This window comes from Osmerus mordax, chromosome 12 (assembly GCF_038355195.1).
Source record: "Osmerus mordax isolate fOsmMor3 chromosome 12, fOsmMor3.pri, whole genome shotgun sequence".
Taxonomy (NCBI): Eukaryota; Metazoa; Chordata; class Actinopteri; order Osmeriformes; family Osmeridae; genus Osmerus; species Osmerus mordax.
In genome coordinates, this window is record NC_090061.1 from 362,799 (window position 1) to 434,887 (window position 72,089).

A 72,089-nucleotide genomic window follows, 5' to 3' on the forward strand; every position below is an offset into this window, starting at 1 on the left:
TCCATTGATTCCCAAACCAACTTCAACATGTGACAGGTCATCAATACCACAGTCAACCTCAGCAGTATGACCTTCACAGCTAGTGTCCTGTCTGGTCTTGTCTGGACCTGTCTGGACCTGTCTGGTCATTCACAAAGAACCTCCACAACTGGCCAGTGGTTGGTAATGAGAAATGTGACATATTTGCATTGCTAGGTGTTGCATCATGTCACTTCGTTGACAACAGATCACTTCTGCACTTCTGGGACTGTGCTGCAACACAAGGCAGGGTAATCGTCCTTGCTAAAGAGATTTGTTTTAGGAGCTGTGAAGCAGTGCTGTCGCTGACCCTGAGAGTGTACCGCTTCCTCAGGTAGGGAAGATCTCCTTATCAGCTTGTTTTAATGACAAAAGTTCTCAAATTAGTGCTGAAGCAGGAGGCTTAAGCTTAAACTCATGCTGTCACTTCCTGTGGGTCTGTACCAATGATGCTATCCAGTCATGTGTCTTGTCTTTAGTGTACACAATACACCACTCAAAACGTATTCATATATTCATCTATGACTGAAGGTGTGCTTAAGTTAATATCACAACCCAGGCGTGCTCCTACCCAGCAAGATATTTGATCACAGTGCCCCCTCCTGGACAGATACATGAACACAGCCTTGGACTGATATTTACTTTACATGAAAATGAGTTATCACAGTTTGTCATGTATTACATTAACAGTAGTAGACACTGCAAGGGGGAATTTGAGGATGTTTGGGATATTTTACAGAATATCAAAATACCGTCACAAAAGACATGAAGTTGTTTAACAGTAACCCACAGCATTTACATCCACAAATGTGGGTATTCTGGTACCAGAGGAGCATTGTAATATTCCACTCCACTACACAGCCTCCACTACACAGCCTCTAAAACACAGCCTCCACTACACAGCCTCCACTACACAGCCTCCACTACACAGCCTCTAAAACACAGCCTCCACTACACAGCCTCCACTACACAACCTCCACTACACAGCCTCTAAAACACAGCCTCCACTACACAGCCTTTAATACACAGCCTCTAATACTCAGCCTCTAATACACAGCCTCTAATATTAAGCCTCTAATACACAGCCTCTAATACACAGCCTCTACTACACAGCCTCTAATATTCAGCCTCTAATACACAGCCTCCACTACACAGTCTCTAATACACAGCCTCCACGACAGCCTCTTATACAGCCTCTCATCCTTCCTTCCTGCTGCTGTCAGGCTGTACAACCAGCTGTGCTCCCAGTAGACCACCAAACACAAAATCTGTGCAATGTATTTAATTATGTAAGTACTTTGTCTTATTATTATTATACTTATTTTGCTACATTGTTGTTTTTGTACTGTTGTTTTTTTACTTGTTTGTAGTTTGCACTAGCTCTACGCTGCTGAAATCCTGCAAATTTCCCCATTGTGGGACTAATAAAGGATTATCTTATTGTTATTATTGTCCGCTACTATCTATTTGATTATTAAAAACTGCACTGTTGTAGGTAGCTCAGCGGCACAAAGCTTTTCATTGTATACTTGTGAATCCTGTACATCTGACAATAAACTTGAATTGAAGCAGCCCTCTCAGGTCCCCCTCCGAGCAGCCCTCTCAGGTCCCCCTCCCAGCAGCCCTCTCAGGCCCCCCTCCCAGCAGCCCTCTCAGGTCCCCCTCCCAGCAGCCCTCTCAGGCCCCCCTCCCAGCAGCCCTCTCAGGCCCCCCTCCCAGCAGCCCTCTCAGGTCCCCCTCCCAGCAGCCCTCTCAGGTCCCCCTCCCAGCAGCCCTCTCAGGCCCCCCTCCCAGCAGCCCTCTCAGGTCCCCCTCCCAGCAGCCCTCTCAGGCCCCCCTCCCAGCAGCCCTCTCAGGTCCCCCTCCCAGCAGCCCTCTCAGGTCCCCCTCCGAGCAGCCCTCTCAGGTCCCCCTCCCAGCAGCCCTCTCAGGTCCCCCTCCCCGCAGCCCTCTCACGTCCCCCTCCCAGCAGCCCTCTCAGGTCCCCCTCCCCGCAGCCCTCTCAGGTCCCCCTCCCAGCAGCCCTCTCAGGTCCCCCTCCCCGCAGCCCTCTCAGGTCCCCCTCCCCGCAGCCCTCTCAGGTCCCCCTCCGAGCAGCCCTCTCAGGTCCCCCTCCCAGCAGCCCTCTCAGGTCCCCCTCCCCGCAGCCCTCTCAGGTCCCCCTCCCCGCAGCCCTCTCAGGTCCCCCTCCCAGCAGCCCTCTCAGGCCCCCCTCCCAGCAGCCCTCTCAGGCCCCCCTCCCAGCAGCCCTCTCAGGCCCCCCTCCCAGCAGCCCTCTCAGGTCCCCCTCCCAGCAGCCCTCTCAGGTCCCCCTCCCAGCAGCCCTCTCAGGTCCCCCTCCCAGCAGCCCTCTCAGGTCCCCCTCCCAGCAGCCCTCTCAGGCCCCCCTCCCAGCAGCCCTCTCAGGTCCCCCTCCCAGAAGAAGAAGAAGGTGTTTCGTAGTTGATGTGCTCTCCTTGTCACAGATCCTTCTACTATTTGGCAGGAAACTGTCAGATGCATGTGAGGATATCTTGGGTTAAAGGTCACGGTTTCTCATCTGTTGAAAGCAGAAAAGACAGCAACAAAGACTGAACCTGCTTCAGACAAACACGCTGCCAAATTAGCCCCAAAACATAATCAACTTCCCTAACCCTAACCCAACTTCACCACAATCGTTTGACCGATTAATAACAAAAACGATGTGTCAAACTAATGTTAATGTTTGATGTCTTCACTGTCATCTTCCCTGTCATTACTCCACAGATGAAGTAAACACTCTTGGATCTGTATTAAATCCACAGAGCAAGTATACACTCTTGGATCTGTACTAAGTGAGCCCTCTCTGACCTTGCAGTCATCTTCTGTACAGGTTCTCTGCACATTCACTTGCAAATTTATTTCAGGTTACCAGGGAAACAAAACCAGCAGAATTCTACCGCATCCATCTCCTTTTTTGCAGCTTATTGCATCATAATATATTTTACAATTGCAGCTTTTCTTCAAACGGCATTGACAAAAAAAAAGAAAAAAAAAGAAAATAATATGTATTTGAAGAACAACATAAGACCAAACAACAACACACACAGAACAGGGAGTTCTTGGCAACAGAATGACAGCAACATCCACACAGAAGGCTGTGATAACCACGGCAACATCTCTGCATGTGTTTGTGACAGTGCACCCCTCATATCTATCAGTTGTTACATGGCTCACCAGTAGTGTGTGGCTGTGGTTGGTGTTACCTTAACAACAGCACATTCAGGACATCACCATATTGTGCATCTTATCACCTGGGGAGTTTAAAATTATGACGTTTCTTTAAGGTACCCCACATGTGCAGTATCATCCCTGTGTTCATTTGAAATAAACACAACTGACAGTACTGTAAGTACATGATTCACTGCAAGGCTTTTGCAATCATGCACCATCCTTCAACTACAACAGGCTTTCCAACATTACCAAAAACAACCAGCAAGGGGTGCTATACTAAAACATTGTACTAAAGAATCATTTTCCACACTGTGGGAAGAGCTACTGTAACCCAGAGGAGGTAACAGTTCACTGATTTATTCTTCTACCCTAAGTAGGCCTACACCATCTCTTGGTCAGTTTTTGGCACTTTCTTCATGAGATGCAGTTTGTACAACTCATTTACTTGTAACTGGGAATACATGAGATTACATTAAATTTCACAGTTCCACATGCAGAATTCACCTGCAATTAAATGAACATCTCTATTGCGGGTAACTACTATTACAACTTGAAATAGGCACCAATTGATATTTACTTTTGCAAAATATGCCTTACCTGTTCGTAGTATGTTTTTATATTTAATATAACATTGAACATGCTATTTTTTTAAGTCCACCACTTTTTCTCCTGTAATATTAACGGACAGTGGGGTTAAATGTTCAATGTATGGACTGGCTATTGCATTCAAATGTATGCATTGATTCGGTAGCAATTGTCTCCCACGCCAATTGTATACGCTGCTACAGCCGTGTTGCTTTTTTCCGGAATAGGCTATGTGCTCAGATTGACCATAAACACGTAATACAACTTATATCTGAAGTGTGGTGAAGTAGGATCAAGTTTTTGGTCGTCGGGTGCCATGGTGGATCCTAGTATCGGAGCATTGATGTTGGCTTTTAATAGTTCTCATGCCCGCGCTTAACTCAGAAAAGTCGAGTTTCCCATTTTAGAGTAACTCAACTCAGAGTTCAGGGTTAGGCTCACAGTTTGTTAAACCCGCTACCTGGAATACCCCCCGAGTGTGTATAACATCCTCAGTTTGCTGATGTTTACGTTTCTGTGTCTGCCAGAGCTGCTCTCTGACAGGGTGGGAGAACAGGACCGAGTCTCTGAAATGATGTTCCTTCATTATCCATAATTACTTATCAGAAATTGCCTTTCTTGTGTTGTGGTGTCCCGACACACGTGTGTAGTCCCTGTCGCACAGGGCCTGACCCATCCAGACCGGTCAGCACTGGTTCTCACTGGGACGCCTCTGGCAGGGAAGTCAGTCAGGACGATTAGTCAGAAACCAGGTGGGTTGAATACATTGCCTCTCCTCCATCAGGACTGACATGACTGCTTAGAAGTAAGAAAGAGAGAGGGCCATGCGTGGCCAGAGAATTTGGAGCCTAAATGCTTCTAAATTGAAGCCCACCGCCTGAACGACCCCTCTGTGCTAGAGACAGGTATGATCGGACCAGGGGAACGACCCCTCTGTGCTAGAGACAGGTATGACCGGACCAGGGGAAATCAGGAGCACATAAGAGGAAAAAGACCCATCATGTGTGGAACACTGTACTCTTTTATTGGTCAGAGTGATGCTTTGCTCATCAAGGCTCTTTTTCTATGACAATTCTAAAGTCTCTGTTTTGCATAGGGCAACGGTATATATAATCTCAACTACAAAACACACAAGGTCAGTATTTTGTACAAACACATTCTGTTATTATTGTGAGTATATGTACAGGAGGTGGATCGATCACAATTGTTTGCCTCTTGAACACAAAGGATTTTTTTACTCCCATGTTTTGCACGCCAACTCTCTCCGAAATACATCCATGCTTCTACTGTCTTTGCTTTGGATGAAGTCCAAGGAATGATAATGAATATTTGTTCGCATAACTGTTAACAGCAGATTTTTCTTTAACTCTGACTGTTTTGTCAAAGAAACTGAAACTTGTGTTTTATGAGTAAATTATCCCTCTGTCTGTCTTGTTTATATTTTCAATGATTCTAAAATAACCCACATGAGACAACGTTTCTGTCATACAGAGCTACACAACACTGACTGCTTCTGACCAAAATATAACACTAAACTGTTTTAGATCACATATGTTCTTACTACAGTATTCTTATTCATTGCAAGTTAGTGTCATGTGTTGGGGTCGGACATTACGGTCAGGGTCATAGGTGAGGCCCATGGCATTAAATACAATTTAGTCTTATGGTTATGGTTAAGATTAGGGAATTAGGGCCATAGGGCTAAATTCATGGTATTGGGGTTAGGGTTGTAGCATTATGGCAGGCATCTAGCGTTAGGGTTTGAGGTTAGGGTCATGGTGTTAGGCTTAGGGGCAGAGGGTTGAGGTCAGGAGTCAGTATAGTGGCAGTACAGGACATTGTCCCTCCCTCTAGGAAAGCTGGATAACCAAATCATATTGATAGTTTTAACAGTACATTTACAAAGAATTTTTAAATAATTACAAAATAAAATAAAATCTGTTAAAATCTGTTTTGCACTGAGATAGGTTATGCAGTAATCGAACAGGGAAATCAAGGTCTTGATAAAAATCATGAAAAGCATTTTGATGACAATAAATTCTACCTGAGTCCACAAGACCTTTGGGTAAAATAAAAATAAACCAACTCACTGAAATCAACACACAGAAAATGTTGTGTGCTTCTCATTGCATAATGAAAACAACCTGGACGTCCCTGAAAGTGTTCTGCTGACGTGCTGGGCCTGCGCTCTGCTTCCTGTGTGCTCCAGGACAGCTCCTCTGTAGTGTGTTCTGCTGACGTGCTGGGCCTGCGCTCTGCTTCCTGTGTGCTCCAGGACAGCTCCTCTGTAGTGTGTTCTGCTGACGTGCTGGGCCTGCGCTCTGCTTACCTGTATGCTCCAGGACAGCTCCTCTGTAGCGGCTCTAGCACTTGCAGTGTTACCTCTGGCTTCTACACGTCCTCATTTGGCATTCATGAAGGGAACATGAAACAAACCATTTGCAGAGCCTTGCTGGACATACGTAAAACAATAAAACGCCTGCTGATGTTGATGCGATCATTGTCCTTCTCCCTAGAATGACAATCGACAGAGATGATGAACCCCCAGGGGAGGGGAGGCTGGAAGGGTGGGTGTTACCAGTGGATCATCCCCAGCATTGGAAGCTGTTTACATAGATCCCCCAAACTCTACAGCTCCACTTAACCCAGCAGCTCTTCTGGAGCACTTCCTGTCAGCTGTTCTGCAGGACAGCATTTCCTCTGTCATCTGTTGCCCAGACTCATTTTAAACAAGCAGAGCAGATGTGGATGCATACACCGATCACAGTCAAGAGTGCTCACACAGGATACTACTGGAGCCCCAGGGGGTGAAACACCGGCACGCTGACGTCCACATCATAACCAGGTCTTTAAAGGGGCTGAGAAGGTTGTCTGTGTGTGTGTTTAATGGACCGCATGTTGACTGTTTGTCTGTTGTGTATTTTTTATTGCGTGGGGATGTGAGGGACCAAATCAATTTCATTCAGTGCATTTAAGAACACTGAACAGAAGGAGATACTTCTACTACTACTCTCCCTATTCGCATGCTACTAGACCCCAGCCTGATCTGGCCCCAGACTGACCTGTCTGGGTGGTGTGGCTGTTAGAGTAGGCCATCAAGCATCACGATAAAGAGCCACCTTCATGTGGTGGCTCTTCTCCAGACGTGATGACAGGCCAGCCTCCCTCAGGGAAACGTCCCTGACAAACGACATCAGTGAACAAGAACCTTGTTGGAGTGACCAGCCATGTGTTCACCTAATGACACACAGACAGAACCATACATCTCCTGTCAGCAGACCTGAAGCAATGAGGAATGTTGTTCTTAACTTGTAAGTAACAACAGAGAAGTATTCCACACAGACTGTGTGAAGAAGCTTGGAATTCTGGATTGGCTTCTGTACGACAGCTCAGGCCAACTCAAAACCAAACGATGATTCAACTACGGTACCATGGTGTAGCATGCAACATTCCCAAACCCAGCTATTTCTTATGCTCTCTGAAAGTGCTACCCATACAACACTTTCTTGACGATGTCTTCACGTGGTGTGAGGTTCCTTGGTGAAGTGTGAGGACACATTGCAGGGTGTGAGACTTGTTCGTTCTTCCCGCTCTGAGACGCAGGACTCACTTTCCCTGTGTCCTTCTAGGTTCATTAAAGCGATCCTGCTTTGTAAAAACGTATATCAAGGTGTGTATGAGACATGGTAGAGGTGACCAAGCTGTCCACCATGTTAGGGCACTGGGCACTGAGAATCAAACAAAATTATCTCACATTATAGTTAGACTCGTAGGAAATGTTGGGAAGATTTTGTTACCATTCGCATTGTGAGATGACCTTTACAAAACAAAACAAATATGTCCACATATCTGCCCTGGATATCCTTCCAGTCCAGAGAAACTGCTAGAGTTGAAACAGAGTCTCTCTATATCTGTAAAGATCTGACAGATTTTCAAACAACCTGGGTGACATCCCAACTCTGGAATGGATCCCAACCTGAACTTGAAACAGGAAACAGAACTACCTTCAAAAGTACCTTCGGACTCCACAGGAAATGAAACTACCCTCCTTCCGACTTCACAGGAAATGAAACTATCCTACTTTGGTCTCCATGGTCTCTTTGGACAGGTACACCACCCAATAGACCATGTTGAAAGCCCCGAAGGACACTGGGAAGAGAATGCGGGCATACTTGTCGATTTTACTGGTCCCGCCCATTCCAGCAGTGGTGGGCTGGGAGCATGGAGACTGCTTGGGCTCCATCTTGTTTCCCATCATGTGGATGTGCTCCAGCTTTGGGCCCAGGAGGTTCTGGAGGGAGGAGGAGCCAGTGCTCTCCCTGGACGGCGTGTCTCCGGGCACGGCCGGCATGGAGGGTGGAGCTGGGGGCAGATTCTTCACCGTCAAGGTGGACGAAGCTGCATTGGATTGGCTGGTGGACTTGGGGCTGGAACACGATAGGCTGGAGGAGCTGCCAGTCATCACTGTGGTTAAACAGGATTGGCTGGAGGCGTGTGGTTGCTTAGTTACTCCTGCATGGGGGTCCTGAGAGGTGGTAGTCATCCTCTTGCGCAGGTGTCCATTCGTGTCAAGGTTTCTCTGCAGACAGAAACAAGCAGAGAGGATGAGCGCTGGGCCAGAACACAACACAGCATGTCTATGAACGATAAAGCCCCCAATTGGTGTCATTGCAATGTAGATTCTAAGTCAAATCTTTACTCTCGAGTCTCCTAAGTTGCGGACCTTATCTATCACATCACTGCTATCAGTCAGATCTAAACAGACCTTTTTTTGACAGACCTTTTTTTGACATCCTAAACCTACTCTGCTTGCTTGCCTTGGTTTCTCTCCACTTGTATGAGATGGTATGAGGCAGTGTTGTAGTCAAGACCACCTAAACCGAGACCAAGTCATGACCAAAACCAGAATGTATCGATACCGTGGTCACTCCCTGTTCCGGTTACATTACATTTAGTCATTTAGCAGACACTCTTATCCAGAGCGACTTACAGTAAGTAGAGAGACATTCTCCCCGAGGCAAGTAGGGTAAAGTGCCTTGCCCAAGGACACAACTTCATTTGGCCAGCCAGGAATTGAACCACTTCCTGTTCCAACACAACACAAACACTGCCACTTCCTGTTCCAACACAAACACTGCCACTTCCTGTTCCAACACAAACACTGCCACTTCCTGTTCCAACAGAACACAAACACTGCCACTTCCTGTTCCAACACAACACAAACACTGCCACTTCCTGTTCCTGTTCCAACACAACACAAACACTGCCACTTCCTGTTCCAAAACAACACAAAACACTGCCACTTCCTGTTCCAACACAACACAAACAAGGCTTTCACACTAACTAATGTTAGAAAGTACTTCCTGCTCAGTGGGGTGGCAGAGCACACCATACAGGCATCAAAGCAGCTTATCCTCAGAAAGAGAATGATTCCAACCAGCGCGTGTGTCACACTGGTTCTGATCCTAGCGGCTGCAGTCTGCAATCCTATTGTCTCCTGGCAGGATGGGAAACACATGGAGAGGAGGTCTTGTTGGAGCAACACAGGGGCCAGGGAGAGGCGCTCATAACCTGGACACACCGCCACCCTAGCGCCCGCCAGCCGCCTCCCTGTGTGAGGCTTCAGGGCTGCTGTCGAGGAAAACGCTGCTAATTCCCCATCCTGGCGTTAGAGCCTCCACCAAAACCTATACAGATGTGCCCTGGACACGTTGCCGTGGCAACCCACTAATCCATCGAAGCGCGGTTGTTGTTAAACTGCATTACAGTACGATCATACCCGCCAGGTCTGAACCCCAGGGCATCTTACAGTAGGGATGCTGGTACACTGCTTTACTATCAGTTAACCATTTAGTAAACACACAGGAAACACTCAATATGCTGGAGCTAGTTGGGCTATCATATATTTGATGAGCTGTGTGCAGTATAATATACAGTATATTCTACAGTTCTTTCATTTGAAGACATTATTTCATTTCAGACATTGATGTTGAATTAAACGTTACATAATTTCATGTGTCCTGTGAAATGCACGGTGATGTAAATAGTCTGAAATACATTCACCAGCCCACACATTTATCCCAACACTGACTTTCTGAGACAACAGAGAATGTAGGACATTCACAGCATATTTAGAATTTTTAGGGATGAAATTGCTAAGCTGCTGAGATGGATTACAAATGGCGTGCATTGATCTAAGCAGACAGCTGGGGCGTGGGGCTCTGCATGGGACAAACTGACAGAGGATTCTACATCTACACAGAACTGAGAGGAAGGTGTGTGTGTGAGAGAGAGGGAGAGAGAGAGAGGGAGAGAGAGAAAGAGAGAGATAGAGAGAGAGAGAGAGAGAGAGAGAGAGAGAGAGAGAGAGAGAAAGAGAGAGTGGGAGAGTAAGATAAAGAGTGAGTGGGTGGGTAAGAGAAAGAAAGAGAGAGAATGAGAGAAAGAGAGAGAAAGGACTTATTCAGACAAAGAATCCTAAGATAATTAGCCAGAGAGAATCCTGTGTTGATAGTGCAGCAGAGTCCTGAGCCTGTCATCTGATTTTCTCCGGAGTGTGAAGCTGTTTACCTGCAGCACTTCCTCTGTGTCCCTTGCCTTCACAGGTGTGGTCTGGGGCGCGGGGGGGCACCTCCCTGGCCTCCTCTTTGCCCTCTCCAGCTGGGCATTGGTAAAGTAGTTTACAGCAGCAAACTCGATGAGGGCGGAGAACACAAATGCAAAACAGACAGCGATGAACCAGTCCATGGCCGTGGCATACGAAACCTTGGGTAGAGAGTGGCGGGCACTGATGCTCAGGGTGGTCATGGTCAGCACTGTGGTAATGCCTGAGAACAAAGATGTGAAAAATTTGTTTTTTTTCAAATGGATGCAGACTGATACAAATGCTGATTCCAGCATGAGCAACGCGCATCTATCTAAGGGCCTCATGTACTAACGTTTTTGCGCCCACTTCAGGCGTATTTGTTTCGCAATTTGCACGTAAAAGCATGGCGAGGTATATACAAACATGCCGCACTGAGGTTAAAGCGCAGACGACTGCCTGTTGCGGGAACTGAAAATGGCAAATTGCGCTTTTCTATGTCATGCATATGCATTCACGGGAGGGTCAAGGGGAAAGTGGGAGTTTCCCATAAAGAGATGGGAGGGGATGCGTAAAGTGCGCCTAATTATGTATTCCGCAGTATGTACAGAAACCGCCTGTGAAAGCGCACCTCTATTTTGCGTTGAAAGTTCTCCGCCTGTTAAAAGCAGGCGTAAACCAGGATGCGCATATGCCTAATGGTGAAATGGCAGCCGTAACCCGAGCATGACGAAGACATAGGCCAAAGGATTTTTGCCACAAGGATCACACTTTTTGAGTTGAGTGAACACGAAACCATTATGCGTTACAAATTAAGCAGCCATGCCATATTACAGTCAACTGTTGATATTACATATCAACAGTTGACAGTGTACGGGACATTCGCTGAAAAAGAGGGGTAAAAGGGGTAAAGGGTTTTGTTTGGTGTGATTTTGCGACTGTGGAACTGCGTTTGAAGCTAATGCAGAACCAGTGTGTAAGGTTTCCCACGGAGGCTGTGAAGTTCTGCTGTGGGCTTATACCATCACAAAAACAGCTGCAGCACATCTCTTTAGGATTAGAAGAAAGCAGCAGTAAGTGTGCTTTGGAGAAAATCCCCTTTGTGTTGGAGATCCGGGGCAGCAGTGACACACTGACACCTCTCTGCTCCCCTGTGACTTTTAAGCAGTCATCTGTCATCAAAACCTGTCTGATGACCATGTGAGTGAGACAGGAGGATGACAGCTTCAGACACAGTGCTACCTTTAATATGAAGTTCTCTCACTGATGTTTTGGTCAATATTAGCACAATCAACCACCCGAACCCACAACCATCCTAACCCTAACCCGTACTCTGATGTACAACTGATGTGATCAGACTTGCTCAAATCTTGTTCAGAATAATAACATTGCCTCTGTGTTTCCAACATTGCCTCTGTGTTTACGGATGAATGCAGCTGCTATTTTCCCCTTAAACCTTTTTTTGAGCATGCATCGCTTGGCTCTCATGTAGCCCACAGCTAAAGAATGAAACTTGTGTCCTTTCAATTCACTAAAAAGTGTAACAAGCATTCTGTATGTTAACTACAGCCTGTATGATTAGTAACATGTATGCACTCTCCTATTGCAGATGGACTTAGCATTTATAGACTGTACACAGGTCCTGGAACCCCAAACCAACACCCAACATGAGATCACGAGCCGTGGAGATGGTTGTTGAGAAGTATCATGCTCTGAGAACTAATGTCACAGTAAATGTACATACACTTCATTTAGTAATTTACAGACACTGTTATCCAGAGCGACTTACAGTAAGTACAGGGACATTCCCCCGAGGCAAGTAGGATGAAGTGCCTTGCCCAAGAACACAACATTGTTTTTGCATGGCCAGGAATCGTACCGGCAACCTTCTGATTAATAGCTCGATTCCCTAACCGCTCAGCCATCTGACCTCCCTTTCCATATATCCCACATAGCGCCGGTCCTAGCACACTTCCTAGCTGTCTGCCCTTTGGCTCTCATCTGGAATCCTCTGTTGCACAGAGACACATGTGGATGACCAGCAGTCAAATGCTCTACCACTGAGCTATACCCATCCCCATGCTCTACCACTGAGCTATACCCATCCCCATGTTCTACCACTGAGCTATAACCATCCCCATGTTCTACCACTGAGCTATACCCATCCCCATGTTCTACCACTGAGCTATACCCATCCCCATGTTCTACCACTGAGCTATACCCATCCCCATGCTCTACCACTGAGCTATACCCATCCCCATGTTCTACCACTGAGCTGTACCCATCCCCATGTTCTACCACTGAGTTATACCCATTCCCATGCTCTACCACTGAGCTATACCCATCCCCATGTTCTACCACTGAGCTATACCCATCCCCATGCTCTACCACTGAGCTATACCCATCCCCATGCTCTACCACTGAGCTATACCCATCCCCATGCTCTACCACTGAGCTATACCCATCCCCATGTTCTACCACTGAGCTATACCCATCCCCATGTTCTACCACTGAGCTATACCCATCCCCATGTTCTACCACTGAGCTATACCCATCCCCATGTTCTACCACTGAGCTATACCCATCCCCATGCTCTACCACTGAGCTATACCCATCCCCATGCTCTACCACTGAGCTATACCCATCCCCATGTTCTACCACTGAGCTATACCCATCCCCATGTTCTACCACTGAGCTGTACCCATCCCCATGTTCTACCACTGAGCTGTACCCATCCCCATGTTCTACCACTGAGCTATACCCATCCCCATGTTCTACCACTGAGCTATACCCATCCCCATGTTCTACCACTGAGCTATACCCATCCCCATGCTCTACCACTGAGCTATACCCATCCCCATGCTCTACCACTGAGCTATACCCATCCCCATGCTCTACCACTGAGCTATACCCATCCCCATGTTCTACCACTGAGCTATACCCATCCCCATGCTCTACCACTGAGCTATACCCATCCCCATGTTCTACCACTGAGCTATACCCATCCCCATGTTCTACCACTGAGCTATACCCATCCCCATGTTCTACCACTGAGCTATACCCATCCCCATGTTCTACCACTGAGCTATACCCATCCCCATGTTCTACCACTGAGCTATACCCATCCCCATGTTCTACCACTGAGCTATACCCATCCCCATGTTCTACCACTGAGCTATACCCATCCCCATGTTCTACCACTGAGCTGTACCCATCCCCATGTTCTACCACTGAGCTGTACCCATCCCCATGTTCTACCACTGAGCTATACCCATCCCCATGTTCTACCACTGAGCTATACCCATCCCCATGTTCTACCACTGAGCTATACCCATCCCCATGCTCTACCACTGAGCTATACCCATCCCCATGCTCTACCACTGAGCTATACCCATCCCCATGCTCTACCACTGAGCTATACCCATCCCCATGCTCTACCACTGAGCTATACCCATCCCCATGCTCTACCACTGAGCTATACCCATCCCCATGTTCTACCACTGAGCTATACCCATCCCCATGCTCTACCACTGAGCTATACCCATCCCCATGTCCTACCACTGAGCTATACCCATCCCCATGTTCTACCACTGAGCTATACCCATCCCCATGTTCTACCACTGAGCTATACCCATCCCCATGTTCTACCACTGAGCTATACCCATCCCCATGTTCTACCACTGAGCTATACCCATCCCCATGTCCTACCACTGAGCTATACCCATCCCCATGTTCTACCACTGAGCTATACCCATCCCCATGTTCTACCACTGAGCTATACCCATCCCCATGTCCTACCACTGAGCTATACCCATCCCCATGTCCTACCACTGAGCTATACCCATCCCCATGTTCTACCACTGAGCTATACCCATCCCCATGTCCTACCACTGAGCTATACCCATCCCCATGTTCTACCACTGAGCTATACCCATCCCCATGCTCTACCACTGAGCTATACCCATCCCCATGTTCTACCACTGAGCTATACCCATCCCCATGTTCTACCACTGAGCTATACCCATTTCCATGCTCTACCACTGAGAAACCGTGTCTTTATTCAGCATATACAGAATGTACAGTATGATACCCTAGCTATACCCACATATAGAGACCAATCACATTCACCCAATTCACATTAATTCTACATATGAACAACTCAGAACCTCTGATTCAGTCTCTCCTAAATGTCCTGTCATTTCAACAAGAAAAATACATGTAACCACCAGGGGGAGCTCACAAAACATCATTCCTCTAATTATCCTTCAAGTGAATTCTTGCTTTTCTTCCCAAACAACACTCCTGCCACCACGATCACAACGAGGCACGACAAGTCCTTGAGTCATGGAGGCAGAAAGCGGAACAGCGCATCACTGGCAGAGAGGCGAAGGAGGAAAGTGAAAAAGACAGCCATCCCCCACACACACACACACCCATATGGACACACATAAACGCACCATATGAACACACAAATATGCACAAACACAAACAGACACACTTACACACATCCACAGACACACACATACAGACGGGAGAGCAACAGCTTACAAACTCGAGGGACCGGGCCAAATGACAATATTTACCTTGCCATAACGCCCTCTTGTCACACTGTGGGAAGTTTTATTAGCTTGGGAGGGGGAGCGGGCCTGTGCAATAAATCAAATTCACCCTGGCCAGAACAACAGAGCAGATTTACTATATATATATAATAATCTCCGTCCTTCACCCAGGAAGAGGACCACGTCTGGCTCTGTCCCATCTCTGAGTCCACCACACATTCAGGGCTGCCCTTCCTCTTGTCAGCCTCACACAGAAAACCCCCACTACCAACCTCTCACACAGAAACACCCCACTACCAACCTCTCACACAGAAACACCCCACTACCAACCTCTCACACAGAAACACCCCACTACCAACCTCTCAGACAGAAACACCCCACTACCAACCTCTCAGACAGAAACACCCCACTACCAACCTCTCAGACAGAAACACCCCACTACCAACCTCTCACACAGAAACACCCCACTACCAACCTCTCAGACAGAAACACCCCACTACCAACCTCTCACACAGAAACACCCCACTACCAACCTCTCAGACAGAAACACCCCACTACCAACCTTTCACACAGAAACACCCCACTACCAACCTCTCACACAGAAACACCCCACTACCAACCTCTCAGACAGAAACACCCCACTACCAACCTCTCACACAGAAACACCCCACTACCAACCTCTCACATAACATAGTAACCTGCATCTCACAACACTACACTCCCAGCCTCACTCAGAAGACATTGTTAATATAATATTCTCTCATGTTGTCTCCACTTGACTGCGAAACATTTCAACAACAACAATGTCCATGACTCAGGCAGCAGGTGAGCTATGAAATGAACATGCAGATGCAGAGCCACTGATGAGCCTGACACAGATACAAGCTGCCTGAGACACCAACAGGCTGTCCTCAGAGCAGGGCTTCCAGCAGGAGGGACACACACACATATACACACACACACACTCCCAGGGACACAAGCACACACATATATACACACACTCATCTCAGGGCTTCCAGCAGGAGGGAGACGTACCGAACACTGTCCGGGCAGGTACTGACTCTTTATTTATCCAGAAGGACACTTGAGAGAGAATGACTGTCATTATGCAGGGGATGTACGTCTGGATCATGAAGTAGCCCATTTTCCGTTTCAAGTGGAAGTGCACCGTCATCACCACATATTCACCTGGAGGAGGGACAGTGGTCAGTTCAGGAGTTTGAGGAATGTAGAAGCTGAGGTAACTATCCTAACTTGAGGTAACTCTCCTAACCTGAGATAACTCTACTAACCTGAGGTAATTCTCCTAACCTGAGGTAATTCTCCTAAACTGAGGTAACTCTAGAAACCTGAGGTAACTCTCCTAACCTGAGTTAACTCTACTAACCTCAGGTAACTCTCCTAACCTGAGGTAACTCTCCTTACCTTGAGGTAACTCTACTAATCCTAACCTTGAGGTAACTCTCCTAACCTGAGGTAACTCTACTAATCCTAACCTGAGGTAACTCTACTAACCCTAACCTTGGGTAACCCTCCAACCCTTACAGTAATATCAACAGTACCAGACAGTGATGTCAGTACCTGTGATGGATTTGACCGTTTCACTGGACACAGTTTGGCCAATCAGATCGTACTGCACCAGGCTGGAAGATTCTGGGGGAACCTCAACGGAGTGTTCTGGTCCTTTGGTCCAGGTGTAGATCATTTCTGTTTTGGGGTATGCATCTGTGGGCGACACACAACACACGGGGGATGTGATAGTCTGCCCCCTCCTGGAACGGCCATGGTTGGAGCTTGGAGAGTTTTAGAGTTATTGTAGTTTGTTGTATAGTTATTTAGAGGCACAATCGATGAACACAGAATATATTGGTCCTGTTTGGTAAAATGTCTAAAATTGAAAGGGGTTGCACAAAACCTTCTCTATAACATTTGGAAGAGATGTCTGTTTCTACAATAAACGAGTACAAAAGGAAAAGCAGTGTGTGTGGCTGGATGGGTTCCAGATGTCACTCCTGCAGCAAGTCAGTTTAATATTCTGTATTTAAATGAGACATGTTGGAGCTGTGCAGCCAGTCACACATGACTCCATTTGATCTGCGTGCGACTCACAGGCTTAATACATGCTAATGTTCATCACTACATGAAATGGTGCCTCTCAAGGATTTCACTGAGGATTTCTGTGAGCGGAAAGCGGCACACACACTCACGCACTCATGCACACGCACTCACACTCACTCACACACATGCACACACACATATGAAGAGGAACTTATATAGGTCTGAGCTATCCTAGGGCAGAGTGGGATTTTGACCTTTCCTAAGATACAGCAGGGGTAACAGCTAGATGAGTGTGGGGGGGGTAACAGCTAGATGAGTGGGGGGGGTAACAGCTAGATGAGTGGGGGGGTGAAAGAGTTTGGTGGAGGGAGATAGAGGAGGGTGGAGGAGTGGGACGGGTAGAGGGGTAGTCCCAATGAAGTCCCAGGAAGGGTGATGGGGGGTGATGGGGGGTGACGAGGGTATTATGTGGGTGTTGAGGAGAGTGTTGGTGGTAATGATGGAGTGAAGATGGAGGGGGTAGATGTGAAGGAGGATGGTTACTATCTAACCAGTAGCAATTTACTGATAACCAGGCTATAGAAGTTGTCCTCTACAATGTCACATTTGAAGACAATTGAAGGGAAGTGGACAGAGAATGCTGTATGGCATCCCCCCCTCCTCCTACCCCCCGCACCACCCTCCTCCTCCCCCCCCTCCTCCTACCCCCCTCCTCCTACCCCCCGCACCACCCTCCTCCTCCCCCCCTCCTCCTACCCCCCGCACCACCCTCCTCCTCCCCCCCTCCTCCTACCCCCCGCACCACCCTCCTCCTCCTCCCCCCCTCCTCCTACCCCCCGCACCACCCTCCTCCTCCCCCCCTCCTCCTCCCCCCCTCCTCCTACCCCCCGCACCACCCTCCTCCTCCCCCCCTCCTCCTACCCCCCGCACCACCCTCCTCCTCCCCCCCTCCTCCTACCCCCCGCACCACCACCCTCCTCCTCCCCCCCTCCTCCTACCCCCCGCACCACCCTCCTCCTCCCCCCCTCCTCCTACCCCCCGCACCACCCTCCTCCTCCCCCCCTCCTCCTACCCCCCGCACCACCCTCCTCCTCCCCCCCTCCTCCTACCCCCCGCACCACCCTCCTCCTCCCCCCCTCCTCCTACCCCCCGCACCACCACCCTCCTCCTCCCCCCCTCCTCCTACCCCCCGCACCCCCCTCCTCCTCCCCCCCTCCTCCTACCCCCCGCACCACCCTCCTCCTCCCCCCCTCCTCCTACCCCCCGCACCACCCTCCTCCTCCTCCCCCCCTCCTCCTACCCCCCGCACCACCCTCCTCCTCCCCCCCTCCTCCTACCCCCCGCACCACCACCCTCCTCCTCCCCCCCTCCTCCTACCCCCCGCACCCCCCTCCTCCTCCCCCCCTCCTCCTACCCCCCGCACCACCCTCCTCCTCCCCCCCTCCTCCTACCCCCCGCACCACCCTCCTCCTCCCCCCCTCCTCCTGCCCCCCTCCTCCTACCCCCCGCACCACCGTCCTCCTCCTCCCTTCCTCCTCACCCCTCCCTCTTCCCTCTCCCCCTCCTGTATTTGATATCTGTAAATCTCTCCTCTCTTCTTGATAAGCAGCACCTTCTGTGAGAATCTTTTATTTGAGACGCTTTTTTGCTGACCAGGAGCTGCTGAGTCTGTGTTTCATTGTTCTGTTTCAGGAACAGAACATGATTTAGTTTTAACATCTTTTACTTTACAGAAAAAGTACTGTCATCTCACTTTGGAAAACTGGTGCAAATGAATGATGGTAACCGTAGTTACGACAACATGGTGAAGTGTTATGATGAAGATAAATGATGATGAGTTACATGATGATACTGTACAGTGTTAAATCAATTCAGTATTCTTCCATATTTGCTGATGTAGTTAATGACGGTGGTGGTAACCCAGCCCTGCTCATCAAGTTGGACTCACAGCTTCCAAACTTTAGAGGGCAGGCGTGGCCATCCATGGGGAAGTCCACCAGCTTCATGGGACACTGTGCAATGATGGTCAACCTGGAGCAACACATTCATCTTATTTTTTACTGTATAATAACTGTACATTTTACATCATATTTGTATTGTATAGTGGATAATGACAAGCCTCAGCCCAAGTCTTTGTTAAGTCGGGTTATTATTACTATTACTATTATTCCTAAAGCTGAAGAGAAGACTGGGGTGTATAGTGTAGTCCGGTACCTCATGGTGTAGAGGATGGTGCCGTTCTTCATGATGCGGAACAGCTTATTGGGGGCAGTGATATTGTGAGCCACGGACTTCTTGCCGTTCCTGAAGAAGGTGTCTGGGGTCCAGACCTTGGTCACCATCAGGTTGTTGAGCCTCAGGATCTCGATGGGCCCCTCGTACCTCAGCCTCCTGTCCACCCAGGTCTGACGGAAGAACACGTCCATGGTGTACTCCTGGAAAACACCCAGGCTGTCACTCCCCACGCGCACATCTGGGCTCTTCAAGTGTAATTTCACAAGGTTCAAAAGTGTCTACTTTTACACATCTGTGTGGAGATGTTGTTAGGGAACATACCATTTCCACATCAGAGACAGGTCCAAAACTGGTCACGTAAATGTCTGTTTTTACTTCTGTCACTGGACCTACACAGAGAGGGAGTCAGTGGGCTATGCAGTTACATGTTACCTGTGATAGATGTGTGTCACACCTCAAGACTCCTCCCTTCCCTGAGTCAGGTTTTAGTCAGCCCTAAAATACTGGTACATATAGTAACATACTGGTGGCATTAATCATTTATCTAATTAATCCATCTAATTTACTTTTCACGTCTTATCACATAAACTGTACTGATATTTTTTACCACTTTCCATAAGCAAACAGTCCTGTGCTCCTCATATGGAAACATAGTTGAACTGAGTCTCTGTCCTCAGATGCAGCCACAGCCTGCAAGCCAGAGCATATAGGCTGTCTAACACCAACATCTAACTCTGTCTAGGCTTTTATATAATGGAATGAAAAATAGCTAAAGAGGTTTAAACAGTCGGCCATCGAGAGTAATCCGCTCTGCTTCCGATGAACACTTGTGGGAACAGTTCTGAAGATAAACGTTCAAAGGTTACTGGATCAGATAAGCACTTCGCATATTTACGTCTTTCCCCCCAAAATTCGACCATACAGAACATTTCAAACAGCTACATGTACCTTATATTAGTATGTGCGAACGGTTATCCTACAATATCGTTTTAGGGTGCGTGTAATAGATTTAAAAGTCTGAAGTGATGAGTCTGGAAAGGTACAGCTAAAAGAACATCTGGGTTCTCTACTTAACTTGTGCATTAAGCGGCTTTTTCTAGCGACGATTATATAACTAAACTCGCTTAAATGTGTGGAGGTGGATGTTATTCAGAGTCCAAGCAGCCATTTCAAATAAGAAAGTCCTATGAGCCATAAATCCTTTGAAAGCTTAGCGATATGGTAACATGTGAAAGCTGTAGTTCTTTTGGTGCAACATATGTTTACTCTAACACAAGTCACAACCAGTGATGCTGGTAACGCGTTACTCTAATCTGACCACTTTTTTCAGTAATGAGTAATCTAACGCGTTACTATTTCCAAACCAGTAATCAGATTAAAATTACTTGTCCAAGTCACTGTGCGTTACTATTTTGTCATAGATCTACCACTCCCTCCCAGTGACTCTGAGTCGCCACTTTCCTCAAGCCCCTTTGCTCCGGTGCCATCTCGATTTGATTATATGTGACAAATAAGAAAGACAAATACGATTAATAAACTATTACATGAACAAAAGCAACGAACCGCAACTAAATCCATGTTTTTTCTGAAAGTAATGGTTCGCAAATGATCTCAGATTTACTGTACGCGGGGGCGTTTTTTTGCCCCCAATTAGGCCTACGACTTGAGTTGTTTTTCCAAGTGCGTTCTTAGGTCAACATTTCAAAAGAAACTCTTGTCTATAAATCAACATGAACATCTACTAACATCAACAAAATGTCAGGAGATACATTGTACATTGTTGTTGTGTACATTACTGTTAAAAATGCACTTCTAATAAAGTGACTGTTGGCAAAACCGGTTATAATTTTTCTGTTGAGGCGGCGGGGGTGTTGTCGGCAGCTGCTGAATGTAACTAATAAAGTTAAACTTTTAATCTAATTTAGTTACTTTTTAAATCAAGTAATCTGTAAAGTAACTAAATTACTTTTTAAAGGAGTAATCAGTAATAAGTAATCAGATTACTTTTTCAAAGTAACTGTGGCAACACTGGTCACAAGATATGTTTACTCCAACACAAGTCACAGTCTTGCGTTAAATAGGGTATGGGTGTAGTTCAGTTGGAGCATTTATAACCAGAACATAAGGTTGTAGGTTCAAATTTCCATGATCAGTAAGCTACATCGCTATGGATTAGAACCTCTGCCAAATTAATTCATTTTTATAGGCTTAAAGTGGCGATTACAATGTTAGCACACTTATTTAAAACACAATTTCTTCTGGTGACATCAGAGTGCCATTTCCACATCACAAACCAATTAACAGCTGCTTTTGCAGGTAGCCTGTAGCCTACCCCGGTCTTGAGGCAGGTTACACCCCACACGGTCTGCAGCTACATACCCCCGAACCCCGGTCGCAGCCGGTTGTCATAGCCGTCCAGAAGTCTGTCCAAAATGCGGGTGAAGTTCTCGGGATAAATTCTCTCATCCTTTTTTACCTGTCCAGTGATCCTCCTTATGCTGAAAAAAGAGACAATGGAAGACTGCTAGTTATTCTGACCACCGAGCCAGTGTTGATATGTTGATTACAACACTACATTGTGAGATATCTCTCGCAGTTCAAACCCTATTGTAATCTAACGCCGCATGTCCATGTAACAGCACCATGGACAGCGACAGTCCCAGACAATAAGCCGTTTATCTGTGATCCTTGGAACTCACCACGCACTCCAGCACAACAAGTAGAAGACAGTCCAAATGTAACTGGGGTGCATCGCAGTCCACATCTCCTTCTTGGCAGAAACCATCTTTGCATGCCATACTTTAAGCTTCTCTTTACATTTCCCTCCGCCGAATGGCTTGTCCCATTGACGGATGACAGGCAGAGAAAAGGCGCAACTTCAGCATCTGCCGCTATATTTCCTGTTCAAAACGACGCTCCAGATCTGCCGCAATTTTTCCTGTTCAAAACGACGCTCCAGATCTGCAGCTATCTTTCCTGTTCAAATCCCCTCTCCAGACGGACCCCCGACCGCACACCTTTCTGTTGTCCGCTTGACTACATCGAACACCCGGTCTCAGACGCTGATACACGCAGTCCAATAAACATCATAGCGCGCAACGCCAACTACAGAAGTGTAATGTGTTTAAAAAAAGGCCGGAAGATAAGAAAAGTATGATAGTCTCGAGCCACACATTTCGTGGTTTGACCGACAGTGAAAGGATTGCGTGGGGAGGGAAGACACCCGCCTGTTAGAAACTTCCAACAGAGTGCTACTTCCAGCATCCAGGAGGCTTAAAGCTCCGCGTCCGGGATCCTCAATAATGAAGGTCAAGCTGTTTTTTTTCTTTTCAGATTTTATGTTCTGAGGCAGACAAACTTCTATGTAACTTTTTTTCAGACAGCTTCCATGGAAATGTTTTACAATAACAAAGTGCAAAACATGAGATTTCCTAAAGGTCCATCTTTCCATCTCATGATTGGAAGTAAGGAATTACGTTTCCCTATTCAAATGGGTCACTTCTGTCGCAATACGCAATCACGCACACACACGCTCACACTTCTTTGTTCTATCTCTATCCCCACCTCTTCCTCCTCCCTCCCTCTCTGTCACAGGTACTGTGGAGGAACTGGGACAAGCCACATGCTGCTTCACAGATTTCTCTGCACCTGGGACAAGAACAGGACCTTCACAGAAGTGTGTGTGTGTGTGTGTTCACCCCTGAAGGTGAGCAGTCTAATGAGATAGAGCAGCCATTCCAAACCGTTTCCACTTCGCGGCCCAATTGCATAGCTCAAATAATTTTGCGCCCGCCAACAACACATCCATTTACTTAATTTGCGCTTATCACACATGTATAAAACCCCAGGAAACCCAAATTCACAAAATAGGGTCAACATTTAGTGTCTCATGTACATATTAGTAAGCATATTAGACATGAGTTTCAATCAAAAATCGAAATATTGTCATTTAAATTTGTGTAATGTTCCTGACAGTGCTGATAAATTCTCTTTTTTCTATCATGAAAAAAATCCACATCAGTTATCTCACCCCCAACAGATGCAACTGTAACAAACCTCAACTCAAACTTGATAAACATATTTATAATAAACATTTTGTTAACATTAACAGTTTGTTAACATTAATGACTAGCAAGCAGGCTGAGTACATTATAATGTAGCAAAAGATTGTTAGCTAGCTAGCCTAGCTGACGTTACTGCTCCAATCCGTTAGCAAATAGCTAGCTAGTGATAGCTAGACTAGCTGCTTTTACTGTGTCTAGATCAACCTTACGTTCGTAATTGCCGATGTAACTACAAACTTAACATGTTTTCCCTTTTGCTTGAAGGGCAGCAACATAGAATCATATACACATGGTAAATTGTCATTTTGGGAAGACAACCCGAACTCCTCATAAAAACATTTTGTGTGGAGAACTCACGTAACTGCTAGCTACCGGAAGTAAGAGCACATGAAATATACATAATTATGTGGGCAATGTAGAACACGAGACAGAAGAAGAAATACGTGATTTTTTTTAAAGATCCTGTAAAGTAAATTCCATGTTTTGCTTCTAAGTACATTATATACCTGTGAAATTAGTTCCTGAAAGCATGTGCAAAGCGCTAAAACTTTGTTGCACTGAAATGTGGAGTTAGACCGAAGAACAGTTTCTCTTCCGTTTTCAGATCAGGTTTTAATGGGCGGAGCCAAAAAATTCCCTATCACCCAGAAGGCACTACAGCCAAGCTCCTTCATTGAGGGGGCTGGCTAACATGTATGCGCTTCATGAGGGCGGGCTCTGGTCCAACTGTCAACTTTTTATACATTGTTTGATTACAATTTGTTGTTTTAAAGGGCTGTCGGCCGTGCTGTACTTAAAGGGAACATGGAAAATGTTTGTTTAAAATCTGCAGAATGTTTTAAAATGTCAGCATGGGACATGAGTGGTGATGACAGAAAAGTCATGTGAGGCAGATTAAGCTGCTGACCTTTCACTGCAGATTATGCTGCTGACCTTTCACTGCAAGCCTGACCTCTGTGTCAAAGACAGAACATGACACACTGTACTCTGTAACCCTGGATTCAGTTCAGGTCAAAGCTGACTATTTATTTACTGTGAGGGCAGGGGTGTGATGGAAGTCATTTGCATCAGTATCATGCCTGTGTGTTTCTATATGTGTGTTTATACTGTATGTGTGTGTGTTTGTATGTGTGCTTGTGTGTGTGGGACTGCTTGAAATAGGTTCCCATGCTCTGTGAGTGATACACCCTACAGCCTAGATGACGGCTATGATAACCTAGTTTTGAACCAACGTGCGTGTGCACTGTACGTGGGTGAGTGTGTTTGTGTATGTGTAAATACTGTATGTGTATGTGCTTGTGTGGTATTGTGTGTGTGTACATGAGTGGGTATGTATTTGTGTGTGTGGCCATATGTCTGTCCTCATGCCAACAATAATAATGCCATTCACTACATTAGGAATCAAAAACCACGACCATATGAATCGCAAACGTCCCTTTCAACTCCCAATGTCTAACAGATAGTCTTTTCTCCAGTGCTATCTGGAGCAGGGAACAAGATGTGGGAACAGGTAGAGAGAAGCTGCAGCTCCGGGGTTTGGGGTTGATGAGGCTGGGGTGTTGGAGCTGGCACAGGAAGCTAATGAGTCAGAACCATGAGTCAAGCTGCCTGGTAATCACTCCCTGCCTCAGCTATATCCCACAGCAGAAGCCACGGGGAGGCAGGCCTCTGGCTGCAGGAGCCACGGGGAGGCAGGCCTCTGGCTGCAGGAGTCACGGGGAGGCAGGCCTCTGGCTGCAGGAGCCACGGGGAGGCAGGCCTCTGGCTGCAGGAGCCACGGGGAGGCAGGCCTCTGGCTGCAGGAGCCACGGGGAGGCAGGCCTCTGGCTGCAGGAGCCACGGGGAGGCAGGCCTCTGGCTGCAGGAGCCACGGGGAGGCAGGCCTCTGGCTGCAGGAGCCACGGGGAGGCAGGCCTCTGGCTGCAGGAGCCACATGCAAAGTCATTGTCAAAGATTGGGAAGTGGGAACTTATGTATCTTGGTTGAAAGCATCTGCTAACTGAAGAAAATGTAATGTAATGTTCATGTGTAGTTATGTGACCTTAAAGGTCAGGCTAATGGTCATTCAGAAGTGCTTCGAAGAGCATACAGTATCTAAAAAAGAAATCCAAACTTCAATAGGATAATCATTTAGCTGAATTGATCTACATATCAAGATTTGTATTTACGTTCTCGACTTACAGTAAAAATGATCTGGGTATCTGTCACAGTTATCAACATAACCCATGTAAGAGATTAGCTTTCTGTTGACAGTAAAAAGACTGATAGAAAACCTATCATGGGGTTTGTGTTCTTGCTTGTCCTCTCATCCTCCCTTTCACACGAGCAGTTGAGTGGTGTGTCTTGTTCATGTATGCTGGAGATAGACCATGCTGGAGATAGACCATGCTGGAGATAGACCATGCTGGAGATAGACCATGCTGGAGATAGACCATGCTGGAGATAGACCATGCTGGAGATAGACCATGCTGGAGATAGACCATGCTGGAGATAGACCATGCTGGAGATAGACCATGCTTGGGCTGGATATAAACCATTCTAACATGAATGGTAGCAGAGCTACACCACTGGGCAGTAGGTATTTATTTATTGAGGGCGGAGATGAGGCGTTCACACATTTTCATGTCTGTTTTTGGTGATCTCACATGTGTCCCTGGAGGATGGGCCATGGGGAGAGGGGAGGCGGTAGGAAGGATTTGCCCTGGAGCTAATGGTGTGTGTGCAAGTGCAGCTTTCACTCCTTGCTTTCCATGAATACATTACCTCTGGAGCACAAGACCTCCTACATCGCTCCTCCAGCAACTCTCAGGGTAACAGACTCACTGACAACGGGTCATATTTTACACAGATGGGATTCTGATTCTCTGGGTATAGGGCTGGGTTTTCCTATTCCAGAACCTTCTATTCAGATATGGACCATCAGAGTATACTCACCTTCTGACACACTTGTAGACAGATATATCTGCAGTGTATAGATCTGTAGTCTACCATGGATAGATATATCTGTATCTCCACACCCTCCTCCCATCCTCCCTCCACCCTTCTCCCTCTTTCCCCCTCCTTCCCCTCCACCATCCTCCCTCCTGCCTTCCTGCAGGGTCTTCAGGGTGACGCCCCCCCGCCCAGCAGCAGATGCATCCTGCACACTTGGTTTCCAGGCAAACACATTGCAGAACCGGTGACATCAAATCCTCCATGACAACATACACACTAAACTCTGGAACACCACAATAACTGTGTGATCATTGTGCTTGCGTGATGCTGTGGTGATGTCCAAAACTAAATCCAACAGAACAGAACACATACCCTCAGACAAACTGCAAAGCCAGATGGTTTGCATGTGATTTGAAATATTTAAATGGAAAATAGATTTTGCAGCACCTCTGATCATTAAGCATGTTTGTGAAGGGCTTGTGTTCCGTCAGGAGATTTTCCTGTCATGAGAGCCTGCAGCGGCTGGGTCAGCAGGCCTGGCTGGAGACTGGAACATGCAGGAGCACCACTGGCCGCTACGTCACACTGGGCTGCATGGAGATGACCACACAACAACAGGAGACAAAAGGGTTAGGTGAATTGATAGAACATTGATATTGTAAAAACAAACAGTATTCACAGTAACTTTAGATGTGGATCTCTGGACGTAGTGTGAAATACTTAAACGGCAGGGCCAACAGTGGCTTGTGATGTCAGCGTGCTCACAGTTCACAAGCTTGATTGTTCATTTAGAATAGTGACAGCCATTTCTGTGACCCATGCACCCCTGTAGCACCATCCCTTTTGCTATCTCGTTCCCCTGCAGTCTGTCCTCCATAGTAACACAGTAAACGGTTGATGGTAATGATTGTGTGAGTGGTCTGCCTGAAGCTGTGTATTTCACATCCCGTAGAGAGTCTAGCTGGGTGGAGAAGGGCTTCTCTCTGCCAGATCTCTGGCCTGATTGCTGGGTAGATTCAGCTCGTTGTGCCTCTCCACTGAGCTCTGTATAAATAGGCACGCTGCAAATAGACCCTCTCTCACAGGAGGCTCTCAGGAGAAGGTTTGGACCGATGGCCAGATTCCCAAACTGCATCATGATTATATAGGCCTCTGCAAGACACTCACACTTACATCATGTTTTGTTTCATGTTCTGCAGCTTATTAAGCAGTGTGCATATTTACCTCTGGTTTTGAGGAAGTGGTTGAGAAGGATAACCAAAAATATAGACTTGGTGTCGCTGAGAAACAATGAATCATCTCAACAAGGGTGGAAAAGGGATTAACAGCGTATGTATTAAAACTGTCTTCCAGCCTGGCTTGTGTCTTGAAGACTCCACAAATAGACAAATGATGCATTGTATTTATACTTGCACTGAATTTCCACACATACTGCAAACCGAAAGGCAACCTACACTGAAAGCAGGTCAGGATGTATTCCAGACTTCTACTACCCCCCCCCTCCACACACACACACACACACACACACACACACACACACACACACACACACACACACACACCCTAACCCCCCCAGCCCCAGTCCTGGTGTGGAGAGTGACAGAGAAGGAACTGTGAAGATGTCTGTCTTTCCCCATGCACCATGTTCCTTGTGCCTTGCCATCTGAAGGTACTAATGAAGAGCTGTTTCTTAGCCTCCTCCAGACTCCCATCCAGCCGTCCCCAGGGGCCGGCCTCCAGGGCCGGCCTCCAGGGCCGGCCTCCAGGGGTAGAAGTGTGAGAGGAGCTGTTGGACCTCCTGGGTGTTCCATGTGAGAGGAGAATTACAGCCAGTTTTCTCTGTTCTGGTTTGATTAGCTTTACACTCTGTTTGAAGATATTCACACGAGGCATGTTGATGTTCTCCACCACACACACACTAGCTGGAGAAACAGAGTGTTGAACACGCTCCTTAACGAGGGAACAGAGAGGATGGGTGTGAGGGCGGTGGAGGAGTTCTGCATGGGCGCCTCCCTGCAGGGCATGTGTACACAGACCCAGACCAGCCCTGATTCTTCCTCCTGGCTGCAGTCAGGATAAGCACCTCTGCTGTGGGGCCGGGCCCGGTGCCAGAGGCTCTCCTGTGGGGCCGGGCCCGGTGCCAGAGGCTCTCCTGTGGGAGTCTCACAGCTTCTTCAGACATGACAGCAGCAGAAACTGGTTCAGCTAATCTGAGTTCACTGATTAGAAGGAGATCAAGTGATGTGGAAGCATGGCTAAGTGGTGCTGAAGAACTCTGAAGAAAGTGGTGAAACATGTCTCTCTCTATGTCTCTCAGTTGAGGAGATACAGATCTGTCTCCTAGCTCCCTCCCGTCTCTGAGTACACTATCTGTGTCCTGGTCACACTAACCAGTCTCCACCCAACAGATTCAATGTTTTACAGGCTACATAAAAATACTCTGCATAAAAATACATTACACTCTGTCAATAAAGATACTGGTGTTGTGCTAATGATGAGTCATAGCTAACATTAGCACAATGGCTTTCTGCTGAGGTGTGCACCAACCATATCAGAGGAGGAAGATGCTAAAAAGATGTAACCTAAATCTCCCTGACTTCCATCCCTTGGGAAACACAACTCTTCAAGGGAGACTGATTTGCATGCAATTGTCCTCTGATGAAATCATAATCTATTTTTATATCCCTGTGATGAAACAATCTTTGTTAAGAGTCCTCTTTTGAGTAGGCGTAGAGGACTTTTGCGTGCTGGAACACAGCGACAAACACCGGCTGAGATGCCTCCGAAGCCAGGACCTCCACCCTACCCTCCCCCCCTCCACCCTGCTCTCTTCCCCCACTCCGTGGCCTCACCACTCCACCCTACCCTCCACCCTGCTCTCTTCCCCCACTCCGTGCCCTCACCACTCCACCCTACCCTCCACCCTGCTCTCTTCCCCCACTCCGTGCCCTCACCACTCCACCCTACCCTCCACCCTGCTCTCTTCCCCCACTCCGTGCCCTCACCACTCCACCCTACCCTCCACCCTGCTCTCTTCCCCCACTCCGTGCCCTCACCACTCCACCCTACCCTCCACCCTGCTCTCTTCCCCCACTCCGTGCCCTCACCACTCCACCCTACCCTCCACCCTGCTCTCTTCCCCCACTCCGTGCCTTCACCACTCCACCCTACCCTCCACCCTGCTCTCTTCCCGCACTCCGTGCCCTCACCACTCCACCCTACCCTCCACCCTGCTCTCACCCTCAAGGGGTCAATGGGTGGGAGAAGTGTGGAAATGTCATCAAACAATTATGTATTCATTAGTACTCCCAACAACATATCTTTAATGTTGTAAATATGAAACTGTACATTTACATTTAAATTGTGTTTATTTAGCAGATGCTTTTATCCAAAGTGCCATCCAGCATGTTGAGTGCATGTATAAAATACAACAGAACATCATAGTTCAGAAGTACATAGTTCTAACATAACACCATAAGAAGTGAGAATACAATGTTTAGAATAAGAGTACGACCATATCTATAAATCAAATGTTCTGTTTTGCTCTGCATTACAGAAACAATAGTTCTCACATAGAACATAACATATGAACACAAATTCCTTATTTTTGGCCAAGGTGAAAAAGCACATTATCCTTTCCTGCCCAAGGTGTGGACTTATTGAATCGTTCTGCATAGCTCTCAACGACAACTAATTTAGCTCTGGTAAATTGATCTTAACTGATTTTTAGTTTTTAACTATTAAACCTTCTTTTAAAGCTTCACATACTACACAAAACAATCAGACAGTAGACAACAATTTTTTTTTTAGGATATGTTGCTACATATATACAAAAGGTTGGGATCTTTGTTTAACAACAGGATGTTGTTTTCTGTAGCACTTTGATGGTCTGCAGCCGTACCAAACAACACCTAAAACACATTGTGTGTAAACACACTCCTCTTATAGTCTCTGCTCCAGTTGAGGTGGTCTGCCTCACCCTGACAATCCAACATGGCGCCTGGACATGGAACACAAACGTCTTCTTTGAAGGTTTCTCTGCTTCCAGAGCCTTCTGTCTGTGGTGAAACTCAGCGCCCCCATGCATGATGTGTGCCACACAGAGGATCTGACCTGGTGGTGTTGGGATTGCTGACAAGCGAGAGTGTGTGGGCTGACTTGCCGATGTAAGATGTGCAGGGTCATGTGTGACTGGGTGGGAGGAGGTAATACATCTGGTTCCAGGCACATTCAGCCTTACTCAGAACGGAGGAAGAGTGGGCGATATAAATCAACTTGCTCAAAAAAAATCTCCCTTTGTGACCACTGCGCCACTCCACTCCCAAATACAAATTGAGATCTGTAATATACAAATCCATCGCTTTTGCTAATATATTGTGTCCTCAAAAAGAATGATTTCCTCTCTGGTGGATGATTCTGTCCCTGCTGAGGAAGGCTGTGCTGGTGGAGAGGAGGAGCTGCGCTGGGGGGAGATAGCACACAGATCTGGGCCATCTAGTGGATTGTGTTTGTCAGGAATCTGGAATGTTACTTTCACGGTTGATTTCTTGATACAACAAGGTCAGGATATTTAAATCATGCACATTGTTGATAAACTGGCTAACTTTTTATAATAAACATATTGTATGATGATAGCAGTCGGTCCCTGTTAGTAACAGAGACAAAAACATGAATTAAAAGTGGAGATGGTGAAAAGGAGAGACTGAGGCTTGATACTGTAGCAAAGTGGAGAGAAAGGAAAGAGGGAGAGAGAGAAAGAGAGAAAGTGAGGGAGTGATTGATAGATGAATGTTCTAGAGTCTATGCAGGGAAACACTGCTGCTTTAACCTCTTTATTAGAAACTAGGGTATCTGCCCTGGTGGGAAATCTGTGTCTTCCTCACTCAGTGTGGGAGGGGAAAAGGACTTTGCCGTCAGCCTGGAGAGCCCTTTACTCAAGGGCACAGAGGAGGGCCAGCTCAGAGCCCACCTCCAGCCCTCACCCTGCATGCAGCTCAGAGCCCACCTCCAGCCCTCACCCTGCATGCAGCTCAGAGCCCACCTCCAGCCCTCACCCTGCATGCAGCTCAGAGCCCACCTCCAGCCCTCACCCAGCATGCAGTGCCCAAGATACGAGAGACATTTATAGGCACGACTAAGCTGCCAGCTTCACTTCTGATAAGGCAGAGGGAGTTAGGACACATCCACAGTCCACCATACAGAGTCCTCTAAGATGACCAACCTGCATTTTATTCATTTAGCAGACACTTTTATCCAAAGAGATGTACAAAATGTGCATATAGAAAGTACAGTAGCAGATGAAGGATCAGAAGTGTATAGTTCTACAGCACTTCGGTGGTCAGACCAAAGTAAACACATCTCAGCTAACATGCACAGTGATCTACAAATACTAGTGTTCTAAAACAATACAACATTGCAACTACAGTGCAACTATGACACCTCAATTTCTCAAGCATACAGCAACAATAACATGTCATTGACAGTGGCTGATGGCAGAGAGAGTCTGATGCCTTTAAGACACACACGCTTCCCTGTAAGCTCATCCTGGTCTTCAGTCAAGCAGGTGGAGCATCCACTGCTCCACACAGTTGTCAGTATGCAGGGTGTGGAGGTGTTAAGTACAAATCAAGTAAAACCGTTGCTTCCATCTGTCCCTGTGGAGCCAGAGTGAGTCTGGCCTGTATAGAGCCTGCGCTAAGTGACCTACATACAGGAGGAGCAGACACTGTCTCAGTGTACAGGGGCGTACAAGCCCCAGTAAAACTGAACTTTTCAGGGTTCCACTAGGGGCCTCCCGCCAGACGACACTGCAAATCCCTCCCCCGCCCCCCCCCCCCTGCATTATGATATATTTATCTGACGTCCCATCTCCAGAGGCTGACACTAAGCTGTGGTTCCTGTGCAGTGGAGGTCGTCCATTTTGAAAAGTGATATCAACAAATGGCATGGATGTGTCTACACTTTCTCCCATGGCAGAGTGCTATGTGATCACTTCGTCCCAGGGCAGAATGCTGTGTGATCACTTCCTCCCAGGGCAGAATGCTGTGTGATCACTTCCTCCCAGGGCAGAATGCTATGTGATCACTTCCTCCCAGGGCAGAATGCTGTGTGATCACTTCCTCCCAGGGCAGAATGCTGTGTGATCACTTCCTCCCAGGGCAGAATGCTGTGTGATCACTTCCTCCCAGGGCAGAATGCTGTGTGATCACTTCCTCCCAGGGCAGAATGCTGTGTGATCACTTCCTCCCAGGGCAGAATGCTGTGTGATCACTTCCACCCAGGGCAGAATGCTGTGTGATCACTTCCTCCCAGGGCAGAATGCTGTGTGATCACTTCCACCCAGGGCAGAATGCTGTGTGATCACTTCCTCCCAGGGCAGAGTCTGGGCAGCAAGATGCTGACTGAGCACCAGCGGCCTTGCTCTCGAGGACAAGGTCATGTTTCTGCTGATGCAGGACTGTGTGATCGCATTTACATGGTTTCCATCTGTCATGATTTTTAATCTCCATCTATGGAAAACATAACACAACAGGAATTAAGGATTATTGAACACCGAAACGTTCAACTCTCCTGTCACATACTCATTCTCTCTCACACACACACTGACATACAATTTTATACTTAAACTGTTTTGTTTCCGGTTAGGGGTAGAGTCCCCGGAGTTAGGGTTAAAGAGTCCCTGGTTTTTAAGGTTGGAAAAAAAAGGTTTTTAAAGGTTAAAATTATTTTCAACCTTTATTATACCTTATTTTCGAAAAAGGTTTTGAAAAAACTGTCTCCTCTCATTTCACTATGAAAAACAGGTTTGAAAGCTGGAAAAAATATATTTTGTAAAAAGTTTTTTGAAAGGATTTGAAAAGGTTGAAAAAGGATTTGAAAAGGTTGATAAAAAATATTTTTTAAACTTTTTGGGTGAAACATTCTTTTCAATTTTTTTTTTTCAAACTTTCAAATCCTTTTCTTGAAACTTAATTTAAAAAATATATGCGGTAAACATTTCGACAAAAATATTGTTGGAAACTTTCTTGCAAGAAAGTTTTTCAGCCTTTCAAATCCTTTTGAAAGGCTCTCCCCTCTCTTTTCTCCTCTCCTCCCCTCTTTTCTCCTCTCCGCTCTCTTTTCTCCTCTCTGCTCTCTTTTCTCCTCTCCGCTCTCTGCTCTCCTTTCAATGTATGTGAGAAAAAAAAGTTTCACAAGGTTGCAAAAATATTATTAAAAAAAGCTTCATTTTATCAATGTTTTCAATGTTCCACACCGTGACCATGTGCTGAGTCAAAACAACTTCACACTGAATCCTAATAAACGTGTTTACGGTATTCCTGTTGTATGTGGAGGAGCCCACCAGGTCTGCTCCAGTCTGCCTTCCTGCCAGCAGCCTGCAGGAAGCTGTCTGCGTGAGGCTGTCTGCAGCCTGCAGGAGGCTGTCTGCGTGAGGCTGTCTGCAGCCTGCAGGAGGCTGTCTGCGTGAGGCTGTCTGCATGAGGCAGCCTGCAGGGTCTGTCTGCGTGAGGCTGTCTGCAGCCTGCAGGAGGCTGTCTGCGTGAGGCTGTCTGCTGCCTGCAGGAGGCTGTCTGCGTGAGGCTGTCTGCATGAGGCGGCCTGCGGGGTCTGTCTGCAGGAGGCTGTCTGCAAGAGGCTGTCTGCATGAGGCAGCCTGCAGGGTCTGTCTGCAGGAGGCTGTCTGCAGAAGGCTGTCTGCAGGAGGCTGTCTGCGTGAGGCTGTCTGCATGAGGCGGCCTGCGGGGTCTGTCTGCAGGAGGCTGTCTGCAAGAGGCTGTCTGCATGAGGCAGCCTGCAGGGTCTGTCTGCAAGAGGCTGTCTGCAGGAGGCTGTCTGCAGGAGGCTGTCTGCAGCCTGCAGGAGGCTGTCTGCATGAGGCTGTCTGCATGAAGCAGCCTGCAGGAGGCTGTCTGCAGGAGGCTGTCTGCAGCCTGCAGGGGGCTGTCTGCAGGAGGCAGCCTGCAGGTGAGCACCTGTGTGTGTTGCAGCGTTCCTGCGGGGGAACAGGACTGGTCAGGGAGGCAACACCTCTACCTGTCCTGCAATCTGTGCTCGGCCTTGTTCCCGCTGAGGAGAGTGATTCACGCCCGGGACACCAAGCAGGGAGGCAGTTGGGATGTGATCCTGGCAGGGAGGGAGGGGCCAGGATTAGTGATGGAGGCTGTTAATAAACAGAAAGGTGCATGAAGGGCGCAAGAGACCTGCCCATTGGAGGGTTATACCGCTCTCTTGTGGACGATTAAATAATTTTGGGCAAGAGTCTGGCACAGACACAAGACCCCTGGCATGTGTGAAATACAGCTTCTATAATTCAGGACAGGGAATTTTTGTATTATTCTTCAGAAACTCTTTTTCAAACAAAAAAAATGTAACCTTTGGAAACTTTTTTTTTACTGATACCAGAAACACTGTTAAGTAGAGAAAATGAAGTATTTGTACTTTGTTACTTCCAATCTCTGCATACCAACATTCAAAATTATGTTATCAGTGGAGGTTATTAAAAAACACTTTGCAGTTTTGCTTCAATATTGTGCTGAGAGAACTGTTTTAGGTTCAAGCACAGATAAAACTACTGTACCGCTTGAACCATACGGCATTCCGTAGCAAGCCATCGATCACATGTGCAGATCCCGGAACAGGATTAATGTCCAATCCACCGGTGAGGAATCTCATTTTTATCTGTAAATTTACGACAGTTAAAGTCGTCATTTGACGCATAGTTTCATCCCTCTCAGTACAAGCAAGTGTTGAAGTGTTGACATCTTTTGATGCAGGTGAGCAAATCTCACCTGCAGATTACCTTAGCTCGGCTAGCTCATGTCAGTGCAATCGACAAATATTTTTTCGAGATGAAAGCAGTTTAGCGAGCCAGCCAAGTTGTTGCAGCTAACGCGAGTTTGCCGACCGTCCAGAGAGCCAGCTGTCTAGCTAGCTAACCCTGACAGAATGCGATGGGGAACTGTTGGGGTTACTGTACTGGGATCTTCCGGCGAGAAGCGAACAGGATACAACGTGGAGGCGGGTAAGTACCTATGACTGGTGAAGTTAGCTAGCTGGTAGCCTAGTACTGTCTGTGATCTACGCCCCAAATATCCAATACTGTAGACAGCCACAAGTAGCTAGCTAGCTGTAGCTACTCTACTAGCTAGCTAAACGTATGTATTGGCTGATTGTCGCGGAACACTTCATTGTATAGCTTGTGTCTGGATTTGCTGAAATTATATTACCTTTGTGTTGGTCACCGCATTATGGACCCCACCCCTAATTTGGGTTTCGTGCTAGAAGCGAGCCGGACACGACTGCTTGTTGTGGCCGGGTGTCTATTACCTGTCTAGCTGGACTCAAACCGATCTACTAACTAGTTCTGCTAACTAGTTCTGGCACTCGTAGGGTCTGATTTACTTGTCAGTAAAGCAAGCCGAACAGGGTAAACACACAGGGAACGTTTTTACTTAACAAAATGCCAATGCATAAGCCCAGCTGTAGGTAATTAGCTAGTTACTATCCTGCACAAATTCTGGTTACTAATTTTGCTAGTGCACTGGTACTGCCTGTGTGTCACGTAGCTTCTCATGTCGATCATCACAGGTCCAAGTACTTCCGCAGCAGCACCACCGGGGAGCATTACACTATTGAAGTAGGTGCCACTACTTTGAACACGATTCATTTCTTTATCACATACCAAGGACAACGCTGTATTTCTAACACCGAACGATTCTTTATCTTGACAGTTTGAAAATCTAGTAGAGAGTGATGAGGTATGTGTAAATATTAACATTATAACATTTTCATGTTGATTATTTATACTGGTTTGTGATAAGAGACCAAACATTCTATGCTCTCTCATTCCAGGTGGAAAGCCCACAAAGCTGTCCCAGGTATGTTAATTGTTGTGTTGCTCAGAGAGAGAGACCGAGAAAGGGACAGAGAGGAGGAGACAGTGAGAGAGAAACAGGTTGATTCTGAAACAGCTCTGATGTTAGCCAGTGACTGCTGGCCTGTAAGAATAAGGAGGCGTTACTCAATCATTCTGTTATTTTACTATATTGCTGCTGAGAGAAAAGAGTATAAATAACAACTAAATCGTGTTCAGATGTAAATGTTAATCCCACTTGTGTTGGTTCCAGGCCTATCAATGAGGAGGAGATCAATCACCTCAAAGAGCACCGTTATACTGCTATTTCTGATCAGCAGACCCTGATAGACCTCAAACTGCAGGCGGAGGTATATGATACAAACAGATTTTTTGTTTGCAATCACATGTAGTTAGTCTCATATAGGAAACACAGTAATGTATCTCACCCAGCTGTGACTCAGGGTTTTGGGGAAAATGGAGATCTGTTTCTACTGTCCCAAGACTTTGCCTTCCATGTGAGCCCCCACAGTTAGCGTCATGACAGCCTTCTTTATGATTTGGGCCAATCTTAACTTTAATTTGCAGCATTCATTTTTGATATTTCATATTTTGTGTTCTCAACCTTTTTGTTATTTTTTTGTTGTGTCATTTCTGCTCAGTTAGAGGCAGAAGAGGAGAGGTTGAGGCTAGACGAGGAGGCTAGGAATGCAGCGCAGCGCCAAGCCGCCAGGGTCGCTCGTGAGCGAAGGCTCCTGGAGGTGAGGCGGCCCTCAGCTCGCCCACCCACTTCCTGTCACCTCCTCACACTTCCTATCACTTCCTGCCTCATTAGTCCGCTAAACAAGCAATGCTTCCACCCTCCCTTCCTCTACTTGATTTGATTGAGTAAATGATTGATTTCAGTTATTTTTCCTTGTTTTCCCTGAACTATTATATTCCTCATCTCCCTGCTTGTCTTGTAGTTCGGTGTGTTGCTCTGTACCCATCCCATGAATCTGTCAGCAGATAATTATTGTTTCACTCACGGTGTCTCTTCAGTCGTAGATCCCAGTCTAACATAGTCTTTATTAATCATGCTGGAGGTCTGGCTGTTTCTCTCAGGAGCAGCATGTGCTGAGGACTAAAGGCCGGCCGGATGGAGAGAGCAGAGCAGGACTCCACAAGAAGTGAGTTTCAGCAGCATTAGTCGTAATCACTAAAACATGACAGTTTTTGCTCTATGGAAACGAAGCAACGCTACCAGGATGTGAACGTTGTGTTCTGTTGCAGGCACACACCAGGAGAAGACTTTGATGTTTACCTCCAGAACGTGAAGGCTCAGTCTGAAGCCTTCAGGGGCAGCAGTAAGTCTGTCATAAAAAAAAATGCAGTAATGTATTCATTTAACAGACGCTTTTACCCAAAGCGACATGCAGTCAAAAGGTGTATCACTGAGCAGCACTTCATATACCCCTCTCGCTGTCCCTCTCTACTGCTCCTAATAACAGAATGTACAGACACTCCAGTCAGGGTACAGATTACAGGCGCTCTGAGGCAATCAAACCAACATACCCCACAAGATAAATATACACACACAAATACACTAGGGAATGTTGATGGTGGTTTGTTGTCTCCAGGGTTGCCCTCGGAGACCACCGTGGTAACCCCCAACACGGAGGGCAGTTGGGACTTCACCACCAAGACCCGCTCTACCAACGACGACGGCACCTCTCTGGACCTGGAGTGGGAGGACGAGGAGGGTGGGTGTCTGCCGCTGCTCTGGACACAACCACACTGCTTATAACAACCACACTGCTTATAACAACCACACTGCTTATAACAACCACACTGCTTATAACAACCACACTGCTTATAACACTGGGTTAAAGGTTATAGTTCACCCTCCAGGGGTCATACATTTACATTTACATTTAGCAGACGCTCTTATCCAGAGCGACTTACAGTAAGTACAGGGACATTCCCCCGAGGCAAGTCCTTGCCCAAGGACACAACGTCATTTAGCATGGCAGGGAATCGAACTGGCAACCTTCTGATTACTAGCCCGATTCCCTAACCGCTCAGCCACCTGACTCCCATAGGTCACCCCTCTACATATAGATGTTTTAAACACTTGTGTTTTCATATTTGTGTTACTTACCTAATGTTTGCGGGTCTAATAGACATTATCAGGGTTTTAAAAGGTAGTGGTTCAGTCCTCTGTGTGTTCCTGATGGTTTGTGTTTGGGTTCTGCTGGGCTGTGTGTGTGTTCTGCTGGGCTGTGTGTGTGTTCTGTTGGGCTGTGTGTGTGTTCTGCTGGGCTGTGTGTGTGTTCTGCTGGGCTGTGTGTGTGTTCTGCTGGGCTGTGTGTGTGTTCTGATGGGCTGTGTGTGTGTTCTGCTGGGCTGTGTGTGTGTTCTGCTGGGCTGTGTGTGTGTTCTGATGGGCTGTGTGTGTGTTCTGCAGGGATGACTCGGGTGGGCCCAGCGTGGGAGCGTTCCCGGACGGAGGAAGACATCCTGCGTGCCGCCCTGCGCCCAGGCCCCGCCCCCCTCGCCAGTGGCCCGGCCTCCGCCTCCGAGGACTCCAACGCCCTGGAGTGGGAGAACGATTTTGTGAGCGCACTCACTGATGACGTGGACGAGTCCGAGTACGAGGGCTTCGTCAACCCTGTCCTGGAGACGCCGTCAGACACGCCTGGAGACACGCTGTCTTCAGACACGCCGTCCGGGGACACGCCGGAGGACGCCACACTGTCGGACACACAGGACAGATAGTCCCCGTTGCCAGCGGAAACGGAGGCCAGTCATTACTAAGTCCACCAGCCCACGGGCTCGTTGGTTGGAAATGTATTTATCACCACTTGCTAGCAGTGACATTTGCTCTGAGAGGAGGAGCTACTGTATCACTCTATGGTCTGGCTTTCGTGTGTGAATAAGTCAGGATAATACTCCCTTTTTCAGTGCCTTTTTAAATTGAAATGCAATTTAAAATGTTAATATTTGAATGACCCAAGAAAGGATTAATCTTAGTACAAACTTACTATTTAAGTTATAAACCAAATAGTTGACATTGACACATGGCCATTTGCTAGCAACCTAGGCACTGTAAAAGGAAGTTCTGGAACAAGCACTAAGGACATGTAACATTCATATCATAGCTTTGAAAAAGAGAATTCTGTACAGCTTTTAAAGTAAAAGTTGTTTACTATTATACAGTTCACTGCATGAACTGGCAACACAATGGGAGATGATTAGCAGATATAAATAATGTTGTAACCAGGGTGGGAACTGCCTTGGGCTGTCTGGTCCTTGTTTTATTTCCTAGTACTATATGTGTGTTTTCCAAACATTAGATACTGCATCTAGCATCTTTACAAGTCTGATTTGTTTTTAGTGATGTGTGAGAATTGGCTAATGTCTATTTATTTTCCTCTTTTTTTTTCTTTCTCATTCATCACTTAATTTTCCCCTTCAAAAGCCAAGTGCAATTTTTTTTAATTGTAATGTGGGATGAGTTTGTTTGCTTATTTGTGTTTGTTTGCAAGTGGGCTGCAGTGAGTTTACCTTTGTGTGTGTGTGTGAAACTGTTTTTGGTGAGCATGTATAACAGTGCCTGATTGGCTATTAGAAGTGTAACCTGCCATTACTCTGAAGGAACATGACAAGCTCTTCTGCACAAAACTCCTAACGTGTTCCTGGGTTACAGAGTTGAGGGTACCAGCAGGAGCCTGGCTATGTGGGGACCAGAGGACTGAGAGGGGTTGAAACCCCCTCCATGTCACGAACAGCAAACCTGCACTGCCACCCCTCGAGAGAGAGAGAGAGAGAGAGAGAGAGAGAGAGAGAGAGAGAGAGAGAGAGAGAGAGAGAGAGAGAGAGAGAGAGAGAGAGAGAGAGAGAGAGAGAGAGAGAGAGAGAGAGAGAGAGAGAGAGAGAGAGAGAGAGAGAGAGAGAGAGAGAGAGAGAGAGAGAGAGAGAGAGAGAGAGAGAGAGAGAGAGAGAGAGAGAGAGAGAGAGAGAGAGAGAGAGAGAGAGAGAGAGAGAGAGAGAGAGAGAGAGAGAGAGAGAGAGAGAGAGAGAGAGGAGAGAGAGAGAGAGAGGAGAGAGAGAGAGAGAGAGAGAGAGAGAGAGAGAGAGAGAGAGAGAGAGAGAGAGAGAGAGAGAGAGAGAGAGAGAGGACTCTGGATCTGTCTGAGCTAGTAGAGAGAGCAGCTCTGGGTCTGTCTGAGCTAGTAGAGAGAGCAGCTCTGGATCTGTCTGAGCTAGTAGAGAGAGCAGCTCTGGATCTGTCTGAGCTAGTAGAGAGAGCTGCTCTGGGTCTGTCTGAGCTAGTAGAGAGAGCTGCTCTGGGTCTGTTTGTGCTGACAGAGAGAGCAACTCTGTCTGAGCAACACAAAGTCTCTGGTTTGTTTTGTAAACCTTGCAGATGTGCTACCTCCTACTTAATTATATACAATTCCCGAGTAGATACATCGAAAGCTACGTCGAAATTCAATTATGTTAAATATGTTGAAATTAACCAAATAGTGTCTTTTTTGTGTAGGACTGCTACTGATGTATCAACACTGTCAGCAGGTGTGACGTTCCCAGGGCCATGCTCTTAACTAACATACCGGACCTCAGTTTTGATTGTAACACAATACCTGTCCTACCTTAGCTGTCAGAAGGCTGGCTTTATTTTAAGACTGCACATCAGTGGAACTGCTGATGGAAATGCATCCCAGCTGTTTAGGGCCTCCTACAATCTTTGTGTTTTTCCTGAAATCAGAGGGTTGTTTGTGTGAAACCAGTAAGTTACATGTCAGGTTTAGTGGAGGGTAATTAATGTTGTCCCAAAATAAACTGAGTTGTTTAGGGGACTGTAACTTGGGCAACTTCTAAAGGGACGAACACCTGTAAATATCAAAGCTTTTAATAATTTATTATCAGTCTTTCACTGCAGCCGTGGCATGGATTAGCTTGAGTGCTCATAATAGGAGCTTTACTAAACATTTGAAAGGTCTGAATCCTACTCTGACTACAACACAGGACACACACTTCACTGACTCCTGGGAGAGTTGGGAGTACAGGTTAGCTTAGTTCACAAAATAAAAGATTCACTCTTATTCCAACTTCACTGTAGGTTAGGGTTACTGAAAATGAGCTGTTTTATCTATGCACGATTGGTCTCCTTGGAGGTTGACAGGTGTGTTTTGCCAATGCAAAATGTTGGAAATGGTTTTAAAATCAAGGGGTACCATTGCAGTCACAGCTACAGTTTAATCAACACATCATTCCATTAAAAAAATGTTTTTGTTTAAAAGTAATTCTTTTCTTCTCCAGCATGGGGAGGTATTACTGTAAATAAGACTGTTTTTTTTTTTTTTTTTCAAGGACCAAATTTGGAATCCACATTCACATGAATGCATGACACACAAACTGTACAAGTCCATCTTCAGCTGGAGCTGACCTCCTCGTTATGGCCATTTGTCATTCCAGCAGAATGTCATATTACAAATACTGTATGGTCCAGTGAGCACAGCACCCTATAGATTCAGTTTGAGAACAATAAATTAATAAATCCTATTGACCTTCTTATTTGGTGTCCTATCACTTATTTAGATAAGACTTTAGAAACCATTAACTTCTCATACGTATCTATCAACAAGCTTAAATAACATTTTATTAGACCCTGGTAGCACTACAGGTAAGAGAAAAAAAAAGATTTTTTTTCTCGACAATCTATTGTCTAAATTTGACAAGCCGTAACCAATTTATTGGCCTTAAAACTTTCACACGTTAGCAAAATCTCACACCATGGATTTGATACCAACAGAAGCATAATGACAGCTTTAAAAACGTGTTACCCATCTCCCACTGTTGGATACAGCTGTACTGCCCCCTCCTGGTTAGAGGAGACACTGCAGTAAAACTAAAAGGACCCAACCTTCTGTCTTTGGCAAGACACAACCTACGTATATTCTCAGATATATAATTTTTTTAATAAAAAATGTATTAGAAATGATTCACACTCTAACTAGTCCCTCAATATTTGCACTAAATAGACAAGACTGGTGTCAAAATGTTTGTCTCAATCCCCATTGCATTGCTTGTATCTCCAAAAAAGGTTCCGTTGCACGGTTTAGGCTGGACACACTTGAATATTTTAAGCCCTATTTGCCTATTTTTCGCTCCCTATCGTATCAGAGCCTCCCCGATCTCACCTCGTAAATACTAAACGTGCTGAATATGTACGACTCCTGATCGGGCTGCCGGAGGCCATAGCCAATGAAAGCGAGCGTCACCATAACCATGGTGTTGCTTTTATTAATATTATTGTTTTTCCATTTTTCATGCATGCCCCTCTAGGATTTATATCTTTTATTTTTGGTTTTATGATTTTGCAATTCTGTCGCCCTCAAAATTCACCCTGGCTGGTGAGCTTCAGAGCAACAGACCAATTCCATGAATATTTCAGATGTTTCAGTCACGGTTAAAGTGGAGGCTCATTAAAACATGACAAGTTTTCAGCAAAACAGAACAAAGTGGCTATCCTCTTTTTAAATGGTTCAGGTCTGTGGACGCCAGCTACCCCCCAGATGTACAGACCGGTCTGTGGATGCCAGCTACCCCCCAGCAGGGGAGAACTGTCAGGGCCCTCAGAGGGCCTAATATATTAAAAAAATATACATTTTAAAAGTAATCTGTTCTCATTTTATTTTATCAATTCATAATTTGACAAATTAAAGACAATGTTTCTGAAATAAACCCTTTAATCCTGCCTATTCAGTTTGTTTTGGAATGTGAAGAGTTAAATGAAAAAATCCCCTTTTGTCACCCTATCTGAATTTTGCAGCCTCCTTTTTGGGAGGAAAATGCTATGCAGCTCTGTGAGTAGTGGTCCAGCTATGAATTTACAGAGGGACGATTAATTATTTAATGAAAGACTAATTTCCATTGCCAGTAAAATTGACCAATCATATCTTCCGTCTAAATGGGTGGGCTTTCTTATCGCGAACTTTATGATAGATTCTGCCTGCTGTGGGGAACGCTATCACAAGCTCAGGGCTGCCAACTATCACGCACTGGCCGTGAGACACACGCATTTCAACCAGTTCACACGCCACACCTTGTATTTCTCACGCTGAGAAGGCAACGCCAAACAAGTAGTCCTGCCAACGTTGTGCGGGGGGAGGGGGTGCAAACACACGTGAAATGTCCTCTTGTTGGAGTTTTCAAAAAACTCCAAGGTTTGTTGAAAAGTTGGCAGCCCTGCTTGAAGCTGATAACGTTAGCATTTGCGGTTAATTCACAATGGAAGCCGCGAGTAACGCCCGCTAGTGAGGAGGAACAATTACAGGACATTTTAGGAGGACATTTTTAATTAAAAGCAAAGGATCAGTTGCATGACCCAGCAATCAACCAATTCAACCAAAAGTACAAGGAGAATGGACTTCGTTTTCAAAGATCATCAAAGGTAGGCGGCTAAGTAATTTCAAAACTTTTCGGCCGCGGCCGAAGATGTTCCACAACAGTTTGACACCGAATATGGTCGATTGAATGTTGACAGATTGAGCAAAAAAGTATTGATCCATCCTCATAAACATCACAGAGAAAGCTGTGTCGTTGTTTCTTCATTCCCTATTCATCTGACCTTTACTCAAAGTTTCCTCAGCAAACTTTGTCAGGTTATCTCAAGTTCACCATACTCTGCGTTTTGTACCTCAAAGAAAAAGAAAATAGATATGTGCTTTTGTCAAATCAATTATTTACTGTTTCTCTCGATCTTTCTATCTCACACACACAAACACCCACACAAACTCAAATGCCCCCCCCCCAAACTCAAATGCCTCCCCTCTTGACAGTTCTGCTTTGATGACCCAGCCATCAACCAATTCATCCAAAAAGACAGGAGAATGGACTTCATTTTCAAGTAAAGATCATCAAAGGTAGGCTGTTATTTAAAAACCTTTCGGCCGCCGTGCCAACTGATTTTATTCCGGCCGCCGCTGCCACTGTTTTGTAGCCTTAGCCTAGCCTATATGTTATAGTGTTGTGCAGAATGACTGGTCAATCTGTAGGCTAAATGTACCAACGCAACGTCATTATGCACAATTACCGTAAAGAGTGCAGCAAGGGCTGGCTCAAATAGTGCGTAATGACCAACACAATTTCATGTAGGCCTAATTCTGTGTGCGCGCTGTATCGTGTTTTTTTCTGACGAGTTATTGGGGTCAGAGGGCCAAGGTTTAAGAGTCACGGTTCTCTACTGCTTTGTGCATCTGATGCAACGGATGTAATAACAGAGGAAGCTGTGTTGTTGTTTCTTCATTCTCTATTCATCTGACCTTTACTCAAAGTTTCCTCAGCAAACTTTGTCAGGTTATCTCAAGTTCACCATACTCTGCGTTTTGTACCTCAAAGAAAAAGAAAATAGATATGTGCTTTTGTCAAATCAATTCTTTACTGTTTCTCTCGATCTTTCTATCTCACACACACAAACACCCACACAAACTCAAATGCCCCCCCCACACACACACACCACCACCAAGTCACACCAAAGCTGTCCAACAACAATCAAGATATCATGCCTCCCCTCTTGACAGTTCTGCTTTGATGACCCAGCCATCAACCAATTCATCCAAAAAGACAGGAGAATGGACTTCATTTTCAAGTAAAGATCATCAAAGGTAGGCTGTTATTTAAAAACCTTTCGGCCGCCGTGCCAACTGATTTTATTCCGGCCGCCGCTGCCACTGTTTTGTAGCCTTAGCCTAGCCTAGATGTTATAGTGTTGTGCAGAATGACTGGTCAATCTGTAGGCTAAATGTACCAACGCAACGTCATTATGCACAATTACCGTAAAGAGTGCAGCAAGGGCTGGCTCAAATAGTGCGTAATGACCAACACAATTTCATGTAGGCCTAATGCTGTGTGCGCGCTGTATCGTGTTTTTTTCTGACGAGTTATTGGGGTCAGAGGGCCAAGGTTTAAGAGTCACGGTTCTCTACTGCTTTGTGCATCTGATGCAACGGATGTAATAACAGAGGAAGCTGTGTTGTTGTTTCTTCATTCCCTATTCATCTGACCTTTACTCAAAGTTTCCTCAGCAAACTTTGTCAGGTTATCTCAAGTTCACCATACTCTGCGTTTTGTACCTCAAAGAAAAAGAAAATAGATATGTGCTTTTGTCAAATCTATTCTTTTCTGTTTCTCTCGATCTTTCTATCTCACACACACAAACACCCACACATCTCAAATGCCCCCCCCACACACACACACCACCACCAAGTCACACCAAAGCTGTCCAACAACAGTCAAGATATCATGCCTCCCCTCTTGACAGTTCTGCTTTGATGACCCAGCCATCAACCAATTCATCCAAAAAGACAGGAGAATGGACTTCATTTTCAAGTAAAGATCATCAAAGGTAGGCTGTTATTTAAAAACCTTTCGGCCGCCGTGCCAACTGATTTTATTCCGGCCGCCGCTGCCACTGTTTTGTAGCCTTAGCCTAGCCTAGATGTTATAGTGTTGTGCAGAATGACTGGTCAATCTGTAGGCTAAATGTACCAACGCAACGTTATTATGCACAATTACCGTAAAGAGTGCAGCAAGGGCTGGCTCAAATAGTGCGTAATGACCAACACAATTTCATGTAGGCCTAATGCTGTGTGCGCGCTGTATCGTGTTTTTTTCTGACGAGTTATTGGGGTCAGAGGGCCAAGGTTTAAGAGTCACGGTTCTCTACTGCTTTGTGCATCTGATGCAACGGATGTAATAACAGAGGAAGCTGTGTTGTTGTTTCTTCATTCCCTATTCATCTGACCTTTACTCAAAGTTTCCTCAGCAAACTTTGTCAGGTTATCTCAAGTTCACCATACTCTGCGTTTTGTACCTCAAAGAAAAAGAAAATAGATATGTGCTTTTGTCAAATCTATTCTTTACTGTTTCTCTCGATCTTTCTATCTCACACACACAAACACCCACACATCTCAAATGCCCCCCCCACACACACACACCACCACCAAGTCACACCAAAGCTGTCCAACAACAGTCAAGATATCATGCCTCCCCTCTTGACAGTTCTGCTTTGATGACCCAGCCATCAACCAATTCATCCAAAAAGACAGGAGAATGGACTTCATTTTCAAGTAAAGATCATCAAAGGTAGGCTGTTATTTAAAAACCTTTCGGCCGCCGTGCCAACTGATTTTATTCCGGCCGCCGCTGCCACTGTTTTGTAGCCTTAGCCTAGCCTATATGTTATAGTGTTGTGCAGAATGACTGGTCAATCTGTAGGCTAAATGTACCAACGCAACGTCATTATGCACAATTACCGTAAAGAGTGCAGCAAGGGCTGGCTCAAATAGTGCGTAATGACCAACACAATTTCATGTAGGCCTAATTCTGTGTGCGCGCTGTATCGTGTTTTTTTCTGACGAGTTATTGGGGTCAGAGGGCCAAGGTTTAAGAGTCACGGTTCTCTACTGCTTTGTGCATCTGATGCAACGGATGTAATAACAGAGGAAGCTGTGTTGTTGTTTCTTCATTCTCTATTCATCTGACCTTTACTCAAAGTTTCCTCAGCAAACTTTGTCAGGTTATCTCAAGTTCACCATACTCTGCGTTTTGTACCTCAAAGAAAAAGAAAATAGATATGTGCTTTTGTCAAATCAATTCTTTACTGTTTCTCTCGATCTTTCTATCTCACACACACAAACACCCACACAAACTCAAATGCCCCCCCCACACACACACACCACCACCAAGTCACACCAAAGCTGTCCAACAACAATCAAGATATCATGCCTCCCCTCTTGACAGTTCTGCTTTGATGACCCAGCCATCAACCAATTCATCCAAAAAGACAGGAGAATGGACTTCATTTTCAAGTAAAGATCATCAAAGGTAGGCTGTTATTTAAAAACCTTTCGGCCGCCGTGCCAACTGATTTTATTCCGGCCGCCGCTGCCACTGTTTTGTAGCCTTAGCCTAGCCTAGATGTTATAGTGTTGTGCAGAATGACTGGTCAATCTGTAAGCTAAATGTACCAACGCAACGTCATTATGCACAATTACCGTAAAGAGTGCAGCAAGGGCTGGCTCAAATAGTGCGTAATGACCAACACAATTTCATGTAGGCCTAATGCTGTGTGCGCGCTGTATCGTGTTTTTTTCTGACGAGTTATTGGGGTCAGAGGGCCAAGGTTTAAGAGTCACGGTTCTCTACTGCTTTGTGCATCTGATGCAACGGATGTAATAACAGAGGAAGCTGTGTTGTTGTTTCTTCATTCCCTATTCATCTGACCTTTACTCAAAGTTTCCTCAGCAAACTTTGTCAGGTTATCTCAAGTTCACCATACTCTGCGTTTTGTACCTCAAAGAAAAAGAAAATAGATATGTGCTTTTGTCAAATCTATTCTTTTCTGTTTCTCTCGATCTTTCTATCTCACACACACAAACACCCACACATCTCAAATGCCCCCCCCACACACACACACCACCACCAAGTCACACCAAAGCTGTCCAACAACAGTCAAGATATCATGCCTCCCCTCTTGACAGTTCTGCTTTGATGACCCAGCCATCAACCAATTCATCCAAAAAGACAGGAGAATGGACTTCATTTTCAAGTAAAGATCATCAAAGGTAGGCTGTTATTTAAAAACCTTTCGGCCGCCGTGCCAACTGATTTTATTCCGGCCGCCGCTGCCACTGTTTTGTAGCCTTAGCCTAGCCTATATGTTATGGTGTTGTGCAGAATGACTGGTCAATCTGTAGGCTAAATGTACCAATGCAACGTCATTATGCACAATTACCGTAAAGAGTGCAGCAAGGGCTGGCTCAAATAGTGCGTAATGACCAACACAATTTCATGTAGGCCTAATTCTGTGTGCGCGCTGTATCGTGTTTTTTTCTGACGAGTTATTGGGGTCAGAGGGCCAAGGTTTAAGAGTCACGGTTCTCTACTGCTTTGTGCATCTGATGCAACGGATGTAATAACAGAGGAAGCTGTGTTGTTGTTTCTTCATTCTCTATTCATCTGACCTTTACTCAAAGTTTCCTCAGCAAACTTTGTCAGGTTATCTCAAGTTCACCATACTCTGCGTTTTGTACCTCAAAGAAAAAGAAAATAGATATGTGCTTTTGTCAAATCTATTCTTTACTGTTTCTCTCGATCTTTCTATCTCACACACACAAACACCCACACAAACTCAAATGCCCCCCCCACACACACACACACCACCACCAAGTCACACCAAAGCTGTCCAACAACAATCAAGATATCATGCCTCCCCTCTTGACAGTTCTGCTTTGATGACCCAGCCATCAACCAATTCATCCAAAAAGACAGGAGAATGGACTTCATTTTCAAGTAAAGATCATCAAAGGTAGGCTGTTATTTAAAAACCTTTCGGCCGCCGTGCCAACTGATTTTATTCCGGCCGCCGCTGCCACTGTTTTGTAGCCTTAGCCTAGCCTATATGTTATAGTGTTGTGCAGAATGACTGGTCAATCTGTAGGCTAAATGTACCAACGCAACGTCATTATGCACAATTACCGTAAAGAGTGCAGCAAGGGCTGGCTCAAATAGTGCGTAATGACCAACACAATTTCATGTAGGCCTAATTCTGTGTGCGCGCTGTATCGTGTTTTTTTCTGACGAGTTATTGGGGTCAGAGGGCCAAGGTTTAAGAGTCTACTGCTTTGTGCATCTGATGCAACGGATGTAATAACAGAGGAAGCTGTGTTGTTGTTTCTTCATTCCCTATTCATCTGACCTTTACTCAAAGTTTCCTCAGCAAACTTTCAGGTTATCTCAAGTTCACCATACTCTGCGTTTTGTACCTCAAAGAAAAAGAAAATAGATATGTGCTTTTGTCAAATCAATTCTTTACTGTTTCTCTCTATCTTTCTATCTCACACACACAAACACCCACACAAACTCAAATGCCCCCCCACACACACACACCACCACCAAGCCACACCAAAGCTGTCCAACAACAATCAAGATATCATGCCTCCCCTCTCGGCTGGGTCATCAAAGCAGAACTGTCATCAACCAATTCATCCAAAAAGACAAGAGAATGGACTTCATTTTCAAGTAAAGATCATCAAAGGTAGGCCATGTTATTTAAAAACCTTTCGGCCGCCGTGCCACTGTTTTGTAGCCTTAGCCTAGCCTATATGTTATAGTGTTGTGCAGAATGACTGGTCAATCTGTAGGCTAAATGTACCAACGCAACGTCATTATGTACAATCGTGTTTTTTCCGATGAGTAATTGGGATCAGAAGGCCAGGGTTTTAGAGTCACGGTTCTCTACTGCCCCCCAGATGTACAGACAGTACTGCTCTTTCCACTTTATTTGCTGAACCATTAGTGATGTTGGACTTCCCCAAGATGACAAGGCTACCAGTGATAGCTACAGAGATTATTGTTACACCCTGTATACCTGACTTCACCTTTTTGGAGCAGACTGCTAGTTTCTGAAAAGAAGCTAAATAACAGGGTTCAAACTCTCTCTGGCCGAAAGTGACACAATAATGCAATTATGCACAATACTTATGATAAAAATAGGGATTTGTTATTGCTTGTGGCTTTGCATGATTTCTTGTCACCCTAAAAAGGAGACATACATCTTCTCTGGTGGAACTTGAGGTGCAAAACTAAAATGCAGTCTGACGTTTGGTGTTTCTCTCACACACACACACACACACACACACACACACACACACACACACACACAGACAGACAGACAGACAGACAGACAGACAGACAGACAGACAGACAGTCTTTTATTCACCAAATATGTTACAAACACAACAAGACAGGATAATGACCATAATGCTCCTGTTACATTCCGAACTCTGACTGACCACTCCTGATTGGGTCATTCTTGTAACAAACAACCAACAAGTTCAGCCTTAGGTAGTATTGTGAGGTATAGTAAACTACTAATAGGTGTCAATTCTCAATGTAAATGTTCTAAAATATAATGATTAATACTAACATTGTCATGTCTTGTGCTTTGCTATTGAGTGACAATATCATTGAAATACAATGTGTACTGTTATGACCTGGTCATGCTATCAGCTTCCACACTCATAACGTCAGATTTATGTGGATGTATAATCTCTGTATGAGAGACTGGAAATGACATCTAGTTACAAACAAGTCCTACCATTTTTTATACTTTGGGGAACATTTAACTTATTTTAAAACATTTAAGTGTCTTTTCAATGTTTGATGAAGGATATTTCCTAAATCCTGTCTAATCTGCAAGGACTAATTTAACAGTAACTGCACAAGGACAACGTGAGCAGAGAGGTTGAAAGGAGGAGAGAAATCGACTTCTTTAAAGTTGATAACACAACACAGTTTCCACACTCCAACACATACACATGCCCATGAGCATGAGGTATTTGTTCTGCTTATCAAACATTGAAAATGATTGGCTGAATCCCGTTTTAAAGAATGTAGCTCATTTGCATGTTTTCTCGATGGCTGCCTCGACATGGGATTGAATATGAAACAGGAAAACCTATTGCTTCTTATTTCCATCTTTTTTACTCCCTGACAAATTAAATTGTGCTACCTTATTGGGCGCAATTGGCATTCATGGATCCAGTTTAGTCAGCTCCTCAATTGACAGAATGTTATATGAACAGTCTTTGACCTTGGGTTAGGGTTAACCTTTGACCTTGGCCAATATATCCTTCCTGGGGAAGCCTGATTAAGGGAAACATTTGTCAATTAAAGGCCATTTTATTTTTTTAGCACTTTTTATACATCTAAAGTGATGTTTCGATTGATGGTATAAATCTAAATCTGATTGGTGAGTTTTTTGTTTGTGTGGGTGTGTGCGTGTAGAGAGGGGGACTGATATAGATACTACTACTTTAATCTAAACTCCCCTGTAACTGATTCCAGATCTGTGTACGTCTTAAGGTATTGAGACAGGCCATGTGCTGGTGTTTTGATCCAATCACAGTGGAGATATCTGGATTGTCAGGCGAAGATAGCGAAGCTCCTCTTCCTCCCTGATCTGGCAATCAGGGTATCTAGTCACCTCGCTGAGACCGTGAAAAGAAAGCTTGCCAAGGATGCACTCTAAGATGCTGTCATTTAGGTTGTTTATGACACTGTGTCAGATACACGGTTAATTAGGGTTAATTAGACACAAGATCCAACACAAAGATGGATGCCAGATCACGTTGAGGATTAGAGATGGACTGTTTATATCAAAAATCATCCAGTCATAGTAAAATGTTAGTAGTAATTGTGCTTGTGTTTTGCATTTTCAATGGATGAACAAAAGAAGGTTTTGAACCTTCCATGAACCTGTTTTAACGAGATGTCTTTAGGCAACCGTAGCACCGGTAACTAACACAGTCTAGATATGTGAACCAGAGAGCTAATATCTAGACTGTGTGTTGAGGAAGGGAAGTTGGGTCTTTTTAAAGGCTGTGTAGAAATCCCTGAGCCTCTAAGCAACTTGGCGGAAACATAAAACAAATAATTCAGAAGCTAATGGGCTGCAACCCTCAAACAATAGAACACAACAACAACAACAATTTTCATGAGATTCATCTACCAGCAACAACAGGAAGTGAAAGCAGAGAGCGTATCCTGTAGTGGACAAGTGTGTTTCTTTTCATATGATAATAGGAAAACAGAACCAGATTCCACAACCAGGCTGGTAAATCCTACTGCGAGATGTACAGCATGTCTTAAACAACCCCTCTCAGAGCTGGCAGGCTGGGGAGGAGTGGTAACCCCTCTCAGAGCTGGCAGGCTGGGGAGGAGTGCTGCTGAGTGGGTGGGTAACACAGTGACATTTCAGAGAATTGTGGTCAGTTGAGACAACTTTCTAATTTGTATTATTTGTTTTTAAATTGGTGAAGTAGTGCATTCATCTGTGCAGCATCAGTTCCTCCTCTCCTACAGGCAGGACAGCCGTGAGCTGAAGCCAATGTTGTTCCAAGACTGAAATGGATCCACCACATATCCTGTGACTGAAATACTCCTGAGACATTTCTCGGTGTAGTTTCTGGCTTACATTGCACATGAGAAAGGTAAGGTCAGTTGTTCCCGAGTGTTTGCCAGGGCTGTGTTGAGGTCCTTTTCTGAGGAACAGACTGCTCGGCCGCAGTGTTCAGATGGTTCTCTGTTGCCATGGCAGGTAAGGGCAAGGTGTTTGTAACTAGCTGGTTAACACTCAACCCCTGGAGATCATTTGCCAAACTGGGTGTCTTTCTTCGAAGGCACATAACCTTTAAAGGGCACATCAGATCGGAGCCTTTAAGGTTGGTGTACCCAGGGGAAAGTTCTGGAGTGGAAATGCCTAACTACAGTCAGCACTCGTGAGGGTCTTTGTATTTCCAGCATGCCCCTCCTGCTCCTTTCATCCAAGAGAAACTTTGAGGACAAGGCCACTGTGTTTCCAGCAGGAACTGATAAGTTGAAATGCTTGTGAACTGTCAGTCAAAGTATCCATGGCAAGTGATGATAATTGGGTTTTGAACAGTTCTGAGGAACATTCAGAATGTGTCCTCTTTACTGAATCCACAGAAGTGTGTCTTTTGGGATTCCAGGACGGTAAGCTCTCAAACTGGGAGAGGAAAATAGCTCTTGCTTGTCTGATGACCCTTCTGGTATCTGCATTGATACGTTTGATTAGGAGGAATGCAAACTCAGCTGACTGTCAACAGAGCAGGGAGAGAAGTTGCTGTTTTAACTGCTTGTTACATTTGTTGTAACAAGTACTCTCAACACACCCACACACAGTGAATTGATTCACACAAGGTTTATTTTTATACACACACACACACACACACACACACACACACACACGCGCGCACACGTGCACACACCTTCACATTCAGCAAGAAGCAGTTTTTAATGCAGCCATGCGGGTGGCTTGTGTGTGACCTCAGCTTGCTTCTGTGAGGGTGAGTGACAGTGGTGGGATTCAATACGGTGAAGATGGATTGAGATGTGTGAGGCGCTGTTGACAGAAAATAGGGCAGAACAGGACTCAATTCATACCTCCCTTTCTTTGATGGCAGCTTGTCCTCTGCATTGAATGACAAGCATGAAAGGGAGTCATCTGTGACAGTGAGTGTCTGGACCGTAGTGTCTCTTGATGTAGGACACATCTGTTCTTGCAGTTCTTGAGCGGAAGTATGATGATTTTATAACAAAGATTTCTCTACACATTGCCCACTGGATCAGTACAACACGATCTACATGGGCATCACATACAATTAGGGTTCAGAATGGCCAATTATCATGCATGAGGTAGAAAACATGTTCCTAATTTTTATTTTATTTTTGGTTCCTCCTCTACTCTGCACATTTCTTGACAAGATCTTGTCCCGATGACATGAACAGACGTGCTCCACGTGTGACCTGATGAACAGACGTGCTCCAGGTACTCCAGGTGAGACCTGATGAACAGACGTGCTCCAGGTACTCCAGGTGTGACATGATGAACAGACGTGCTCCAGGTGAGACCTGATGAACAGACGTGCTCCAGGTACTCCAGGTGAGACCTGATGAACAGACGTGCTCCAGGTACTCCAGGTGTGACATGATGAACAGACGTGCTCCAGGTGTGACTCCAGGTGAGACCTGTTGAACAGATGTGATCCAGGTGAGACCTGATGTCTGCCGTAACCAGTTTCTCAGCTCTGCGTGCCTGTAGTTACTTTTCCCATTTATCAGGTACGATGCCTGGCCTTTAAAAACCTCGGCTTAATTTGGGAGCTAGACTCAAATGAGGTTGGTTGACTGAATGAAGAAGTCTTTGGGCTGGTTTGATTTGCCACTTGTTTCCACTGTTTGCAGGAACCCATTCAACCAAACCCTGTTACAAAGCATGCACAGTATTGACAGCCAGAGTGAAGGAATCCAGTCAGTCCAGCTTCAAGGCCAAGTATCACACTTCAATAAATAATGCATTCAAAAGTTTGTGAAAGTCGTGCTTAGTTCACAACAAATACTGATACAACTGAAGTGAAAGGCTGATCCATGGACATGGAAACACCCTACTCAGTCAGAGGATGGAACACAGCTTGTTCTTCAAAACAACTTTGCTTTCATTTTATTCAAGACCGAAATCCAGCTCCACCAACCTCCACATAGAGTTTGAGGTATGAATTATAGTCTAATTTCCTATTTAATATTAAAAAATAATAAACTTCAACTTCACTTTTAATATAATTTAACCCTACAAATACTTGTATTCCCCATTTGGTGTAAGGACTATATTGTCTCCATGTTTGACCTTTGTAAACATATTTTCTCTTTCAGACACTAGATGGCAGTACTGTTGTATGGTCTGAGTGCCATGCCACTATGAAGACATCACGTTTTACTGTAAGTCCGGTTTACAACACTTATGATGAAAACAGGCTGTTTCTTTACAATATTCTAAATAGCCGTATTAAAACTTTAACGCTGAAAACAACATTTAAATATGATTAAAAAGACGTGTAACGGTTTATTTGTTACAGTATCAGCTAAGAAAATCCTTTCAAACCACTCACCATGAAAAACAGGGAGGTAGGCGTGGAGAGGTAGGCGTGGAGAGGTAGGCGTGGAGGGGTAGGCGTGGAGGGGTAGGCGTGGAGGGGTAGGCGTGGAGGGGTAGGCGTGGAGGGGTAGGCGTGGAGGGGTAGGCGTGGAGGGGTAGGCGTGGAGAGGAGGGGGAGGCGTGGAGAGGAGGGGGAGGCGAGGAGGGGGAGGCGGAGGCATGGAGAGGAGGCATGGAGAGGAGAGGAGGCATGGAGAGGAGGCATGGAGAGGAGAGGAGGCATGGAGAGGAGAGGGAGGCATGGAGAGGAGAGGGAGGCATGGAGAGGAGAGGGAGGCATGGAGAGGAGAGGGAGGCATGGAGAGGGAGGCATGGAGAGGAGAGGGGGACTATGAAGAAACAGATAAAGATAGAAGAGATGGAGAGATGGAGGTAGAGAAAGAGAAAGGCTTAAAACCCGGAGAAACATCTTTTGCATAATCACATGTTACTTCTCATTTGGCTGTTCCCTGGCTCAGGCACCTAAAGTGCTGCATCTGTTTACAAGCATGCCACTTTGCAGAGCAGCACAGACCCACTCCTTATTCATGAGACACCTCTGAAGGGTCTCCAGCTGGAAACATGTGGAGAGGCAGGAGGGAGAGGCTCTCCTTCTCCTGTTATTCACAGGATGTTTTAACATCGATGCTGCCACCTAAACAAAACGATTCCCTCTTCAGGATGGGTTGTATTTGGGATATGACATCTGGTTGGTGTCTTGAATGCAATGGTTACCCTACATTTTGTTGGCTTTGTAAACGCTGTGCCTTGATGCTGCCTTTTGCCTCTTCATCCTCCTTTCACAGAGAGAGAAAAAGAGAGAGAAAGGGGAGGGAGATATAGATAATAATAGAGTGAGAAGAGATGGAGAGAAAAAGGGAGAGAAAGAAAGAGACAGAGAGAGATCATTGGGACAGACTCATTGCCTCTGAATGCTGGCCACCATGCAGAGGAAGCTGCCAGAACAGCAGCAGCTGTTCCCGGGAGGGCCTCTCTGTCTCATGAAGAGCTGCCTGACCAGCCATGTCTCCCTCAGACCAGCAGAGCATCAACACACACGGCCTGTCTGTCTCTGTCTGTCTCTGTCTATGTCTGTCTCTGTCTGTCTCTGTCTGTCTCTGTGTCTGTCTCTGTGTCTGTCTCTGTGTCTGTCTCTGTGTCTGTCTCTGTCTGTCTCTGTCTGTCTCTGTGTCTGTCTCTGTGTCTGTCTCTGTGTCTGTCTCTGTGTCTGTCTCTGTCTGTCTCTGTCTGTCTCTGTGTCTGTCTCTGTGTCTGTCTCTGTCTGTCTCTGTCTGTCTCTGTCTGTCTGTGTCTGTCTCTGTCTGTCTCTGTCTGTCCTGTCTGTCTGTCTGTCTGTCTCTGTCTGTCTATGTCTCTGTCTCTGTCTGTCTCTGTCTCTGTCTCTGTCTGTCTCTGTGTCTGTCTCTGTCTGTCTTTCATTAATGAAGCCAAAAGAGGGAGAAGGAAGTGGTTGAGAGGGAGAACATTTAAAACTTTCTTGTAACCAATAGCAACACCCAGTGATTGATTGTATTTAAATTATATAAAACCAAACTTCTAAAACCAAAGATGTTTTAAAATGCAGTATCCTTTTTGTTTTATCAACTGTAGATGTTCCAGAGTTTGTTGAAGTAAGGGTCTGCGTTCAAATGTCATTCAAATACTGTTGCAATCTACAGTATAATGTGCATGTTCTAAATATACAGTACCAGTCAAAAGTTTCCCCATGGGAAAATGTGTCCAAACTTTTGACTGGTACTGTAAGTTATTGTTGTAAGAATATATTTACTTTCAAAGTATACATTATAATACCATGATATCTCATATAGTATAGCTGTTTGTCAATACTAAAAGAGGAAGAATCTGAAAAGCCAAAGGTAAACATATTAATCAGAATCAGAATCCGGTTTATTCGCTATGTATGTTATACAAACACGGAATTTACTGTGGCAAAACACTAAACATATACAGATCTTAAATTAAGTAAAAGTACAAATGATGTACTTTTACTTTAAATGATGCATATCAAATGCAAATATCCTGAATGACTGTCATTAAAATCACTAAGGGTGACTGTCATTAAAATCACTAAGGGTGCAGATCAATAACAAACAGACGTGCTGTTTAAAACTAGAAGATGAAGCTTTCCCTGCTCCTAGCTCTGTTGACATAAAGGGGAAAATGATGATATACTAGGTGGCTTTTTATTCATTGGTTGTCCCAGATGAATAAAGATCAAATTATGGGTTTATGAGTTTTCCTGTCTATCTTGACATTTATATGAGCCTAGGCTGGATCTCCCTGTGATTTATGTTTACAGCAAGGAGAAAACAAATGAAGTAGCCTGAAATCTTCTTGTAATGTTGCCTGGATGTGGATCCTGAGCAGGCCTGGCAGGATCAGGTCTGCGGCTCCCCAGGGCTCGCTAAAGGAACACCTCTCCACACGGGCAGGAAGTAGTGACAGAAAGGGTATGGTGAAGTTGAAAAGAAGGTCAGTAGGTAAATAAAATCATTTGACCCCTGAACCTGTTCCTCTTCTGGTGTTTGGGTATGAGAACGTCTTTAGAGCCCATGGCCACTTGGTGGCAGTCAAGCACCATGTTTGTGTCCACGCAGGTGAGGAGGGAAGCGGAGGCAGTCACATTCATCATTCCCCCTGACATCACACAGGGAGGACGAGAAGCACAGACACCATCCATAATGCATGCGATCAGTCAGATCTTTAGTACACTCTGCCGAGAAAACACACTCTAAAGATGGCTATTTGCAGGGGGTGATGATACTAATAATGACACAGATGACAGTGCCAACAGGGGCCTCAAAAACTGTCTTGACGGTGTGAAGAAAACCATTCTGAATGCCCGGTTGTCTAACTTCATGAATACACACATTAGCACGCCTGTTATATTCTCCTCCCTGCCGTTAACACTTTCCTGCTCTTCCCCAACACACCCTAATTATCACGCTCAAATGTAACTCTGAATGTGAGCATAAGGTCAACAATAGCTTGTCTGGTTTGGCTTAACAAACGTTGAGTATTTAGATTACATATGCATGTTTCTCACAGGTGATGTACAGTACATTTCGTCCTCTCTCTCTCTCCCTCTCTGTGTGTGTGTGTGTGTCTATTGCTTTTCACTAACTCACAACTTCAAAACAGAAGTGGATTTGCACTCATTTCAGGGAAGGGATGAATGAGCTTATCTTACAATGGGGCTTAGAGGGAATGTGGACAGGAAGAGTTTAGCATATTTCCCTCCACTGTTCATCACTTCCTGTGAGCTGATTGTAGCCAGCTGCTGTGAGGGAGGAAACACTCCTCAGGTTTGGATTATCTTCTCTTTACCTTAAAGGGTCAAAGCTCTCACGCCACAACAGTAAGTCTTTACATCATGAAGGTAAATACAAAGGTAAATGGGTATATATCATATATAAATATATGAAGTTCAGAGTAAAGTTCAAGCAGTAGCCTTAATGCTGAGACTTCAAACTTAGAATTTTACCAACTTCGAGTGGTAACATTTTCATTTTTTTTCTTTGGCATCTTGGAACAGTTATCCAGAGCGACTTACAGTAAGTACAGGGACATTCCCCCGAGGCAAGTAGGGTGAAGTGCCTTGCCCAAGGACAGAAAATAATTTTGCGCAGCAAGGAATCAAACCGGCAACCTTCTGATTAATAGCCCGATTCCCTAACCGCTCAGCCATCTGACCAAACTACCCCACATGCTCAAGACAGTCCAGGCTGTGTCCTTTCCTGTCCCCCTAACCCCCCCCCCCCCTTTCCCCCCGTCTGTGCCCTCCTATGGGAGCAGATCCAGTTCATGTCGACATCTGCTGCTGAGCAAGACCCCTTGTCTCCTCATTATCTCTCCCAGAAAGTGTGGCTGATTCTGGGGGTGACTTGCAGTGCCCCCCCCCCCCTCTGTCCCTGGTTCTCTGGTCACCTTAATTTGTCACAGAGAAGGTGGTTCTAGTGTGTGGTTATGGAGTACGTGGTTCTGGATGTGTGTGTGTGACGTCAAAGCAGGGGGCATGAGCAGAAGTGTAAAGAAGACAGAGTGGAGGAGTGGGCTAAGGGGATGGGATGATCAAAACAACAGACAAGAAAGATTTCTAGCTTTCTAGCTCACTGACTTGCTCCAGCCCCCCTAGAGAGTCCCTGAAGGTCACCGTGACACACGCAATCCTCCTCTCCTTTCTCTGGTGAGTGCAGGCTCGTACTTTGCAGAAGCTGTGTTCAGTTTGTGGCTGTGGAAGGTATTTGGTTTTGCCCACCTCACATTCATGAAGGGCCATCCCTAACGCTCTGCTATAGAAAGCAGGCTCACGCACACTGCATTCCCAACATAGCTGTCATTTCATAATACTTCAATAATTTACCTCAGCAACACTTCAAGTCGGGAAAGAGAATCATAAAGATGTGCAGCCACAAGTATTGCTAATATTAAGTTCAAATATGGCTTGGAGAGACCAGTGCGCCTGGTGAATTAATGGGGGAGAAGGAATCGGAGGGTGATTTTCTCCCTCTTTCATCCCAAATCTGTGAATCATAAGAATACTGAACAGGCATAAAACAAGCGTGTTAATGTATCAGTGGGACCACAAGCACTTCCAAATCAGAGGCAGAAAACCATGCTGTGATGATTACAATAGCTCACTGGAACTTGGCTGTTTATATTGGCTGGCAAATCTAAACTATGCGCAAGAGTGCATCCGTTTTAAACATTCCCTTTGAATATATTATAAAGAAACTGGTTGCTGTGCGTGTGGGGGATATTTGTTTCATGGACAATATTCCACAGTATTATCTTGTTTTTGCGAAGGATCCATAACAGATACTGCAGTTCTCTTAACAGTTCTGAGCGAACAGTTCAGCTTCAGATGGTTAGTTTGACCCATGATGGGTGTGGGGCTGACTGGTGATTCTTCCAAAGGAGCAGTCTGCAATGCAAGAACAATCAAAGTAGACTCTATTTTCTACTTTCAGTGACTTTTAATGTTAGTTGGTCGAATCACCGCTCGGGACACATGGTGTGCTGTTGACTGAGGGCCAAACTGAGCCGTGAGACAGAATGTTTCAGTCGGGGTTCCAAATGGATGTGTTGGACCGACAGACCCTCTGCTCAGCTCTCATCCAGGATAACTGTTTGGTTGTCCTGACACATCATCCGCCAAATCTTCTCCCAATTTAAAAGGATCATCCTGAAAATGTGCTCATTTGCATAGCTCAAAATAAAGTACAGTTAGATGTAACCGCAGTCAGCACTGATAGTACAGACAGCTGTGTTGAGATCTCAATACACGGCACATCAAATACATCCCTCTGTACAGTAATGTGTTACCACATCATTACCTGGATCTCCGACAGAGATGATCTGGTTACGGTTTGATCTGTCCTAATCGGAGTCAACAGGCAGGTCTCACAGGTGTCACCTCAGGTGTTAGCCTCTCTGCTTTGTCTGCGGCCACAAGTAGCAGGACTAACAGGAGATGCTGCCCGTACAGGTCTCTGACTGACAGGGGCTGGATGCTGCCCGTACAGGTCTCTGACTGACAGGCTGGACGCTGCCCGTACAGGTCTCTGACTGACAGGGGCTGGATGCTGCCCGTACAGGTCTCTGACTGACAGACTGGATGCTGCCTGTACAGGTCTCTGACTGACAGGGGCTGGATGCTGCCCGTACAGGTCTCTGACTGACAGGCTGGATGCTGCCCGTACAGGTCTCTGACTGACAGGGGCTGGATGCTGCCCGTACAGGTCTCTGACTGACAGACTGGATGCTGCCCGTACAGGTCTCTGACTGACAGACTGGATGCTGCCCGTACAGGTCTCTGACTGACAGGCTGGATGCTGCCCGTACAGGTCTCTGACTGACAGGGGCTGGATGCTGCCCGTACAGGTCTCTGACTGACAGGCTGGATGTTTTGTACCATGCGTGTGAGACTGATGGGTGGCCTCTCGGATAACACCAAATAACCCGGTCCATTGTTATCTCCTATCTAATTCCTCACTCCTTGGCCAAAGCCATTCAACGCCATGCCGTAATCCTCAGTTCTTATTTCCTCCGCTCTCCAAGAGAGCTCCCTGTCCAGTTCCTGCCCCCCTCCCCTGCCTCGTCGTCGAGGTCAACACACCATCAGACCAGAGGGATCAGAGCACGGCTCCAGACCTGGTTCAGATAAGCCCCTCTCGCCTGGGAACACACAGCAGCACTGTTCCTCTGGGGCAGAGAAACGGGTGCTGTTGTGTTATCGAAGTTATCTTCTTCATGTTATCTTCTTTGCTACCTTCTAACATGTTTGGATCTTTCCCTCTCTCGTGAGCTCTTTTGATTTGAGTTGCGCCATGGCAGAACATCCAGAAACAATAAGACCTAAATATTTTGCGTTTACTTTACTTTAGGTTAGCATTTGAATGGCAATTTCTCTTCCCTTTCAGAATTGAGGAGGGGGAAAAAACTTGTCGAAAATTTATATTTTTGACGAATCTCACTTCAACTATTTATGAACATAGTCCCATAATGAAATGATGCAGGAAAAAGTGATTATTAACAAACCAGAAACCCCTCATACAAATGAATGTTTATCCGGAGAGACGGTCCGGGGCAGGTGCTCTCTGCAGGTTGCAGAACAGAAAGGGGAGATATCCAGTGTTGTTCCACCTGGAGAGCCTCCCTGCGCCGTCTCTGAGGAGCAGAAATGGAGCCGAGGGAATATCTGCTCACACCTCGGTTCCTCTCTCCTCTTCCGCCCCGCGTCCCCTGTCACTCACACTCCCTCACATGTGGGCCATCTGCACACGGACCCTCAGTCTCTTCAATATTTCAGCCACGCTTTATTTATTCATCCTCCTCTAGATGCTCATAGCTGCTCTGATGAACTGATGTCTCCTGAAACTGAGGGTTTCAAATACAAAAATCACTGCATTGAAAGACGTACGCCGCTGTCATGAATGTTAAAAATGGATCAGTAAAAGAACATTTGTGAGAATGTTAGATTTTGCACTAAGTTTCTTGGAAATGAAATGTATTTGACCTGAGTTTTGGCTTTAACCCAGTGGAGAAAGTGGCCTTGAGAACCATTCCTTGAACCGTTCCTCAAAAGAAAAAAACTTGTTGATGGCGTCAAGGAAGTCAGAACCAAAACTTAAACCTTAGCTCTTATTACTCTGTATTCCTGCTCATTCAAAAGAGATGTGAGCAAGAAGCCAAATGGTTCGTTTTATTCCAGGGAGCACACAGAGAGATAACTAGCATATAGATGACTTCATTTTCCCCACTCTAGGATATCTGGTGTCCTCTGGAACTGAAACCCAGTGTGGGGCAGGCCAAGGAGGAGAGCAGGGACTGTGTTGTGCTTTTGGTGGGTGTGCCAGTGTTGTTAATGAGGGGTGAGAGAGAACACACAAGCTCATTAAGTGGGTTATGGCACCGGGAAGTTTCACAACCACCCAAGGACATCATGGCACTGGTTTCACTTTGTAGAAAAGCTCAGATTGCAAAACAATTAAATCTAAACTAATGAGTACCACCAGTACAGAATGCAATCTAAATGACAAGCATTCCTCAGACTTATTTTAATGTTCAAGTGTGTTTATGGGTAAATCATTAAATAAGATATTTAGTTTTTCAAAAGGGAAATTGGGGAAAAGAAAATAGTTAACTTTTGTCTGTATTATTATTTTTTGACTACATAACGTTTTTCTTTGTCTCTAATAAGCGTTATCTTCAGTAGAGAGACACCTTTCTGCTACTAACTAAACAGCAGCATTAGTTTGAGTCTCATTAAAACCTTCAGTGTTTCATCGTCCAGGTGGATGAATGGGAACGATGGGTGAAAGGCTTCTAAAGGAGACTGTTCAGTTCCAGACAGGAATGAAAGAGAATGTATCTGGAAACGTATTAAAGTGTCCTACGAGAGAGAGGCGCAGGCGTGCTTGTTTAAACCTCTTAAATGACTGGTTTTAATCTGTGGGACTTCAGATAGGCCTGCTCACCTTCATTTTTCTTCAGTCGAAGTTCGACGTAAAATATTCAAATGCTGAACCAAGAAAGATGAGTGACGACGTTTTTAAATCAAAGTCTTGATCCTATATGCCAGCTGAAAACCAAGGGAAAAAAGAGCTGGCATTGTACATAGTTTATTTCTTTGGGGATGGTTTCATGTAAAGCAATGCTTTTACAATCTTGCATTCATTTCAATATGGGATCAAAAACCAGGTGAATAACCTATTGGACAACATTTTACTCTAAATTCAAACAAGATGCCATACTACAACACTGCTGTAGCACAGCGGAATGGTGAATAAGACCAGAAGAGTCCAAGAATTCCTGCGTACTCATCCTTTACAATCCCACTCATAACTAATGAAAATTCATTTTAAATTATTAATGCAGATTTTTCTTCTGGGCCTATTATCAAGATCCAGGGCAGGATTTCATTTAATTTAGACAGATTAGATAAATCCAGACATCTGCCTCAGTGTAAAAGACACACAAATGGAGGGGTTAAGGTGATTAGGAATGATCATCTTTCATCACAGAGCTTGGATGGTGATGAAGTGAAAGGTTATATCACAGTTCTTCCATATGAATAAGATTCATCTGCCGGTGGAGTCCTTGTCCAGTTTAGAGATGTGTGCCCTGTGGTCCAAATGTTAAGTCCTCTGGGTATGAACCTCTGGGGTGAGTTTAAATGTCCAGCCATGCTGAAGAATGGGGCCGGTTTAAGGCAGGCTGTGATATCATCCACCATCATCCGTCTGTAAAAGGTCGAAGCACAGACACTCAACATTATGATAACTCAAATATTCACTTATCTTCTGAAAGCCCACAAACTAGATAATCCTCTTATTTGACACCCGTACCAGACTTTCATTACAACCTCTGCTTCCTCAACAATAAAGAGTGGTATAAGAACAGAATTTTATGTCAAGATAAGTCTTCTCCATTTCATAAGAAATATGGATCTCTTGGGTGAAAAGCCTTGACACACCACCTCACACCTGAACAATCTCTCAGAGGGTGAGCTGCAGCACGGTATTATCTCCACACCCTTCAGAAGATACCAAGCATGTCACTTGACACCACACTTACCCAAATAGAAAAATTGAGTGCAAGCTTTGTGAAAGGCCTCCACCTCTTGCTTGTGAAAGGCCTCCACCTCCTGCTTGTTAAAGGCCTCCACCTCCTGCTTGTGAAGGCCTCCACCTCCTGCTTTTGAAAGGCCTCCACCTCTTGCTTTTGAATCAGTATCAGAATCAGAATGGGATTTATTCGCCATGAAAGTTTGCACAAACAAGGAATTTGCTTTGGCAGGAAGGTGCATAAAATAAACATATAGGGACCAAAAATTAAAAAATGTGGACTAAGGGTACATAAACTAGCAGTACTAAGTGGGATTAGAATTAAATTAAATATACAATAAAATAAAATATAAGTTGCCGTAAATTACAATATAAAAATACAAATATTTCAAAGAAAGGCCTCCCTCCTGCTTTTGAAAGGCCTCCACCTCTTGCTTGTGAAAGGCCTCCACCTCCTGCTTTTGAAAGGCCTCCACCTCTTGCTTGTGAAAGGCCTCCACCTCTTGCTTGTGAAAGGCCTCCACCTCTTGCTTGTGAAAGGCCTCCACCTCCTGCTTGTGAAAGGCCTCCACCTCTTGCTTGTGAAAGGCCTCCACCTCTTGCTTGTGAAAGGCCTCCACCTCTTGCTTGCTCTATTGTTGTCTGCATTTGGCTTATCTTAAATTGCCTTCCTGTGATCACAGTCAGTGTTAAACTCCCACTACAAACTGCTGACAGAATACAGTCCCAGGAGGCCAGAAAGAGGCAGAGGGAACCAGGAGGAGGATGAGTGAGCGAGTGAAGGCTTCAATTAACATGTCAGGCAAACGGTGGAATTTGGCCCAGATACAAATAAAAGACAAACTCTTACGTTATTCTGCTCCTTACGAGCGCTGCGTGCTGCCCTCAGACTGCATGCTGGCATCATTAAGCTCTCCAGTAGGGGACAGAGATCATTTCCCAGACAACATCGAAAGGGAGATGGTGATATTTGAAAAACGATCACATCTTTTTAAAGAGCTAAAATACTAAAAGCAAAGTAAGATTATGTGAACTGAAATTCTACAAATTTGCAGTGTTCTGTGTGCACACCAAATATGAATAATGAATTGAAATGCTGTAAGTTCACATATAATTCATCAAAGACACTCACAAAACAATAAATGAAGAAGAAAAGAAAACTTTCTTTTTTTGTCCACATAATTTAAGTAATATTTATTGCAGTGTTCATACATGTTTATCATCCTTTATAGTCCTCCGTAAACTTTAATTGCTGCCTTACACAACCTTGCTACACCTCTTGGTCTCATCCCCTTTTCTCTCTCTATTAAATCCTAATATGTTTGACAGGTTTATTTTCCCCGCTGTGGATAAAATCATTATTGTCATATTTTTCTGACACAGCTGTCAGAAGCTCCACCATGCACAGTTATTTGTGAAGGGCCCTTAAGCTGTCGGTTTGGGGATTGATGGTCGCTGGACGCCAGCCTGGTCTCACACCTCCTGAAGCAGATGGAGGATAGCAGAGGAACATCCCAGCCTGGTCTCACACCTCCTGAAGCAGATGGAGGATAGCAGAGGAACATCCAGCCTGGTCTCACACCTCCTGAAGCAGATGGAGGATAGCAGAGGAACATCCCAGCCTGGTCTCACATCTCCTGAAGCAGATGGAGGATAGCAGAGGAACATCCCAGCCTGGTCTCACACCTCCTGAAGCAGATGGAGGATAGCAGAGGAACATCCCAGCCTGGTCTCACATCTCCTGAAGCAGATGGAGGATAGCAGAGGAACATCCCAGCCTGGTCTCACACCTCCTGAAGCAGATGGAGGATAGCAGAGGAACATCCAGCCTGGTCTCACATCTCCTGAAGCAGATGGAGGATAGCAGAGGAACATCCAGCCTGGTCTCACACCTCCTGAAGCAGATGGAGGATAGCAGAGGAACATCCCTGCCTGGGAGGCCAGGGATCCTGGGGAACAACGTTCCCAGGATCCCTGCCTGGGAGGCCAGGGATCCTGGGGAACAACGTTCCCAGGTCCACTTCAAATTAAGCTGGAGCGTGTGGAGGAAAATGGGATTTCCTGTGTACTTATGTTATTCTCTAATCAATAGAACTTGTCATTGGATACTAGTTAATATGTACTCATGTGCGTTCACTATTGATAAAAGTTGATTGTGTCTATTTGTCAGGCTGAGTATGACTACGGGGGGGCACCATCTATGATGTCTCTACCCTGAGAGTGGTCATTGGGTTTGGGAGCTGTGAATCACTTTCTCTGAGACTGTTGTAACACCAATACTGCCTGACTTTCACCATCAGATAAAACTATGTTCACTTTCATCCTCAATTAAGCGTGAAGGAATTATTAATTTATACCAACATAGATTGTATTGTAAAATTACACCAAGTTTCTTCCTCTAAAACAATGCATGGATTTGAACTCCGCCTGGACTGTGAGTCGTGTTGAGTCCGTTTAATAAATAAGACGGTTTTCCCCTCATCCAGGCGTTGGAGATGATTGGTGGTGCAGAGAGAGCAGATGCATCTGTTTGACACCCTCTGCTGAACGCTATACAGTGTTCATGTTTGAAGTGTTGTGGGTCTTTACCATTGGAAATAAATTCCTGCTGTACAAAAGCAAATTCTTTGATGTATTACCAACATAGCAGCCCACCTTAAATCCTCAATTAGTCCCTCAGCAGCCAATTCAGAATTATTTTCTCTAATAGGGAGTGGGAGTCTGTTGGCTGAGCGGTGAGGGAATCGGGCTAGTAATCCGAAGGTTGCCAGTTCGATTCCCGGTCATGCCAACTGACGTTGTGTCCTTGGGCAAGGCACTTCACCCTACTTGCCTCAGGGAGAATGTCCCTGTACTTACTGTAAGTCGCTCTGGATAAGAGCGTCTGCTAAATGACTAAATGTAAATGTAAATGTAATAGCAAGCACTTAATGGACTAAAACGAAAAGGTCACTGCGAATGTCTGAGTCCTGTTGTTGCAGAGGATAATTGAGGGACGTTGGAGCTGAAGTAGTTCCAGCAGGATGTGCTGCTCTCTGGAAATGAAAGGCACCTCTGTGTTAATCCTCCCTATCTCACCTGCTTTCAGTCTTACATTACACACTTTCATTAAAGTTTAATCTGAGCCTGTCGAAAAGCAACACCTTATTAGAAACCCTTTGGCTTGTGAGAACGGGAAGTTTAGCGAGTGAAATTATTCAGAGATGTGTTGTTTTTAACTTTTTGACATTTAGTCTGTGCTCATGTCCTGGGCATCATCACCCCTGACTCTGAGCTGCAGTGGTCGGTGATGTCACCATTTCTGCTTCTCATAAACTCAGTCACAACAACGTCCTAAATAATGGATAGAAATGTGTATTCACTTCAGTGATTTTACACCTTTCATATTAGTCATGTTCAACTGCCGCACGTTTGAACACAGTTTGGAAACATTCTTTTTCCATGTGACTGCGTTGGAACAGTCCCTCATGACTCACTCAGAGTAGTAGGACATCAATGAAGCTCTATCACCAGCGCGATACCTTGGCAGCATATTTTAAAAGCGTAATGGCCGAACAGAAAAAGGATGTGTTATTGTACGGCAGAGCCTGGGGAGAATAGAAGCATGCGGCTCGTATCAGAGACAGTCATTTCCCAGGCCGTCTCGCCTCCCTTGATCTCTCATCTGTTAATGAGTCCTTGTCTGTTTGCGGAGTTTACTTCTGGCTGCATGCAGCTGACAAGACTCATTTACATTCAAGGCTGTTCTGCTCGACCAACGGTAATGTGATGGAAATACAAATCTCCCTAAAAGTCGTCTCCACACACATCTACAGGGATCGTCTCCACGTGGTCCAGTACCCTGGCTCAGGTGCAGATCTCTTCACCTGGATGCTCTTTAAAAGACTCCCGGTTCGTCATGCATGTATGGGTATGGAAAACATACATGATCGTGTTCGTCAGGGGAACAGACTATTAGTAGACTTATTACATGGCTCTTCTTAATGCTGTAGAAAGCTCCATTCACTTGAATGGTGCTTCCCAACGTTCTGTGGTCAACTATGTTTCCATATTTGACCGTTGCTATGCATAATTGACCGCTGTCAAGGGAAGTGGCCGTTTTGCCTCGGATTCGCGTCTTTCGTATCAATCCACAAGTAGTCCGGTAGTTTATCAACCCCAGTGTATTCCGTTGCTTAGCAACGTTAGTGGAGTTCAATGTCTTTGGCCAAATATTTCTCTGCTGATCAACTCTACGAATGGTAACAAATTAATTGTAAAAAGACACACTGTGTAAAGTAATTTTTTCGTTTTGGCAAGTAGCCATGTAATAAGCGGGATAATGTAAGCGATAATGACCGGCGTTCTATACATTATCCCTTACGTGTTTATGAAGAGTGCTGCTGGTAAGAGTTCATCTGGAACAAAAAACACTTGTAAAAGCCATTGACGTCAATAGCACCACCGCCCTCCTCAAAAAAAGAGCAGCTAACGTTCTGTAATTTTTCAATAGAATTATGGCACTATTTTTTTTCTCCAATCCCATCAAAACAGAATCATTAAAAGTGTTCTGCTTATTCCCTAACCTTTCCTGCTCTGCAGGTCTGACTGGCATTCTCCTTCAGTGCCTTTTGCTCCTTTGTTTAATTTCTTCTGTAAGCACATGATGATTAATTGGACCCCTCTTTCAACTTTCTGAGCTCCTTTCTGTCTTCCTCCCCTCTCTCTCAGGGATCCCTCTCATCATCTTTTCATTAAAGGTACCTCTGCTCTTATGCATTATTCAGCCTAAGAGTCTCTGAACAGAGCTTGTCCTTTATTAGATTGTCGCCAGAGTGCATTCCACAAACTCATTAAAAAACTATTATGGCCAGATGATTTCACAGATAAACCCTCTGCACCTCTGAGCGCACCAGCCTGTCTCTGCGCGGTGCTCCTATAGGCTAAGATGGAGTGTAGGTTAGCCCGTGGGATAAAGGGAGTCTCTGGTGTTAAGCTCTCTGTTTATACTTTGGCCCCTCTGGCTGTCAGGTTAGAGACTGTGTGTTTACTGGACCTTGTATGGCTAAGTGTGTTTTGTGCGTGTGTGTAGGACTAGGTGTGTGCATGTTTGAGTATGTACGTGCCTTTGTGTGCTACCTTGTGAGTGTGTGTACATCACTGAGAATGTACATGCGTGTGTGTGGGTGTGTGAAGGCATGCATATGTTCCTGTGTGACCCAGAGCCCTTCCCCCAGCCGTGAGTCCCAGCTGTGGTTCTCTCCCAGCGACAACGTCGCCACCAGGAATCTCTTTCTGCAAAAGCTGCAGAATGGGAAAGCAATAAGGCAGCGCCGGACGGAACCGCAAATATATCAAGGGTTCATTCTCCTCTGCTCGCCATTATTCATGTATGGCATCCACAGAATGTCACACCTGAGAAATGTGACTCCCCCTCTCAAGATATATGGCCAGTATTTCATATTTGAAGTTATTTACCTCGTCGTTTGTTTTCATTTTTACTGATGTGGGTCATTTGACAGTTTGGAGTAGTTTAAAATCTCTCCCAAACAAACATCCATACGTTATTGTGACGGGCATTTCAGCTCTCAGGCAGATGGAGACCTTATGCTTTCCCCTTAAATATTGTCATGGAGTATTTCTATCTATATAACAATGTTTCTCACTAAACATTTACTTAGTGACAAGATGCCTTTCCTCCAGTAATGTGGCCGGAAAATGTACAAACAGATATATATATTTAAATGCTTACCCTAAACCTAGCCCATTTACAGTGATTCTAAATGTCTAAATAAAGTGGATGACGTAATTACTTTTAACCTTAGACACCTTGCTATGCAGAACACAATACTCTAAAGCGTTTGAGAGGCTTTGCATACAACTTAAATATTGTGTTCTCTGCATTGAATTAAATCACCAAACGGAAAGTCAATTAAACGAAAGAAACTCCCAGTTCCCCCGCTGAAGACAACAAAGCCAGTCAGCCCACGAGGCTTCATATCCACCATCTGGACAGGAGTCCATCTTTTGAAACAGCTATTCCCTCCAGATAGTTAATATTAAAGTTTAATTAATGTGCAAACTCTTTATGCGAGGCTCTTGGAAACAGCGGCCTCGGCTGGGTGGCCGGCCTGACGACATCCTTCCCCAAAAATCTGACAAAGAAACCGAAGTAGGGAACTAATTACATCGCACTCACCGCTCTGTGTATCTAACCACAGAAAGAAGCAGCTGTTGTGAGGTAAGGGGATAAGGAGACAAGCGGACATGTTGTGAGTAAGTAAGTAAGACTTTATTTATATAACACATTTCATACAAGAATTGTAGCTCAAGGTGCTTTACATAAAATCAATAAAAACAATAATACAAGTGATAAAAGTAATAATTAAAATAGCAAATATATAAAAACAATAATATAACTAATAAAAGTAGTAAAACCCTTCTGAGATAAAATTACTTAAATGCTTCGGTAAAAAGGTAGTTTTAAGCTGTCTTGAGTGAATGTCTAGCGTGTTTGCTTCCCTAATATTTATGGGTAATTTGTTCCATAGTTTTGGGGTGTAATTGACAAAGGCCGAATCACCTCTCATCTTCTTATGACTGCTTCTGGCGACCTCTAATAGGCCTGCATTTGAGTCAGATGGCTGAGCGGTGAGGGAGTCGGGCTAGTAATCTGAAGGTTGCCAGTTCGATTCCCGGTCATGCCAACTGACATTGTGTCCTTGGGCAAGGCACTTCACCCTACTTGCCTCGGGGGAATGTCCCTGTACTTACTGTAAGTCGCTCTGGATAAGAGCGTCTGCTAAATGACAATGTAAATGTAATGTAAATTTGATGATCGCAGTGTTCTAGCTGGTGTGTAGTTTATAAGGGAGTTAGCAATGTAGCTAGGTCCTTGTCCGTGTAGAGCTTTGTATGTGAGGAAAAGGACCTTAAAGTCAATTCTGAAGGTAACAGGGAGCCAGTGTAAAGTAGCTAGGACAGGAGTGAGGTAAGGTGATAAGGAGACAGCGTGCCGTGCCTAAACACGCTGCGGTTAATTTCTTTATTACACATTGTTAATTTAATAATTGATCTGAGTTGATTCTAATGCTGTCAATGCACGGGGGTATGTGAATGTGTTGACCGGGTTCGTAATCAGTTGATACCCATTGAGAAAGGTTGATAGGGTTTAATATGATCATAATTCACACCTCGAGGAGGCGAATATATTTAGAAAGCAGCTTCTCACGTGGACACTTAGATCTACTGTAAAGTATGCTGTGTGCATCTCATTAACTAAAGGCTTTATATTTAAACTAATCATGTACTTCAATTCCAAAAACTACTTTCACAAAACCTTTAGCATGGCATGCTGCTTTCGAACCAAGACAAACCCACTGGGACTGGCTTAGACACAGCTGTGGTTTTCAAACTGTTAATGCTAATGAGTCCCTCCTCCTCCCCCGCAACACACACACACATTCTTTGTGAATCAAGGTATGAAAAACATTGATATGGAAATCCCTTAAGACTTCAAACAGCCTAAGAAGTGTGATGTCTGTGTGTGTTTGTGTGAGAGTGAGAGTGAGAGACTGTGGATACAAGTCTAAAGGGCACGTGTCCCCAGAGGTTATCAATGTCAGCAGACATGCCTGCAACATGAACACTTGAAGTGAGAGACTTTGCTGACTTGACAGACCCATCCTGAAGGGGCCTCTGTCCCACGTTAGCCAGCTGATTGGCTGAAATCTCCTGAAATCAGCAGATCTGACAAATCAAGTGTTCCCTAGCCAGAACACATGGAGCAACATATTTATATCCTTACAATGAGAACATAACATGTTTAGGATAGTGCCAAGTACAAGTAAACAAAGGGGTAATTAATCGCAGAAGTAAAGAAAGCAGAGCACCTTGGGTAACAAGGGGATTCGCAGTAATAAGGTTACAGATGTATTTTCCTGAGACGATCCTCATGAGGATATGGCATAATCAATAGAGGATGTGGGAGGAACCGTCTTCCTCTCTGCCTTTTAATCTGAGGACAGGACAGCTCCGAGGCAGCGGCCTACTTCTGCTCCCTACAGCCTTGCTATTAACCAATTAACAAAGATGGGATTCAGAGATTAAAGACATTGTAGTTGGCATCAAAATATTTATTTATGGCAAGCCAGGTGACAGGATGTTCAGAGTCTACCATGCAGGAGCTATGTTCACCTCACTATGGTGTCAATCCAGTTCACATCACTATGGTGTAAATCCAGTTCACCTCACTATGGTGTAAATCCAGTTCACCTCACTATGGTGTAAATCCAGTTCACCTCACTATGGTGTAAATCCAGTTCACATCACTATGGTGTAAATCCAGTTCACCTCACTATGGTGTAAATCCAGTTCACATCACTATGGTGTAACTCCAG

General features: G+C 45.4%; 2 protein-coding genes across 2 annotated transcripts; one reads left to right on the forward strand and one right to left on the reverse strand.

The window, feature by feature from the left end:
- Window positions 1-7,867: 7,867 nt before the first annotated feature.
- On the reverse strand, window positions 7,868-22,015 carry gabra4 (gamma-aminobutyric acid type A receptor subunit alpha4). Its single transcript, XM_067247142.1, has 9 exons — window positions 21,930-22,015; window positions 21,610-21,728; window positions 19,552-19,619; window positions 19,210-19,430; window positions 18,944-19,026; window positions 16,519-16,662; window positions 15,973-16,125; window positions 10,366-10,622; window positions 7,868-8,374 (listed from the first exon to the last, which is right to left on the reverse strand). The coding sequence occupies exons 1-9, from the start codon at window positions 22,013-22,015 to the stop codon at window positions 7,868-7,870; spliced, it is 1,638 nt and encodes a 545-aa protein (XP_067103243.1).
- Window positions 22,016-34,949: 12,934 nt separating this feature from the next.
- On the forward strand, window positions 34,950-39,898 carry ap1ar (adaptor related protein complex 1 associated regulatory protein). The gene is made up of 10 exons (XM_067247688.1): window positions 34,950-35,250; window positions 35,817-35,865; window positions 35,960-35,986; window positions 36,081-36,106; window positions 36,356-36,452; window positions 36,744-36,842; window positions 37,186-37,250; window positions 37,354-37,427; window positions 37,701-37,823; window positions 38,528-39,898. Exons 1-10 carry the CDS (start codon window positions 35,180-35,182, stop codon window positions 38,836-38,838), a joined length of 942 nt encoding a protein of 313 aa, XP_067103789.1. The 5' UTR covers window positions 34,950-35,179; the 3' UTR covers window positions 38,839-39,898.
- Window positions 39,899-72,089: the final 32,191 nt, after the last annotated feature.

What these genes read in the sequence shown, in the direction of transcription:
- gabra4 (XM_067247142.1), bottom strand. Translation starts at nt 22,015, where the DNA reads ATGGTTTCTGCCAAGAAGGAGATGTGGACTGCGATGCACCCCAGTTAC. An exon ending in CTGTCTCTGATGTGGAAATG is followed by an intron (nt 19,431 to 19,551) that starts GTATGTTCCCTA and finishes GGTGTTTTCCAG; the next exon opens with GAGTACACCATGGACGTGTT. An exon ending in CCCTCTAAAGTTTGGAAGCT is followed by an intron (nt 16,663 to 18,943) that starts GTGAGTCCAACT and finishes TGTCGCCCACAG; the next exon opens with ATGCATACCCCAAAACAGAA.
- ap1ar (XM_067247688.1), top strand. Translation starts at nt 35,180, where the DNA reads ATGGGGAACTGTTGGGGTTACTGTACTGGGATCTTCCGGCGAGAAGCG. An exon ending in GGGAGCATTACACTATTGAA is followed by an intron (nt 35,866 to 35,959) that starts GTAGGTGCCACT and finishes TTATCTTGACAG; the next exon opens with TTTGAAAATCTAGTAGAGAG. An exon ending in ACCTCAAACTGCAGGCGGAG is followed by an intron (nt 36,453 to 36,743) that starts GTATATGATACA and finishes ATTTCTGCTCAG; the next exon opens with TTAGAGGCAGAAGAGGAGAG.